Source organism: Nuphar pumila, chromosome 1, assembly GCF_984573655.1.
Source record: "Nuphar pumila chromosome 1, dmNupPumi1.hap1.1, whole genome shotgun sequence".
NCBI classification, from domain to species: Eukaryota; Viridiplantae; Streptophyta; class Magnoliopsida; order Nymphaeales; family Nymphaeaceae; genus Nuphar; species Nuphar pumila.
In genome coordinates, this window is record NC_143249.1 from 8,064,708 (window position 1) to 8,136,796 (window position 72,089).

The 72,089-nt window shown below is 36.4% G+C and overlaps 1 protein-coding gene across 1 annotated transcript; it reads right to left on the minus strand.

Moving 5' to 3' along the window:
• Nucleotides 1–22,688: 22,688 nt before the first annotated feature.
• CTC1 (conserved telomere maintenance component 1) lies at nucleotides 22,689–55,625 on the minus strand. The gene is made up of 17 exons (XM_090002551.1): nucleotides 54,897–55,625; nucleotides 54,369–54,716; nucleotides 54,121–54,239; nucleotides 53,941–54,015; nucleotides 53,782–53,860; nucleotides 44,027–44,227; nucleotides 40,618–40,722; nucleotides 39,972–40,247; nucleotides 39,354–39,890; nucleotides 39,054–39,210; nucleotides 38,548–38,870; nucleotides 38,347–38,461; nucleotides 35,879–36,152; nucleotides 24,812–25,025; nucleotides 24,528–24,636; nucleotides 22,927–23,258; nucleotides 22,689–22,850 (listed from the first exon to the last, which is right to left on the minus strand). Exons 1-17 carry the CDS (start codon nucleotides 55,623–55,625, stop codon nucleotides 22,689–22,691), a joined length of 4,155 nt encoding a protein of 1,384 aa, XP_089858677.1.
• Between the last annotated feature and the right edge of the window lie 16,464 nt (nucleotides 55,626–72,089).

A 72,089-nucleotide genomic window follows, 5' to 3' on the forward strand; every position in this document is an offset into this window, starting at 1 on the left:
GGCCCACTCTAGTATAGAGGCTAAATATCGTTCTCTGTCAAACACTATTGCTGAGGTCTTATGACTCCTGTTTTTACTAAAGGTCTTTCGTCTTCCCTGCACCTATCCTCTGGTATGACAATATTGGTGCTTATTAACTATTTGTCAATCATGTCTTCCATAATCGTACCAAGCATATTGATATCGATGTGCACTTCATTCATGATTATATTGCCAAGAATCATCTTTAGGTCAAGTACATCTCATCTACTGATCATTTGACAAACCTCATGATTAAACTGCTTTCCAACTCCAGGTTTGGCTTGCTCTGAGACAAGCTCAACAACCACCCCAGGCCATTGAGCTTAAGGGAAGCCGTTAAGGTGAAAATGGATCCACATCAGATCTAAATGGATTTAACGCCTTATATGGATCTTAATAAGGCTAAGGGTGACATATTGACTCCAACAACCCACCAAATGGGGATGACTCAAGTTTTTCAAGAAAATAAGTCTCTCAAAACTAAAGAACAATGTGAGAAAACTAATGGAGATAACCTTAAGGTGGACAGACTCCTACCTGAAGAAGATAAGCTTAATGAGACAAAAAATGATAGACTCATACCTAAAGCAGCTCCTCTCAAGGATGAGACACCCCATGATAGAAGGTTCCAAGATAAGCATGAATGTAATTCATTAAGGAGATCAAGTCTCCTAAATCCTTGTAACTGAAAATTATTTAAAAGAAAACTCTCATCTCTGTTGGTTGTTGAGAGAGATAAAGAGAGATCTTGTTGATGTAGACAACCTTGGTCGAACCACGTTAAACTTGGTGCCCTTGTGTGCGTGTGAGTGTGCGTGATTAATTTGATATGCCCAATGTTATCAATATTGATGCATATCGTCTTGTATCGGCTGATACACATTGTATCAACATAAAATCGATATGATGCAATCCGGATATTTTTTAATAAATGTAAAAAACATCAAAAAATAATTTTTAAATATTATTTTAAAATATTTTAATAGATTTAACATGTGTCACGTTATGATTGACACATAAATAAATTATTATTATTTTTGGGCCAATACAAAATGATTCACTTGATTATCCGTATTGGTCAACACAACTGAATTGGTGGCCAAATGATTTAGGGCAGATACCGATACCGACAACATTGGTTTTGCTCATTTTATTATCAAGGCATTTTGGTCATTTTATCAGTTTTAATGAAAAAACGTTGAAATGTATTTTCAGAAAATATTGGCCTCTTTTTGCAAATCTTGCAAAAAGGTGAGAACCAAAATTAGATATTTTCCAAGAAAAAAACACCAAGGGGCATGTCAGCTTGACCTGAGCTGAAAGAGATGAGCTTGAATTGTTCAAGCTTGGCTCATAATTGTGATGAGTCAAGCTAAGTTCGAGCTCAAAATGGATCCAAGTTAAACAAGCTGGTTTGTTTATAGAAAAAAATACATTGTATTAGTGCTAAAAAAAATAAAATTATAAAAAAATATATATCTAAAATATATTTCTTACTACCTAACAAGCTTACATGAATCAAGCTGAGCCGAGTACCTACAGTTCATATTTTAGCTTGCTGATCCTATTTTACAAGTTCAAACAAGCTCTTTATGAGCCGAACTAAGAGCAGCTCGGCTGGTTTCCCAACCCTAGTCATATGGAATGGAGAATTGCCATGCTAGTTCCATAGTGCACGAGATTTTTAGGAAGTGTTCCACTGCCCTAGATCTGGTTTGGGGCCATGTGAGACCCAACCTACAAGCAAACATGGGATCTCAAATCCTTCACTCTAAGGGTACATTCGGCTGCTCCATTCAAAAAAACATGATTGAGAATCGCTTTCTAATTTGCTTGAGATTTATGATCACATGGGGTCTCGTGATTTTGAAACTCAAGCAAATTAAGAAGTGACTCTTATTTGCAAAGGCAAATGAGATTCACTTTCTCACCGCTTAACTTTTTATTTTCGACTGCTTATACAAATCAGATTCACTTTCTCATTCAAATGAAAAAGTAAATCAGAATGATCCAACCGAACGTGCCCTAAGATTCCTGAACGCCCCAAAGTACGTCTATCACTACCTTGAGGGGTTATACAATTTGGAGATCCTAGTCCTTGGGCATGTTTGTTTTGGTTAGTCATGGCGGAGAAAGTAGAAGCTGTGAGTGTTGATCATGAGGTTAATCTTGTAACCAAGAATCACAGATTTCAAGGAATGAACATTTTCAAGTGCGAATCACAATCACAGCTTGCACCTTCTTGTGTTTCAGTAAAATTTCTCAACTGGTGTGGTTGTGATTTGCAATCGCAAGATGTTGAAAAAATCCAAGAATCACGGGTTAATGCAAACATGCCAAAGTAAAATTTTCTTAGTTTTCTTGAAGTAGATATTATGTATATTAAAAGGTGAAAACGATAGGGGTTGGATGGTAAAGTTGCACTATCATGACTAAAGACATATAAATAGAGGATCTCTATTTAAACTGGTCAAATTTGGGTTAAAACATAATCAAATGTCACCTAATCAAATTCAAAGTAGAATTTGGGTAAAGCCTTAGCCACTAGATGGGTGGTCAGGGTTTCATTCTCATGGGCGGTATCCTCTTGCATATAAGAAGGGGCAAGGGCATTATGCCGCTTTTCTCATGCCGAAGCAAGGCGATTCCCAGGCAAGGGGTGCACTATGGGTTTACACCATGGAGAAAGAGACCATAAGTATGGGAGACTTAGCCAGCATTACTAGGTCTTTGATTCCTAAGGTAGTTTTCTTGTTCCTCATGGGAAAAAAAGTAGAATTTGGGTATGGATAAATGAAGTCTTTAAAGTACCCCTGCTCATAGGTTAAGAATATGTCTTAAATGTTTGAAAGTTGAGGCTGCAAAATGTAGATTTGCCACATCTTAGTCACCTATATGTAAATTACCCCACAAGCTTTTCCCCACAAGTCTCAATATGTCTCAATATGGTAATTAAGGGACGAGGAGAGCATTAGACCATGTAGTGGGCTTTTGAGAAGAACAAATCAGGTGATTTGACAAGACACAAATTTTTGTGTTTTGAAATCACGATCGTCCATCACTTCAATCACCACCATACAATGTGAAATGATGACATCAGTACTATTGGTGGGTCTCACTGCTTGCACAATGAATGATGGTAATTGGAGTGATGGATGGTGGCGATTTCAAAACACCAAAAATTTAAATTTTGTCAAATCTCCAGATTTGTCCTCGGTTTTGAGTGGGTGGCGATGACAGTTCATCTTGATGATGGATGGTTCACTAAGTTTCTTTGGATGGTATTCTGCCCAAAGTTCTTGGATATAGGATGTTTCACTTGTCCCTTCTTGAATTTCCAACCTTCTCTTCTCTACAAGCATACTGAATAAAAAAATTATGCAAAATTAAGGACACGTTTGTGTGTCAAAGAAAATCAGACTTTCCATGGAACACTGCAAAAAAACAGAGCGTTTCTACAGGGCCCACCATGACAACACAAACATGTTACCCACTAAGCGGATTTTGTTTTCAACTAGACAACATTTTTTTTTTAAAGACAAGCTGGGGTTAATCATACAACTATACCATTGGGTTTGAACCTGCAACGTCCCAACACAATCCTACCAGACAAGCGGAGCCCCCCATTGGTTTCAATGAGACAACTTGATGCAGCAAGAATCATTACCTTAGTGCATCTACAAACTAAAGGAAAATAACACAAAAATAGAAGGATAACCCCGCTCCCTCATACTTTCTGCAGTAAGATTTTCTATGGGAACAGGGTTCGGTCTTTGGTAACGCAGAAAGAGGCTCCACAAGCGTGCAAGGCCTCCTACATTATATAAATGCACCCTAACAGTGTGTTTGATTACCTTGGATTTCGTATCCAAATTCACAACGTGACATAAGGTCATAGGATCACAGATTCTAGGATTTAAGATCCTATGATCTGACAATGGTGCTCAGATCCCATATTTTGCGCCCAACAGAGCGCAAAATGGAGATAGAGGGAGTATAGAGAGCTGTGAAATTCAGATTTGCAGTCCCTTCCCCTCAAACATCGATGAATCTGGGGGCTTTTATGGAAACTGATGAATGGTTTGATAGTGCTTCCAACCTACTTTGGGCACCATGACAAATCAGAGCCATAGATCTGCGATTTGAGGCAATCAAATGCCCTCTAAGGTGGTGTTTGGATATACCCAGAGGAGGAGCTGGGGGGGTGGGCAGGACTGGGCTGTAGCCCAGTCCTGCCTTCGGAAACAGTTAATTTTTTTTTTTTTTTAAAAGCCCAGCCCTGATTCCATATGAAATAGATTTTTATCCATTTTTTTAGCCCAGTCCAGTCCTAGCCCAGCCCTGACTGCAGCAAATAGTTTGATTTGTCCATATGAAATAGATTTTTATTAATAATTGTAGCCATTTTTTATTTTATGTCAAAAAAAAATTTTCTGGGGCGCTGCCCCCGAACCCCCGACTATCACACCATTTTTTTTTTTGCTACACCCTCACATGAATCCTAGCTACGCCACTGGATATACCCATGTATATTCAGATAAACAAGATAACTTGGGATATTCTGTTGCGGAGCAAGACACAATCTCCCCGCTTATCCTGTTTATCAGGATAAGTGTGTGCATCAAAACACCCCATAAGTGATCAAGACATAGTTAATGGAAGCTTCTTGCTACATGAAAAAGCTCGTTACTTTGGAAGTGGAAAACTCTTTGCTTCTCTGAAACAAGAGGAAGCTTTATGAAATCTGAATCCAAATATGGGAGCAGACTTTTCTTTAGTGGGAAGCCTGCTTTCGATGGCTGATCAGGTGCAATCACATTGCACACTTGCGGATGCACCTGATCTGCCTTGAATCTTCTGTTGAGCCCCACAGCTCACAGGTTATACCCTAGAGGTGGAGGGCAGTTAGGTGCGATGGCACACTCAAAGTGTGCAATGTGATTGCACCTGATCTGCCCTCCTTGCTTTTCCCTTTGCTTTCCAAACTGATTTTTTCTTGCTTTCTTAATAATTTTCTTTTCACCTTCAACTCACTTTCCTTTTTTTTTATTCCATAACAGAGCCGTGTGTGTGTGTGTGTGTGTGGGGTGGGGGGGGGGGACGCGAATTAGAGCCCTCTTCCTGTTCATGCTACCATACAATTATTCAACCACTATCAGTGGGGTTTGAACTTGCAACGGCCCATCACATGCTGACTTGCACAAACTACTACCAGATGGTCGGAGCCCCCCATTGGTACTCACTTCCCCCTTATTTCATGTGTTTTTTATAATAAAAATAACTTTTTACGACAAACTTTCATGCTGATTTTGTATTGTTTTATACTTGTTTTCATGTTGTTTCTTATTTAATTATGCTCTCACTTCATATTGCCTCATATGTGTTTCGTTTTTTTTACGCTTTGGTAATCACTTCGCAACCGTAACCCTGTTGCTACTTCATGCTACGTTTAACACTCACTTCCCCGTTTTAGCTTCATGCATCACTTCTTGTATTTATTTCATTTCCTGGTAACTATGGTTCTAGATATAGTGTTGTTAATTATTGAATGCCAAATTAACAAGGTTTAATTTACTAAAAAAAAGATTCGAAACTGATTAATTGTTTTGTACTAAATGTAGCAAAAGACGAGTTCTTGATGCAGATGGCCTTCCTTTTTTTTTTTATAGTGGCTTCTTCTTGCTACCAAGATACTTGTAAAGAACATAAATATCATATCAGGTGTACCTAACCATCTTATTTAGTTGGGAATGGTGGGCACAAGTTTTATCTAATTTACTAGATTTAAATGCATTGTTACGTTCAAATAGGGGATCAAGATTCAGATCATGATATTTTAACATAAACATCATTTTTTGAATCTTGTTCAAATAGGAAATTGTAGGTAACTTGTCATGGACTTTATCGGCTTAACCGAGCTGAGTCAAGCCAAGTAGTAAAAATTAAACTTGTAGAACAGGATTTTAGCTTTTCAACAAATTAAAGATGATGCAATTTGAATCAGTATCTAGAGAGGCACAACCAAAATACCGGGATTGTCTTCAACCTTCAAACTATTCCTCTCCACTCTATTTTTGGATTTTTTTTCTTTTCTCAAAACAACCACCACTTCATGGTCGACAAGGTCTTAAGCCTTCAAAGAAGTGAAATAATGATATCACCTCCAACACCAATCACTCACAAAAGAGGGGTGGGCTTCTACAAGTTGTTGCCCACTTGCCCAATGCATGAGCTCCTTTTAAAAGAAGCCATCATTATCTTCCAACAACCCTTTTGACCTTCTATGGTCAAACTAGATTCAAAGAAGGACTATTGATGTTCAACCAAGGTGGTGTTATCTATGGTCGGATCTCATATGGGTTTGGATCTCAGGAGGATTCAAATGTCCGATAATTTGGATCTAACAAAAAAAAATTACAGGAAAAATAAAAATATACCCGAAGACCTCATACACCTTTTAGTGCCACAAAACAATCTTATATGGCACTAAAACTATCCGGATCCGTAGAATTTGACAGCTAAAAATTAAAATAAAAATTACATAAAATAAAATACATAAAAAAAGCATAAATGATTCCAGACATACAAAATAGAATCACACATAGAAATACAATTTTTGAGAAAACAAAATATCCCAAAAATTGAAACATGATATTCAAAACAGATCTGGATACACAAAGATCCGATTGAACTGAGATGGTCCTACATGATTGGATCTGTCACAGATCGCATCCTAGATAAAATCTGATGAGTTGGATATAGATCCAACTTTACCTTCAATGCGCGAATCTTCAAGATGCTCAACATCGAAATCCCTATGTATTTAGCTGTTCCGGATCCAAACAGTTTGCATCCCTGGATTTGAAATCTGAGGCTTTACTCTTTAATGAAACTTCTGCTCACAATGGGTGACAATTTCTGTGTAACATGAGAATGAAAGGCCATGGCAGACCCTAGATCGAGGGCCATCCCTAATTAAAGGCATGATCTTTTGTGCACCATAACAATTAGACTACTTAGTTAAGTCCTTTGGCACCTCTAGGGGGTGTTTGGTATAATAAGCCAGGTCCTTAAAATAGTTTTGGAACAGTTCAGCCTATTCTACTCAACCTAATGTCCCCCTTGCCTGCCAAGAAGTGCACACAGCTTCGGCCTTGCGGCAAGGGACACACACCTATGAGTTTCAAACTCATGCCATCCCTTCAGTTTGGTGTCTTTCACAAGCTGCCACCGCCAGATGAGCTGAGCCCTTCTTGCCATTTTACTTCATACATAAAATGCAGAATTTATATTCCCTAGAAAATGAACATAAGGAAATATTCTTAGACATTCAGATCGAAATGCCTTCTCATGTAATATTTTAAGTTCTGTTTGGTAATCTTACATTGAGATGGAAACACCATTTACATTCATTATCAAAACACGATTTTGCCAAAATGAGTCCTATGGTGTTGGCGCTGCTAATTCTATTCCCAATGCAGCTTTTTGGCAACAACACAGTTCCCAAACAGCAGAGAGCATGAGATCCCTGAGAAACTAAAGGACACTTCCAATTCATGGCTCCCAATAGAGCCTTAGTTTTCTACCTGAACAGTGAAGGGGACATGACTGGTTAGATACGCTTGACTTGCGTCATTAAGTCAGAACTGAGCCACTGCTGCCTCGAACCCCACTCCTGTGATGTATTTGGCAAGCCCTGTTGGTAGTAAAGTAAAAAAGAGACCGGCCATTACTAGGCTTGATGGTGTCATTATACATGACCAAAAGAGATGAAAATATGAGAGAAATATATATATATAAACACACGGAACGATCCAACCAAAAGATCCAAAACTTACAACCAACAACTATTGGCCGACTCCACTTCGCAAATGCTTCATCTCATCGATTGTACCTTATATATTTGTTCTTTATTACTTATTTAGAAAGAAGTATGCTTTACATGAAAGCTTTACATACAGGCATGTTTTTAGAAACGTGAAAGATTGATAGCTTATAATGTATTTAAAACTTTATAATACAAAGTATTATGGGCCATTGATTTTTAGCACTTTAAAAAACACATCTAAACACCAAAAATTTATAATCCAAAATATGTTGCTTACTAAATGAATGATAAAACTTTAAAATGTAAAGTTTGATCGATGAAAAACTTTATCATTAGAGAAGGAATAGATTTTGGACCTTCTTTGGGTTGGATGGGCCCCTTCTCTCTCTCTCTCTCTCTCTCTCTCTCTCTCTCTATATATATATATATATATATATATATATATATATATATTCACTAGAATATCATAACTTAAAATATGAGAATTAATGTATGAATAGTGTTTTTTAAATTTTTATTCTTTTCTATTAAATCTAATACTTTCAATGTGATCTACATGCATGTTCTTACAAGGACTGGCTTGTGAATCATCTGATGCACAAGAGTTTTTAAAGTATTAAAATTAATTATTTATAATCTTTATAAATAGTCAAGCATAATTGAAATCAACAGTTGATGGTGTCATTATACATGACCAATAAATATATATATATATATATAGAGAGAGAGAGAGAGAGAACAATCCAACCAAAAGATCCAAAACTTACAACCAACAATGATTGGACAACTCCTCTTCTGCAATGCTTCAGCATCTCATCGATTGTACATCATATATTTGTTCTTTATTACTTATTTAGTAAGAAATATGCTTTACACCAAAGCTTTACGTTATAGGCATGTTTTTAGAAACGTGAAAGATTGATAGCTTATAATGTATTTAAAACTTTATAATACAAAGTATTTTGGGCCATTGATTTTTAGCACTTTAAAAAACACATCTAAACACCAAAAATTTATAATCCAAAATATGTTGCTTACTAAATGAATGATAAAACTTTAAAATGTAAAGTTTGATAGATGAAAAACTTGATCATTAGAGAAGGAATAGATTTTGGACCTTCTTTTGGTTGGATGGTCCCCTTCTTTCTCTCTCTCTATATATATATATATATTCGCTAGAATATCATAACTTAAAATATGAGAATTAATGTATGAATAGTGTTTTTTTAATTTTTTATTCTTTTCTCTTAAATCTAATAATTTCAATGTGGTCTACATGCATGTTCTTATAAGGACCGGCTTTTGAATCATCTGATGCATACACAAGATTTTTTAAAGTATTAAAATTAATTATTTATAATCTTTATAAATAGTCAAGCATAATTGAAATTGATTCTTAGCAAATTACTTTGCCCAACACATCTACATTGTCCATTTGCAAAACGTGTTGAAAATGCAAAGTTTTTATTTCAAATCATATATATAACACTCGAAAATATGTGGACAGAAATAATAACAATAATAGATTGTGCATTTTTTTTTTACGACTAAGGAACCTCAAAGAGACACGGGTCACTAGCGAGCCCGCCTCCTTGCAAGGTAAAACTCCGGGTTGGGGATACGACCACCCAACCTTACGTGCCGCAACCGTGTAAAGGCCATAGCAGCCCCATGTGACAACGGGGTTCGGTCCTGGGCCTTCAGCTTGACACAGGACCCCGCTTACCACATGGGATACTTAGATTGTGCAGTTACCCTTCTGTTTTATCACGTCACCTGCAAAATATGGACATTTCAGATAGCTGTTATCAACTCTGCTCCTGCTTAATGAGATTCCCCTTTTGCTTCCCCTTTCTCTCTCTCTCTCTCTCTCTCTCTCTCTCTCTCTCTGCAATAAAAATAATATTCTATCAATTTTATCATTTTTATAATACATCAGCAAACCCTTCTGTCTCCAGACTAAAACCCCACCAGTCCCTCCGCCGAAGGTCTCTCTCTCTCTCTCTCTCTCTCTCTCTCTGAGGGAGGTTCAACATTATATGCATAAAACCCATGGATCTGCTAAGGTTTTTCTAGGGTTTTAGTCACCATCCACATCAATTATCTCCAAAAGGATGCAAAAAAGAGGCACCTTTCACTTCACCTCACTAAAGGATCCTTCTGGGGTCTCACAGTAGACCCCCCGCCCCACACCTTTTCTTTTCCTATGGGCTCCTCCCGGGACTAGCTTTTTCCCCTGGACCGAAGCTTTTCACCTATCTTTTTGAACCAGAAAGCCGGCAATAAACTTCTCCCACTCTGTTCTCGATTCCCACTTCATCAAAACCCTACCTTTTGCTCCTCCCCACCCTCCGCTTCCCCAAAACCTGGAATTTCTAGGGTTATCTCGGATACCCACCACAGCGAAAAGCGACTCGATCTTTTCACCGACGGTAAAAAGGCGAAAAAACTCGAATTGGGGTCTATGATGTCAATGCCACTAGAGGGGCAGCCGGCGGTAATTCAGCAGCAGGCCTACTCTACTCACTCCGGCAGCGGATCCGTCGGTCCGGTCATCGGCGTGCTTGCCGTGATCGCCGTCTTGGGGGTGGTGGCCGCTATAATCGGACGGCTATGCTCCGGCCGGAGGTTCATCGGCGTCCGTCGATTCGACTTCGAAGGGTGGGTGGAACGCAAATGCGCCTCCTGTATCGATGGTAGGATCGAGAATTCCGGTGCCGGCGGCGGAACTACCGTTACTGGTGGTGGTGGTGCTCCGGTCACCGTGACGGTCGAGGCCACGCCTGAGTCCAAGCGTACTGCCGGATCGGACTCTCAGAACTCTGCGTCCTCGGTTTGAGTTTTTTTTTTTTTCAATTTTAATTTTCCCATCTTTTTGTTGAGTTGTTTCATTTTTCTCCCTTTTTTCTTAAATTATAATTGTACTAGTGATGAGTTTTTTTCACTGCTGTACTCTCCATATCTTTCTCTTCCCCTGTCTGATTTTCTCCTATTTTTCTTAAAATTATAATCCTAGTGATGAGTTTCTTTCTTGTACCCTCCCTAGATCTTCTCTCTCTCTAGATTTTGTATATCATCATATCTTACCGCCATTGCTCTATTGCTCTCCAGTCGGGTCTGAAATATGCGGTGGCAGAAAATTACTTAGAGGGCCTTGAAGTTTTATGAAATTATGAGAGCGGGCGATGGTTGTTGTGGGTGGTGTGTGTTCTTAACTTTGGGTGGTTCGGTCTCTTTCGTGGTTTTGAAGGGGTAGTTGGTTGCTGGGGGTAATTTGGTCATTTTGACAGTGGATTCTCCACTCATTCTCTGGTTGTGATTTTGAACATTCTCTCGTGGGGCGTATGTGTTGGGTCCTTGTCTCATTCTCCGGTCGTTTTTTAACGTCCTCCAGTCAGCGTTGAAGCGGACATACGAGGCCTTTGACTTTTCAAATGGCGAAAATATCCTCCCTATGATGTTCCTGCATCTTAGCTGCTTAGGGGGTCTTTTCGTCATTTTTGTTCGTGACGACTGGTCGTTGCCTGTTTCGCTTGATGCCTTTGGTGGTGTTATTGGGTGAGAATGACAGAAATGCCATTCCTTCCTTTGGGTAAGGACGGAAGAGGGTATGGGGGCAGATTGATACTTTTTGCTGATTCTTTATTTATTAATTGCCCTTTCTTTTTTTGGGGGGGGTAAATGGCCAAGCTGGTTAATCCGTCCAAAGCTTTCTACTTTTGTCAAGGAGGGCTCAGGTCAGGGGTTTGAATTTTAAACTGGAGGGATGGCGTGGTTTCCTAAAATACCCATTCTTTTTGTGTTTATATAACTAAAATGGCCACTTTCATGTTTTACTTAAAAAGCCATGGTGACTTTTTCAATGACGAAGATGCCATTGTCTTCTACCTATGCGTGGCGCCAGGATTTGTCCTAAGCATTGTTATTTTGGTAAATCGCTAAGGGCATTTGCGTTATTTGAAAATAAAAGGGTGATTTTTATTTAAATAATAATTAATACTCATATGTCTGTCATGGATCTCATGATTATTGAAGCCAGAGTGGAGAATCACTGTAGAGACTCCACATGCAATATCAACGTCTCTCTCTTTCTCTCTCTAGAAATATTTAATTGTTTATTTTTGTTTATACTGGGGATTGATTTTATGGGGGGGGGGGGGGGGGGGGGGGGGTGAAAACTCTGTACTAGGCTATTACAAAAAGTTGATGGCTTTTCATTTTCACGTATTTGGGAAGGGAAAAGGAGGGGGGAAAGGTGGGGAAGTAGAGAGGTGGCGATGGGGGTGTCCTTATGGAGAATCCTTTTGACGCTTGTACCCTTGAAATATGCAAAATATGCGTGCTGTGTAGTACTGCCACCATTGTACATCATCATGTCATTTGCCTTCTTATGAACCCTCACGAGGGCTAGCTTCCCCAGGCAGACCTTGTAGAGTGTGCCCAGTTACCAATTTGGACATGGGTTTGTTGGGCAATGACAAGAAAGGCCCTCTGCTTCAACACTGACGTTGGTTCTGAATGGTGGAGACTAGAGGGAGAGTGTGTGTGTGCCAATGCAATCATATCATGAACTTGTATGTGATAAGGTTTGAGTTGCTTCTGAACTTATGGTAGAAGGAAATGTGGGTAATTTTTTATGGGGGGGGGGGTGATATTATGAGTGTTTACCTACCTACATAAGGTAGGTGTAACCCTGCACTATCAGTTACTCGAGGACCACCACTGTCACAGACTATTAGTGTGGATTTGATTGCTGTTTGGTGGAGGACTCCTTTCCAGATGAGCTGAGCTTTAATTGTGGTTGCACTCTGTATATCAAACAAGCTCCTCAAACGGCTGAAATACCAATTGGTCCACTGTTGATTCTGTCCTCTGTTGTTGGTTTAGACTTTCTTTGCAGCGGTTTTCTTTTCAGATCCATCCGCAAAAAACTTGTAATTTGCGCAATGCACTTGATGGGGAAGGGAAAAACCTCTCCATCACCGAACGCATAGTGGCCAGGTCTTCAGTTGATAAAACCCTTGAGGTCCCCTACTCACTGGAAGTACACCCAGCTTCGACTTTTCGGCGAGGAACCATGGTCATCCCATGGCGAGCAACAAACCATGGTTGCCCCTATAACCAGAAAGGCAAAACCCTTGTGAGTAAGCGAAATATGCAGGTTTTCTTAGCATTAAAATAGTAGTAACCAATGGGGGCTCCGGTTGTCTGGTGGGAGATTGAGTGCACGTCACCTTGTGTTGGGAGGTTGCAAGTTCAAATCCCAATGGTATGGTTGTATAACTGGTGAGGTTCTGCCTAACCTCAGCTTGCCTATAAAAAAAATAGTAAAATATGACTAATGAAATGTTAATACACATACCCCAACGGGGATTCTGCTTGTCTGGTAGGAGCAGCTGGTGCACGTCACCTTGTGTTTGGGACGTTTCTGGTTCAAAACCCAATGGTATAGTTGTATAAAACTACGCTAATCCCTTTGGGGTTTAGGTCTTATTGGACCTTGCAGGCTTACAAGACAAGCTTCTTTTGGTGTTGGTGAGGTCCAAGTTTGATTACCATTAAAGTAAAGCTGGACAGCCCAAGTATGATATAAGTGATGCCCCGTTTAAAAACATATGAGCACCGCTCTCATATTATCGTTTCTCTTGTTATCATCTGTGGAGAGTTGCACATTCCCAGGAATACAAAAGATTCTCATTATAATTTACGTGGACGTGACACTTGTGTGAAATGTTTTCCCTACGACCTGAACGCTAAATATATTCCTGAATAACACCTCCAAAATATCATCACATCATACAAATATTAAAAGAAAATTACTTCACATTGGTGTCTTTTGCTGCACAATAACTCCCAAGAGTGACAACACAAATGAAGAAAATCTCCTTATAGGAAGAAAAAAAATGAGAAATAAAATTAAATGGTAGGCCGTATCACTGCTCTCTGCATGGGACAAAAGAATCAAAGTGCACGAAAACTTTTTGTCATGTGGCCATGTATGGTATGGTGGATGACAGACGTGCATACACGAAATGGGGTTTACTTGTATATGGCTACATATGTCACAAAGACACGGGCACGACACGTCATGCCATTCGGGTTTATTCACAAATTGGAAAATAATTTAAAAATAAGACATGGCAATATGGTTTTGTTTAAAATTTTAAATCAATAAAAAGCTGTTTTTGATATTTTAAAAATATTCATAGTACCTTTTTAAGTAAAATATTTAAAAAATATCAAAATATTAGCTACAGTGTGAATTTCATAGTGTCCAGTAACAAGGATATGTGACCGGTGCGTTCTTGTGAACATAGATGGCACGACAGCGAGTACATGTAGCCATTAACCATCTTTTTTTTTTTAACAGAGACCTAACCGCGCTGGCTCTGCCTGCTGTACTTACGGTTACTGTCCTGACAGTGTAAAACTCTGTGAGCTTACCCATCCATCAAGTGAGAATCTTATTTACCCATCCATCATATGAGAGAAATGAATGAAAAAAGAGAAATTAATTTGAGAATCTTTTCACACCAAAAAATAGGGTTGTCTATCTTGGATTTGCTATGAGGGTCATGAATCATAAAAACAGGGCAGTTTACAATTGATTGGGTTTGGCCTCTTTATGGTAACTAACCCAAATTAAACACACACAAAATGAAGTGGACTTATGTGCATGTGCAAGAGTAACCAAAACAGTTTATCCGCAAAAAAAAAGGCAAGTCAATCTAAATGTAACTGTTATCATATGTGTGTGTGAATAGGGAAAAGAGAGAGAGAGAGAGAGAGATGTTGGTTAAGGGCAACGATTAGCGGTGAGATTATATTGAAAGATGTTAGTTAAAATGGTAAAAATGCCACTCAATATTTTTAAAGATTTGCAAAAGTGCCTAATGTTCTTTTTTTAAGAACAAAAGAAACAAATGCCCGTACAAATTTCTAATTACATCCTCAAAACACATGGCATGAATGTTATTTTAAAAAGGACAATAAATAGTTAAACTTTTAGCACCTATTATCCCTGCTTCTGCTTTTATAAGATTTAGCATAGGATAGCATATTGATACCTGAAAATTTATTGAAGCTTTGGATTACAATAAGTCGTCATTTAATAATTAAGGTCATTTATAACATGTTATGGCATTATATAGTTCACTTTGGTTACCCTTGACCAGATTGTGTCAAACTTGCATGTGATCATACTAACATTCACCACATGCCACTGGCATTGCAAACAATCACGAGTGTCTTTTCACCTGCCCAAAGCTCCTTCTTGATATGGCCATCAATAAGATACCTGTTTTCACCATTGGCACAACTGCACAGTGGATCCTGCATGAAAAATTCCTGTTCAAATGGTGAAAAGAAACAAAACTTAGGGTACGTTCGGGTGCCTCAACTCGACCGGATTTAGAATCATAATGATTTCAATCATTCTGATTCTAAATCTCAGGTCCAATCTCACATGTTGCCCTGATTTCGAATAAGGACTAAAATCTTATGTTGGGTTGAACATGAGATTTCAGGTTATTAGAATCTGTTCAGAAAATCGAATTATCAGAACTCTAGTCATGTTAGAGTTTCAGAAGATAAGATCGAAAGTTTCAAAATAGAGTTTCAGAAGATAAGATCGAAAGTTCCAGCTTGTCGATAATCCTCGTTATCATCATCTCAGAATAGAGTCCTGACTGTAGGCGTTTTAGGTTTTCTTAATGTTTTCTCTTATATAAATATACATGTACATATCGTGTGTATGCATATCAATGGAAACTTAATTAGCTTTTTCTTCGGTTCTTTATTTCCTCTGTTAGCTGGTTTTCTCGTAATGGCGTTTTCAGGTTCTCATATATTTTATATATGCCAAAAATTACAGTGATTATCGAAGTGATTGGCTTACAACTGATAAGTTTTGAAGTAAAATCCTATTTCTTACGGCTTTGACATACTGTACTTGATATTTTTACATGGGGACAGTATTTGGTACCCTCGTGATCCAGAAACTCGTGCAACTCATTGTGGGAGATTGTTTTGATCAATGCTAGTCATTATTGGTATCCACCATGTATGGTTTGGCCAACGATTATTCAGGTGAATCAGCCGATACTGATACTCAAGTGAATCATTCTGAATCGGGCTAAAAATAATTAAAAAATATTACTTGTCAATCAGAACGTGGCACATGTTAGATTCATTAAAATGATATTAAAAAAATAAATGTAAGTATTTTTTACATTTATTAAAATATAGCTGATTCAGGAGTGAAGCGTATAGCTTTTTTTATACTATGTACTGACAACATTGGTTTTGACTAAATCTAACAATATGGATGCGTTCAGTATGGTCAAAATGTTGTATGAATAGACTCTTGAATCATATTTTTTTCAACGTAAAAATATGATTTTATGAGGGTTCAAATTTTGGTACATTGTAGACCGTTGATTTTCCAACCTTCTGCAGATCCGATCAAATGTATAGATTCACTTTGGGAGGGTCAGATGTGCAAAATAATTAAAAAGTTTAAAAATATTACTGTTTTTTACCGTTTTAGACAAGCAATATTTTTGAAAATACCATATTCTTTTCGGTATTTTATCAGCTTGTAAAAACACTGCTGATTTTGTGACTATGGTATGAACTAATATCAAGAAATTCAAACTGGACACTGGACAGTGGTTACTCTCCCCCATAAGCATCAGTCTCACCACCTGGGAACTTTTCTTTCCGAGATAGGATCAGACTCTGCACACCGTCAGAGGCGCATTGGACATCTTAAGAACGAACGAGGTACCCATCAAAACAATGAACAAGCTCATTGTGAGCCGTTCATTTTAAACCATTCCGATGCGGCTCATCGGAAATAGGAACGACATCGGAAAAAAGAGTGGGCTCCATCCAAGTGATGGGCATCAAATCCGTACAGGTTTTGGATGGCGTTCATCTTGAGATCAACAGCATCCAGTGGTGCTCCGACGGCTCTGGCCCGATCCCATCTCTTTCTTTTAATGGATTGGGTGTTGCTTTTAGTAATTGTAATCATTTGTATGGGTGTTGATTGATACAGTACAATTTTGTTGCTTCTAATGACTTTTTTCTGCGTGTAATTTATTGGCAACAATGTACGATTATGGACCTTTCTTTTGTCCCATTACATGTTAATAGAAGTTAATTAATGCAGCCTTTGTTATGGATTAAACTCGTTACATTGATTGGCGTATCAGAATTTCAGTTGAAACACTTCTTTTTCTTCACGGGAGAACTTGAGACGTTGGGAAATATGTAAAGAACGATACGGCTGAAAACTGGCCGTAGATCACGTGAGCCAGATGGGAGTAATGAGTAAATCTTTTTCCTATGTATAACTTAGGATGATGGGGTCAACTTAAAATATTGAAGCAATCAAATCAAGGGGTGTTAATTGCATTCTCAAAATCCAGTTCAAAGTTAAAGGATAAAAAAAGCATCCAAGGTTGTTGATCATTACTGTTGTATACTTTGTATGGCATCTAGGGGTGGGCAACAGGCCTGGCGGTCTCGTGGGCCAAGCCGACCAGTTCGGTCATGGTCTGGGTTTGTGCCAAGGTTTTAAGCCCCGGTCTATTAAGTACCGGGCCAAAACCATTATATACGTGGGCTGACTCGATGGGCTTGAGTTATCTATTAATTTTTAAAAATAAAAAATAAAAAAATTAATTATTGCATAGTAACTTGGTAACTATTACTATTTACCTAATTAGTTACATTAATTTGATGAAAACTAGAAAGATAATTAATTGAGTGCATGAAAAGTTAAGAACTTGTTAATTATTATTATTATTTACAAATGAATTTGGGCTGGGCCGGGGCCGGACCGGACCCGGCCTTCTTCAGCGTTGGGCCGTGGGCTGCTCTTCAAACCCCAGCCCATTAAGAACATGACCAAAACCTGGCCTGTTATTAAAAGGTCGGGCCATCTTCGGGCCGAGCTCTAAACGGGCCCGGCCCGGCCCGGCCCGATGCCCACCTAGTGACACCATAGTCATAAATATCACCAATATTTTGCACAATTGCAATTTTATTGTCATAGTTTCCAAGGTGATATTATATCAAAAAAATCATATATTTCAAAATGTTGTCTGATTTGAAAATATCATGTTTTTTATTTGATAAGAATGAGTTAAAAACACCAACGGGGGGCTCTGTGTGGTTGGTAGGATCTGTCAGTGCACGTCTCCTTGTGGTGGGACGTTGCAGGTTTAAACCCCAGTGCTACGTTGAATAATAACTGGTCGGGCTCTGCCTAACCGCAGCATACCTTTAAAAAAAATGCGATAAAAACACCTCCCCTAGCTTTTATAATATTTGAGTTTTCTGGATTAATTTGTTTGGTGTATTTTATATACGCTGATAATTTCCTCTGAGAAAAGAAAAACTCGTTTTCTTTAAAATAATGCAAGATTTTCCCTCGCTGACATTTTCCTGAGAATGATATTTGTATCTATGTCTTCGTTAATCAAGTGACCTATGCCTCCAAATAGATGGTTCATGCTGTCTGATATCTCCATATTTTTTTTTCTTTGATACAGCTGGGGAATAGCTGCCATGAGATTCGAACTCGAGACCCCTGATCCTTTGGTTACTATTGTGTGGCCTAATCATGCAGCTAGTGCACATCACCTTGTGTTGGGTCAATGCAGGTTCAAAACCCAATGGTATTGTTGTATAACTGGTAGGGGTCTGCCTAACCCCACCTTGCCTTTCAAAAAAAATGTTTTCACAATGTTGCTTATCTGGTAATGCAACACATGAATGTCACCAAGTTGATAGGACATCACGGAACCGATGGTTTGCATCATTCATCGCAAGGCCGAAGCTTGGTGTACTTCCTAGTGGGGAAGGTCGGGAAGGAGGCCTGAGGTTTTTTATTTTTTTATAGGCACAAACCCCCACCGGTTATACATCATACCATTGGGATTTGAACTTGCAACGTCCCAACTCAAGGTGACATACACTAACAGCTCCTACCAAACAAGCCGAGCCTGGTGAGCAAGGGAATTTGAGCCCAATTTACCAAAAAAAGAATGTTCAAACAATGTTCACATGCCATAGGGTAGCAAGCAAGAATATATGAGGTACCTAGGGGAGTTGCATCAGAGTGGATGGCTGCAGGCAGCCCATGTGGAGGCAGGCCAGGGCCACACTCTTTTGGGACCCAGCCTGGCCTCAACCGGACCTAGGCCAGATGCGCCATGGGTTACAGGTGCAAATGGATTGGATACAGGCCATACCATCCTAGGTACGAATTTGAAGCTGAAATTCAGCAGTAGATTCAAATTTGAGTGTGAATCCAAGTTGGTATGATGAGGCAGAGTTACATCCAGATCTGTAATGTGTGCAGTGATGCTAAATCTGGTGAAAAAAGATTAAAACCAAATCCTTTTACATGTAAAAAGTCTGAATTGATCCAAATGGACATAAGGATCATACTTTATAAGGATCTGGATGTAGAAATAACATGTCCGGTTCAGATCGGATAGATAAAAATATCTTATCCATGTTCACTCCAACTTTGGGCTAGTTAAGCATGTAGTGACCCGTCAACGGGCAAGCAGACCTGGCCAGAAATGGACACAGCCCAGGCCTACTGTGGTCTACCAAAGCAGTCATGATTTCTAAATTGAAAGCCAAGGAGGCCATGCCCCAGACTCACCGAATTCAGGTTGGGTCATAGCCAGAAACATCACTGAGAATTTGGAAATCTTGTGACATTTGTGCAACATTTTTACATGCTGTGAAAACTCTAAATAATGTCGAGCTTTTAGAGACTTGTTTATTTTGAACGCATTTTTTTAACAATTCGTACATTACTATTCACATTTTTAAGCATAAACGTACAGCCAAAGCAAGGTGACTCCCTTGGGAAGAAGGGTGCTCCCACACCCGGTAGGCGACCATAGGTGTGGCAGGCTAAATCCATTGTGATCTTCAGCTTGGGAAGGTTTGTTCATGTACTGAATCCAAACATAAAACCATAGACGTAATGAGATTTTATTGTTACTTTTAAAAAAAAATAGTTTTTTCACTAAATCTTCATACCCATGAATGAGATCTTTAACAAGGGGGATTGGCGTAGTGGGGTGGGGCCTTGGTTGTTAGGTAGGCAGTAAAGGTTTGATTTTCATGGGTGTCGCCCCAATGCACAAGCCAACGTGTAGCATAGGTCCTGGGAGCAGGAGTCCTAGCCTCAGAGTTTTATGCTGCCCACACAACGACGGTAGGCATGGCAGGCAGAGCCAGCGCAACCAGGTCTTTGTGCCGGGTGCGGTTTTTTCAGGTTATAAATCAAAAAATAAAAGCTAGGATGGATCATATTTACAAATCTTGTCCTCAGGACATTCCTTCTTTTATTTTGGGTAGTAGCTGGGGAAAACCTTCCAAATTTTCTATCGATCAAAAGTAGAATCAGTTGACCCAAGGTCCATCAGCATAAAACCTTATGTCGATCAGGGAGCATACCCAGCTTCAGCCTTCTGGCAAGGAACACATACGGCGGGTTGAGGACGCTTGATTTCCCCTTCAACTTTTTTTTTTCTACAGAGAAAGCAGGGGTTAGGCAAATCCTTACCAGTTATACAACTATACCATTGGGATTGGAACTTGCAACGTCCCCATAAAACCGTTATTCATTATTAAAAAAGATGAAAAACCAATCCAAAACGTTAAAATAATGAGAAAATTGTAAAAACATCTGAGGGACAGACAATATGGCGACACGCGAAATTGCGTGATTTTAAGTCTGACATTTCAAATATATGGATTTTCTCAGTTTGAGAAAATCACGTGAAAATTACTAAGCTAGCCTGGACACAGCCTGTAGGTCCAGGGCCAAACTGGGCCCAAAGGGTGTCCGAACCCATGCATGCCTCACTGACGTAGTCGGAAATGATTTTGTTGACCACGGCACGTATCTTGAGAACAGGCCACGCATGTAAACAAAGGTCAACAAGCATTTGCTTTTTCGTGAAAACTCCCACACTGGCACAGTTCGAGTCCACGTTCGAACCGACCAACGTCTTCACTGCACACTGCCCAACCACTAAAAAACAAAAAAAATAAAGGTGCACCACACAATCGACGAGAAGTTAACGATTTCATGATTATACTGTTCTGAGTTCGAAAAGTGAGATGAGACCCATCATTGCGTGAACTATCCGATTAAAAAAAAAACCCTGAATTGCTGATCAAACGGATGCGTTTCAAAGAACCAAAATAAAAGAAAATTACCACAGCTTTTTTCCTGAAGGCACTGCCCGTTATGCAATATAGGGCAGTAGCATCGTGTAACATAATACAAAAGTCAAAAGTACTATCACCTCGTGCTCGTGAAGTGAAAGGTCAAGGGCAGCTCTGTTTTTTTCTTTTTCATTTTTTTCGAGAGAAAGCTGGGGCTAGGCAGACCCCTACCAGTTATACAACCATACCACCATTGGGATTCGAACTTGCAACGTCCGAACACAAGGTGACGTGCACTAACGGTTCCTGCCAGACAGGCGGAGGGCAGCACTGGATTTGGCAAAACAAAACAGCGAAATATGGTTTTCAGGGAATATTTTGGGAAACCTTACACATTGAAGCAAGCAGCTGTCAGTATGGTTCAAGTATAAGAATTTCCCCTGAAGTTTTCAAAAACCTCTATTTGTTCCATATTTTTCAAAACACAAACAAAAATAAGCGAATTTTGAAGAAAAACATAATAATTTGAAATTTTAAGTACTGAAAATCAGTCTGAATGCTTTTTATCCATTAACAATAAACATTTAACACAGACGACGAAACATTTCAATTTTGTGATATTTTCATCCATAACAAAAAGTCCAAAAGGGGGCATCATCTGATGGCTACTGTTTGAATAAAACAATATATGAATAAAGAAATAAGCTCCAAAAATGATTTGGCTGACATGTATTGAGGCACATAGATTCATCCCCAAAATATTTCTGCCTCGTTGTTTTGGTAAGTGGCACGCTTAAGTTTTAGGTGCTTTTATGGGTTACCGTACCTCTACCCAAACCTAAACATCCCTTTTAACAAGTGCCGCAGATGACGTTTGTGACAGGACACTAGCTTCAAAATTTAAGCACCTGGAATTTCATATACATCATACACAAATATGTAGTTGTAGTGGCTGGAAATTCAACTATATTTTACACGTATTTTTTATAATCCTCTTTCTTCTGGCTCTAAAACAATGTATTTTTGGGGTTTACACTGTCTGGACATCAAAAGTAGGTACATCAGATATATCCGGCATGACAAGGTCTCTGATTTCAGCATGGTTTCCCAGTTCCTCATGGAAAAGAAAGAAAAAATGTATTTTTCCAATAAACAAGCTAGCTCAAACCCAGCGCATTTAACTGGTCTGATTATTAGCTCGAACTCATCTTAACTCACCACATGAATGAGCCAAGCTTGAATACTTCAAGCTCGTCTCATTCAGCTCATTTAGCAACCCTAGTTGTGGACATATTGTATACAACAGATCATCGGTTATATACAATCCCCACCGTTCATCTTACTTGGGAACAGTGATATATGCGAGAGTGGGGGCCCACATACTCCTCTAGATGTGCGGTAGTGATGGAATATAACGTCACATGCATTATGACAGATAACTGCTCTCTCCCAGCCCCAGCCTCAGCCTCGTGGCATTCATAGGAGATTAAAAACTCCCAACCCTAGGCATACCTGGATATGGCTGCCGGAAGTCCCGCAGAGAGTGCTGGTGTTAGCACCAGCCACCAAGAGGAGTGAAAAGAGAACTCACATAATAAGATTGCATGCGAAACCCAATATGCAACAAACTTCAACAGCTAAGCTCTTGGAGGATGTTCCTTGCCTCTGTAAGGGCATCCACGTGACAAACTTCCTTAACCCAAATCTGATACCGAGGCATATTGATCTGCATACCCATGTATTTCTTGACCAACTCAAAAATATCAGAATCCATTACGCAGCCAACGAGACTCTGCAACACAGATAGAAAACAATTATGACTATGAGAGAGAGAGAGGGAGAGGGAGAGAGAGAAAGAGAGAGCTCACGATTATAGAATCCGAGCAGGCATTTAAGACAATAAACTTGAGAAGATGCTGTTCAGAAGTACTCAATTTTTTATTTGAGCAGCTAGAGAATGAAAAGTCCAGACAAGATAAATCATCAGCCGTGGTAGCACAGATGTTTTTCATAACGATTTTATGGTGCTTCTTTATAATTCTCCCAAGAATGTCTCCAACCCTCTGTATGGGTCGTTTGCTCTCACGTCTTGTATGCCCGTGTTTGGTGACAAAAGCTTTGGACGTAGTTTCATGCAGCCTAAGCAAAGTTGTTGCACTCTCTGCAGCGGCCCAACAACAACATGATGACGACCCATCATCTACAATCATAAGAATCAATTGTTGATGTTACAAACCTAAAAATGAACGGAAATTTTTGAACAAAAGGTTTTTACAGGCAGAAATGTCTGTCCTCTCTCAAACATCGATGGTACCTGGACAGATTTGACTTAAATAAATCAGTATTTTGATTCGACAAATGCAACTACAAATGCTTGTGTGTACAAAGCGGTTTCAGGACTTTACAGCTACTACATATTCTGACCAATCTAAAGACCTCCCAAAAAGGTAAGATAATCATAGCCAAATGCACAGGTTTCAGGAAACAAAGGATGTTTGCCATTGATGAACTGGTCTAACAGGCAATCAATGCGAATTCTGTAGATAACAGGAGCCCATATACAAAAAAAATACTCTCTCTCTCCACACCCTTTCGAGAACACATCGTGTCAAACACATCCATGTCATATCCGGCAACGTACTGGCATCCATGTGACAAAAAATGGGAACACAACTGAAAAAAAGCATATTTAAATATCAATCTATATAATAAACTAACATGAATTCAACATAGAGAAAATATCATCAGAAGTGACATTCTGAATCAACACAATTTTAAATCTCAACAGTCATCCATCAATGGTCGCAATTTCTTGACAGAGCAGTTCATGAAAGAGTTTTAATATAAGCATTTTCTTGGGAGAGTTCAAAAAACGGCTCAATAATTCTGAAAGATAAAAAGAGGACATTGTTGACATTTCTTAAACCATATAACAATGGTGAAAAACATTGAAAAAAGAAAAGAATTTAAGGAAATGAAGACCCTTTATATTGAATGTATTTAAAAAAAATATTTAGAAGAAAGTTACATTTCATTGAAGATATTTTCATATAATGCTTTGGGAAAAAGATGATACTTTCAATATAATACATTTTATCATTTTCAGAAAACATTGTAATAACATCATGGCATTTTCTTAACTGGAGATGTATGCAGATTGTGATTTATGAATGTAACTGTCATTTTCCAAAAATAAGTATGATCTTGTGTGTGTGTGTGTGTGCCAGAGAGAGAGAAAGAGAGAGAGAGAGAGAGCAAAATACATGGTAAAATGCTGCAAGGAACATCTAAAAGATAATAAGACATTAACCACAGGAATATAAAATGTATTACATAAGCTTTCGGCCTTTCACCAAACAGATCCAGGAACATTATACAGCATAAACAAATATATCTAAGAACAGAATAAGATGAGCACATTTCCTGAAGAACAGGAATCCTACACCTAAAGCATACTCTAAAAGCTTACCAAACACAAAACCAGCCAGTGGAATGCTAATTGAATGAATCCTTGTCTTCTGTCTACAGCAAGACGCTTCACGATGTTTATCAAGAACCAGCCCACATACAGCCACAACCTGTGGGATACCACAATTAGACAATCAAATTCATTCACTATGAGTCAGAAACAATATACCGATCGTCGACAAAAGCCTACTCAATTTCACATTTCTAGAAAAAGGCAGATTTAGAAAACTTGAAATTCATGATTCACAAAACGTAATATATTTGCATTGAATACTGCAATCATACCCTGCCACGAATCTGGATGGGATTAGATCCCATGCAGTGAAAAGAGCTCGAGATTAAACTTGAAGATATTGTGCCTGGTAATCCAAGGCTGATATCTTCCATAATGTGTGATGCAAGGCACTTTCCACAGTATTGGTAATCAACCTGATTTATCGCATTGATTACAATATAAGTTGCAGGAGTCAGCATCAACACTTGCCCTTTTCCAGAACTGCTGCCAATGAAAAGCTAGTTAAAACTACAGATCAATGGCTAAGAGTAAAAATTCAATACATCAAAATCAAAATCAATGAAGCAGAAACATATGGAACACATACAAATGAAGCCACAGTTGCAGGAGAACCGAATGCTCAAACCACGTCAACAATAATAATGCAGGAAAAGTAATGACTTTAACGACAGTGGGACAGGCAATACAAAGGTCATTTGACTGTGGTGATCACCAAGATAAAGGTGGTTCTTTCTCCCGATCCAGGTCGGAAGTAGTCAGCAGGAGATCTGACCATCAGCCAATGCCCATGAAACTGCGTAGTACTTGTGATGGAATGGAAGAAAATTATTTATTACAGCACAAAGACATTATAAGATGATCAAGCGTTATGAACAGACTCTTATAGCCGAGTTTTCAAGTGAACACTACCATAGATGAATGGAATTCCAGTTTATCTAAGAGAATCTACATAGGATGCCCACTTTCGAGGAGTTGCAATTCTCAGCAGGCCGTAATGGGCTATTTCTCATAAATATGAATAAGATAATGAAAAGAGGTGTTTAGAGTTGCTGGATGGATGTTGAAAGCCAATCACTGGCAACCCGTAATGAAATGGAAACTTATCCATCTCAGTCGAAGGATTTGGCTTCTGGATCTTCCCATTGAACGATAGACTGAACAAATTTTATTTGGGCTTAGCTAATCATCTTCATGGGAATCTTCTTAATGTGGATCATCACACAAAGAGTTGAGAAAGAAAGGTCTATGCAAGAATCTCTATTGAGGGTCCCATAAAAATTTTCCTAGTGAAGAAGACCGAAGTGCATATTGAGAATGGAAAGGTGTTTTCATAAGCCATTCAGTATGAAAATCTATTGCATCCTGCACTCAGTCTAGCCTTAACATTGATGAGAACTCTTCAGATAAACCTCTTGGTTGGTGCCTCACACGAACTAAATCACCTGCTTCTAGAGAGTTGCAAGAAACTCTGGACACCCCCACATAAATACAACTATGAAAATTCCATGAAACTATTGGACATATAGGCAGATAGATTGTTCTTAGGAACATGGCATATTTCTTGTTTTCCTTGTACAAGGTTAGGGTAGTTTGGTCACGTTTTGCTATTTATTGTTAGAAGCACTAATAAAAGTGGCTCAACTCCGTGTATGTGATGTAAACGCATTCAATGAAACCTTGTGAGCTTTGATCCTTCATTTTAGTGTGTGAGTTATTGTCCTCCATATTGCAGCATTCTGAAGAAATCCTATGTGAAACGTTAGATGTACAAACAATCAAAACCCGAGTCTCATCCCCTCTTACAGAGAACTCTAGTCATATTATGCTCAACACATGCAAGTAAAACATGGCTTTTGGGGAGAAAAGCAGCAGAAAAAGAGGACTCCTAGTCCTAGCTTTAAAAATGTAGCTTGTCGTGCCCATCAGGTGAAGCCTTTCCTACATGAGGTGGGAACACTTATGAACAAAGTGGCAAACAGATGTGGAATGCATGGGAGTCAGCCAAACACTTCTGGCTAAATTCTGAATGAAGTAATTAAACAATAAGTAAACGCATTGTTTAATGGGCCTGTGCACTATGAGGCAGCAGGTCAGGTAAAGGTTGACCAAGCCAATGATGCTTGGTCTATTCAGATGATCAGCCACAATGGAATTGAGACATGGGCCAGCTATAACCTAATCTACCCATGCATCTGCCAACAATTCAAAACCATAGCCAATATATGTAAGGCACTGCTAACATGAAATATCTTGGATGATAACTAGTTCATCAAATCATTGTCCCCTAACACTAAAATGAAGGGAAACAGATGAGCTTCACGCTATCAAAACCGAGGGACCTCATGTATAAATTCCATGGGGGATATACTCCATCTTGTCTAAAAAAAAGGGGGGGAAAGGTTACTTAGGTGCATTTATTGTCATCACAAAGATGATATAGTAACCATAAAAAAAGGGCCAAAGACACTATGGTTTCCCAAAAGAAATTATTAAGTTAACACGACAAGAAGTACAATTTTACTAACCCTTGATGGTTGCAATAAATCTAAAGCGCCTCCATGAGCTATAAAAAATCACTGACAGCAAAATGAACTGATATACTTGTTAACATTGACCAATCCAGTGCATATTAGGTGCCAATTAATAGCGAAAAGTACACTAGCAGCCATGACATATATTTTGGGAGCTAGGGCCCACAATGAAAGGGGATTCACTCAACACCACACCATTATCAACTATTGTCATCAATATTTTTATACCACTATCTACTACTGCCACAAGAAAACAAGGAAATCTCTTTGCCATAAAGCATGGAATAACTAAGTGCAAGACCAACCTATCATATCAATTGCAACATGAAGTTTGCACAAATAATGGAAGCTAAATTCCAAACAGGTGGCACCTTAAAAAATTCAAATAAGTGTTCAACTTTGGTAAGGGTAAAAGATCATTTCAGCTTTAACTGAATAGTTTTAGCCAAGGTTGTCCGTACCGTACCATACGATACAGCATGAAAGGTATCATTACTTTTTGACTTAACAATACGATACACACTCATATCGCAATATGAGCGTGTATTGTAGCCGTATCGGGTGTATCGTACGATACACCCATGTATCGACCTATATCGTACGATATGGGTCTAGCGCATTTAAAGACCCAAAGCTTATATTTTTTTTCGTTTTGGGTTTAAAAGTCCTCTTAAGGGCTGACTTCAACACATGTGTAGAGGCTCTTGCAAGGGAACACATGCACCCTAGGTTCCGTGGGATCGATTTAAGGGCCGATTCGGAGATGGCTTTTGCGATTTTCTCAAGAGTGCATTTTCACACATTTTTTCACTCAAAGAAGTGAGTTAAGGTAAAAAAATCTATATTCTTTTCTTGTTAAGTGTTTTTTGGGGAAGATGTCATCCGAAGATCAGACATAGTGGTGCATTCAAGTAACGAGTGAAAACCGATTAAGAATCAAATGCAACTATTGCCAAAATAATTTTTCTGTTGGTATTTCTTGGTTGAACCATCATTTAGCTAGTACATATCATAATGTGCAAGCATGCACGTCATGGAAATTGTTGGATGCCGTAAAATAGCAATGCCAACAATTAATTGATGATCTGATAGGAAAAAAACAAGAAAGAGAGATGAATGAAGCAAAAATGACATATTGTTAAAATATTGTGCATATATTTATACCTAAATGATATACATATATTTATACAATATACATATATCAGGGGTATTTTGATCATTTAATAACACGTAATTTAGTACAGTCTAATAGGGGTTGTAAATTTTTTTTTCTTATGTAATTCAAAAGGACTGTTAGAAAGGCAATCCAACAGTCCTTTTGAATGCATGTGAGGCTCTATAAATAGAGCCTCACCCTTCCATGTAACGTATGTTTTTTCTAAAGCATATTGTGTGTTACACAAAAATATATTTTTTATATTGTGCTCTTGTGGATTTTGTGTCATTGTGCTCTTGTGGAATTCGTGCTCTTGCATATCTTTTTTATGAGACTGTTATTGGTCCATTAGAAACCATATTATATTTGTGCACTTGTGGAGCCCTTCGTCGGCATTGTGGTTGTGCACATTTTGTTTCATTATGTGGTATCAGAGCAAGGTTCTTGAAGTGGTGAAAGCTATCTTGGGATTGCTCTTTTGTGGTGGTGCTCTTCAATCTTTAGTCTTCAAAAACAAGCCTTATTCATTATGGGTAAAAGAGATTCCGGCTACAAGCCCAATGGAAACAACTATTCGATATGAGCTACCGCTATGGAAAATCACATCAAAGGTAAAAACTTTGAGGGTTTGTTAGTGGAATTACTAATGAACCTCAACTTAAATTAACAAGAGAAGGACTTCAAGTCAAAGCTCTATCCGAAGAAAAAAAAGAGAGTTTTGCAAGAATACCAAAACAAGTTGGAGGATTGAAAATCTAGCAATGCTCAAATACTCTCATGGTTCATAAATACCATGGATTCAAGATCACCACCAATATCATCAAACTTAAAAGGGCATGTGATGCATGGATCTTCCTAAAGAGCACCTTCATTTAAAAAGATATGACTATGCTATATTATCTTCAAGACAAGGTACGTAATACCAAACAAGGAGATACTGGAGGAGACTTTTATGATATTTTATCCTATTTGGGATGAATTAGCTATGTTAAAACCAAAATGAGAAGATTCAGCTATTGAAATGAGAAAAATATAAGTTGAAAGAAAAAATATTTTTCCTTTTCTTTATGATCTCCAACCGAAATTTGAGCAAGTTAGGTCCTCATTGCTTCATAGGACTTTAACTCCTTCTATAAGTGAGGCTCTTAATCAAATTTGTTAAGAAGAAACAAAACTTAGAATGCACAAGTCTAATGACGAGGTTCTTGCCATATCAAGACCCAAAAAATTTGTAAAAACTTATAAACCACCTCACTTTGAAAGAAAATTCAATAGAAGACATAATGGAGGAAGATACAAAGGAGGATACAAGGGTAAAATTACTTGTCATCATTGTAAAGGACCGGAGAATATAAGACCGGATTGTCCCAAGCTCAAGAAAGTGGTGGCCATAAGTGAAGAACCTCAAGAATCAAAGCCGACAGCTTCAATGATTTAACAATTGCCCGAATAGCGGAGGCCGTCTCACAAATTCTAAAAGACACTCCTATATCTGGTGCTACCATCTCCTCTTCTCTTCCGGGTAAGTCTTCTTAGATTTTGGATTCGAAAGTCTCTTTTCACATGACTCATAATGAGTCTTTATTATCTGATTGCACTAATTCATATTTTTCATGTGTATCAACCGTCGATTATTAGTGTAAAGTATTCTTCTCATTTAAGACTTGTTGGGTGCAGGATCTCCAATCAGGGAAACTGAATGGGCAAGGCCATAGAAGAGGAGACCTTTATTATATGAATTCCTTATATTTACCTAAAATCCCTTTTTGTAATCATATCAAAGAAATTAATTTAGATCTTTAGTATAAAAGATTAAAACACCTAAATATATCCAAATTATCTCATTTTCGATTTTTGAAAAAAAATTTATAAGGCTAAAAAATTTGTATGTAAAGATTATATGATTGAAAAAATGCAAATGACGCCTTTTGGATCTAGAACCTCCTTAATTAATGAAATCTTTGAATTAGAGAATTTTGATGTATAGGTCATGCTCATGTTATGTCAAAAGGTATTTATTCATATTATGTTACATTCTTAAATGATTTTAGTAGACATACTTGGATCTACTGCATTAAACTCGAATCCGAAGTTTTGTCATGCTTTAAAAAATTTCATAATCTCGTTAAAAATCAATTTAAAACAAATATTAAAATCTTTCACTCCGACTCAGGGGGAGAGACTATTTCAAATGAATTTCAATTCTATCTAAAAACTCATAGTATTTTACACCAAAGATCTTGTCATAGGACACCCCAACAAAATGGTATTTTCAAAAGAAAACACTGTCATATCATTAAAACTACAAGGACCCTACTCATTACAAAAGAAATTTCAAAAAAAAAATGGGCTGAAACTGCTCTCACCGCAGTATAACTAATTAATAGAATGCCTTCTCAAACTTTGTAAAACAAATCTTCTATTGAAAAACTTTTTAAAATCTCTCTCAGTTTGAAAAGACTAAGGGTCTTTGGATGAAAAAGATTTGTGCTTCTTAAAAAATATAACAAACTCTCTCCTAAAGGTATACAATGTGTTTTTCTTGGATATGCAGAAAATCAAAAAGGCTATCGATGCTATGATCCAATAAATGATAAATTTTATATCTCTAGAAATGTAACATTTCTCGAAAATGAAAATGGATGTGATCTTAAAAAAGCTAAGGAAAAACCTAAGTATGCCTTCTTGTTTGATTTGTTACCTAAATCAAATAATGAAATTATTGATAATAACGATATTGATAATTTTGAGCCGATTAATGAACCAAGTGAAGAAAGAGAACCAACTCATAACCTCTTAAAATACTCTAGACGAGATAATGGTGAGTATCCATGTTCTTTTAAAAAGTATAGTCAACCAACAAATGTTGAAGAATCTAGTGTTAGAAGATCAGAACAGATACAGAGGCCTCCAAATAGGTTTGTCTCATATGAATCCTTTTCTCCAAACTATAAGACATGTCTTCTAGCAATTCATTCATAACATGAACCATCTAAACATAAAGAAGCTAAAAACATAAAAAAATGGGTAAAAGCTATAAAAATAGAATTAAATGCATTACACAAGGCCCATACTTGAGCAGTCCAACCTCTTCCTAAGGGAAAGAAGACAACAGGATGTAGATGGGTATTTAAAGTCAAAACAAAGAGTGGCAGATTCCTAAAAAGATATAAACCAAGATTAGTTGCAAAAGGTTATTCCCAAGAATATGTAATAGATTATGAGGAAACATTTGCTCCAGTAGCTTGCATGACCACAATTAGGGCTCTAGTTGAAGTAACATCTATTAGAAAATGACCAATATATCAGTTAGATGTTAAAAATGCCTTCTTAAATAGAAATTTAAATGAAGAAGTTTAAATGGATCCTCTCGTGTGATTATTGAAAATTGAATGGTTCTTCGACTTCAAAAAACTTTATATGGGCTTAAACAAGCTCCTAAAGCATGGTATGATCGGTTTAGTGGAACTGTGTTGAATCTTGAATTTAAATCTTGTTATACTGACACTGCTCTTTTTGTAAAAACTACAAGTACCTCACTTATCATGTTGCTTTTGTATGTTGATGATATAATCATCATTGGGAATGATAAGATGAAAATTGAAGAAATTAAAATTATGCATAAGAAATCTTTTGATATGACTAACCTTGGTTTTTTAAATATTTTTTAAGAATTGAAGTAGCATACTCGCCAAGAGGGTACATTTTGTCTCAAATCAAGTTTGCAGCTGATATTATTGTGCGTTCAGGAATCACAGATGTAATACTACATATTTTCTTACCAAGTCATTTTCTGGTTTTTCGAAAATTTCGCTAAGTTTTGGAGAAAAATCATTTGAACCTCGATTTTTAACCGATGCTTTTGAGTCCAGACTTGGCCTAGGTCTCACCAACTAGGTCTACATAAGCCACTTAAAACGTGAGAAAAAGTTTAATTTTTGACTTTTAAATTCTAGTGAAATTTGGGTTATTTTCGGGCGAAACTCGAAATTTGATATTCGGGTAATATGTCGTTAGATGCATCTCGAAATGTCGAGCGCAACGGTATGTTACTTTTTCGAATTCGAGTTCCGGTTGGCCTAAAAATATATATAATTTTATGATCTCATATACGTACATATATATATATATATATATATATATATATTGGGTTTCTTGGACACCATTATGGTTATTGGTGACTTTATACATGTGTCAAAGCATATTCTTTGAATTCTATTTGGTGCATGTATTGAGATGTGCTCACTAAGAATTTTTAAATTCTTATATATTTTATATCTTGAGTCATCATGATTTTAAGTTCATTACCGATGCCATGGATGCTCTGTATGCTCTCGTGCGATTGCTCTATCGGTATATCATCTTCATATTTATGTTTATGTATGTTTTATGTGTCATTTCAAAATTGTTTTTGGTATTTTGGGTTAAAAGAATTAGACATTTTAGGTATTGTTTTATGGTCTTAAATTAAATTAAAATTAAAATTTTATCTTTAAAGTCTCTTTTTTTAAGTGCGCTATTGTTTTATTGGCTCTTGCGCAAGCATGATAAGTCAAAATATATTTTTGGTATATTAGTATCTTATGTGAAATCATGGTGTTCATATGCATATCTTATGTGTTCCTTCATAATTTTTTTTAGCTTTAAAGTTATTAGATTATTGCATATACATGAATTTTGATCTTTTTGTGAGTATTCATGATTAGTTATACTTATGTATACTCTTGGTTTTCCATATGGTTCTTTAAAAATCTCTATATATGTTTTTGGTCATTTTTATTGTTGTATTCCATTGTCGCCTCATAGTAGACTTGCTTATATTGACCATGAATAAATTTGCATATGATTGCACCATTTGATATCTTGTTGTGCATATGATTGCACTATACTCATTCTAAAGTTTTCATTTATCTTTATTCAATTTGATTTGAAACTTTGTTTTTTCAAATTGATTCTTATATATGAACTCACTTATTTGGAAACAGATTTTTGTATCCTTATAGCATTTGTTTTGTTCATCACATATTTTTATATGATGCCTCATTTATTTTTGGCCATGTCGTTGAACCTGAGTTGTTTGTTGGGGTGAGTTGTGTGCACCTCAATTTTTTGTCAACATATAGTTTGGCTCTAACAAACGTTTTGTGGGTGTGTTGTATCACTCATTTGTTTATTTGCCCATTTGTTATTATAGATGCTTATAATTATGTTTATCTGCGATGACTATCTATTTTAAAGCCATGATGTTTCAAAAGACTGTTAAAATTGATAATCTTATTCTTAACGACATTAGTCTGTCTTCATTACAAGCCCTCTTACATCGTGTGTTGTTCCTATTGTACCTCTCATCTAAGTATCACTACATGTAGACAAGACATGTTTGTTCACACCTCCGTAGGTGCTTTTAACTCATTGTCGGCATTGTGATTATACTCTTGATCTAGTTGCTGATACACTTGATTTTTTTGTATCATTATGTATAGACAGAAGATGTATGTTCACACCTTCGTGTGTGTTTTTAGCCTATTGTTGACATTGTGATTATACTCTTGATCTAGTCGTCGATACCCTTAATTTTTTAGTGTCATTATATATAGACAAAAGATGTTTATTCATACCTTCGTGTTGATTTTACCCCATTGTTGGCATTTTGATTGTGCTCTTGTTTTAGTCGCTGGTAGACTTATTTTGAGTGTATGTAGATAAGAGTTCCTCGTGTGTATCTTTGACCCTTTAGTGGCATTATGTATATGCTCTTGTTTTATTCGCTGGTACAATTTATTTTTTAGGTTTGGAGGTCTGGTGAGATGATTGCTTGTGGTGGTAGAACTATTATTGAGATTTGCAAAACATCATTTCTTGATATTTGTGAAATTTTTAAATTTCTTCACATCTTTCACAAATTGGTGTTGATTTGCATATACCATTCCCTTTGTTATGTGGGATTTTTTAAAATCTTTCCACGAAATTTTTAAACTTTTACTACTTGTTTTTCCTTGTATGAAAAAATGTTTATCGATAAAATTTCATACATTTCATTGATAACATACATATGTATTAAAATTGTTATTTGGTCATCTATACTTAAACCCATTCTAGGATGTGTGAGTGAGTTTTAATGGGTTGTGATTTATGGGATTGCTCTCATTCATTATTATGTGCATTAAATATATTGCATATATGTATGTATGTATATATATATATATATTCTAATTGAATATCTTGTCCACATTGTTGTATGCATAAATTTAATTAACTCCTCTTTTCTTGAGGGTTCTTTTTTGAAGTGTTGTACTTTATATGCATGTTTTTATTATAAATTGATGGTTTGTTCTATTTGAAGTGTTTTTCTAAAAATTTGGGATATTATTAATACATGATTGTTTATCTCTTCTTGATAATTTAAATGTTCTTTAAGTGATTAAATTATCTTGTGATCAATATTTATGTTTTCTTGAAAAATATGTTAATTATGAGCTTATGCTTGTCTAAAATTGTTGTTATAAATTTTATATCATGCTTGAATTGTTGCTAGTGTTTCTAAAAATCTTAAAATTATTACTTAGTTCTGTAACGAAATATGCAAAAATATAAAGGGTGCTATAAGCACTTATAATGTTTTACAATGGACAACCAAAAGAGATAATAACCAAGTCCACTAAGAGACAACACATACACAAGCCTTGAGAAAGGCAAAAATATAAAAACCTCTTTATTGAAAGAGAGAGAGAGAGCTCTCAAGCATATCCAAATACAAAGGGGTTCACCCCTATTTATACAAGAAGAAAAAGAGAGGAAGTGAGGCCTCAAGGGCCTCAAAAGGTGCGCCAAAAGGACGCTCCCATAGAGTCGTTGGGAGCCCCCAACGGTCACAGTTGTGACCGTTGGGGGCCTCAACGATTCCATGGTGGGGTCCCTTTATGTGGCTTAAAAATCAAAAAAAGAAAAACAAAAAATAAAATAAATACGAAAAAAGGAAAAAAAACAAGTACCCCTATCGGGTATTATGGTGTAATATATATATATATATATATATATATATATATATATATATATATATATATATATATTAACACCCCCCCCCCCTCAATCTTTACAGGGAGATGACGGAAAGTTTGCCAAGGAAAAACAAGAAGCGAAGAGCAAAAAGTGCTTTAGTAAAAAAGTTTGTGAGCTGATATTCGGAGGTGACGTATGGCATTGTAACTGTCCCACGAAGATACTCATCACGAACATAGTGACAGTCCATTTTTATATGTTTGGTCCGCTCATGAAATGTGTGATTGCTGGCAATATAGATAGCACTTTTGTTGTCACAGTAAAGCTTCGAGGCACCGAAAATTTCAACTCTCATATCTTGAAGAAAACTTCGAAGCCACACAAGTTCCATCGTAGTAGTTGTCATAGCCCGGTATTCAGTCTCGATAGATGATAAGGAGACTTTCTGTTGTTTCTTACATCTCCAAGCAATAAGCGAATCTACTAAAAAGACACAGAAACCAGTAGTTGAGATTCTATCATTTGGGTTTCCTCCCCAGTCAGCGTCAGTATAGGCAAGCAAATTTAATGAAGAGAGTGAGGATAAAAATAGCCCTTTAGTTAGAGTGTTTTTTATATAACGAATAATCCAAAGCACGACACTCATATACACAATTGTAGGAGCATGCTGGAATTGGCTGGCAGAGTGAACAGCGTGAGCAATGTCTAGCTTGGTGATGGTCAGATAGGTGAGAGATCTAATGAGTTGTTTGTAGGGTGTAGGATTATCCAATAGAACACCATCCTTCAACTGTAGTTTAGCGTTGATGACCTCAGGAGTCTCCACCTTTTTGTCATCTGAAATTCCAGATTTGGAATATATATCGGCAGCAAGCTTCATCTGTGATAATATATACCCTCGGGAAGAGTATGCAACTTCAATTCCTAGAAAACATCTGAGAAAAACCTAAATCAGACATATCAAAGTTATCTTTTAGCATATTTTTAACATTAAGAATACCACTTTTATCATTGTCTGTGATGATCATATCATAAACATAAAGTCAAAGAATAATCATACTATTACGTGCACTTTTAACAAAGAGAGCAGTGTTAGTATAAAAAGAACGAAATCCCAACTGAATCATGATAGCATTAAATCTATCATACCAAGACTTACGAGCTTGTTTAAGACCATATAAAGCTTTTAATAATTTAAGGGTTTGACCTTGTTCAAGAGTAATTCCCGGCGGATGGTCCATATATACTTCTTTGTTAAGTTGACCATTAAGAAAGGCATTTTTAACATCTATTTGAAATATAAATCATTTATTAGATGATGCCACAACAATTAGGGTTCGAACACTAGTCATTCGAGCAACAGGAGCAAAGGTCTTCTCATAATCAATACTGTATTCTTGTGAGTATCTCTTAGCTACTAATCTGGCTTTATATCGTTTTAAGGAACCATCACTTTTTGTCTTTATTTTATAAACCCAACGACATCCAATAGCTTTTTTATTTGGAGGTAGTTGAACTACTTCCCAAGTTTTAGCCTTCTTTAAGGCATCTAGTTCTACCCTCATTGCTTCAATCCAATGTGATATATTTTTTGCTTGATTATAATGGGAAGGCTCTTAATATGAATGTAAGGCTATTAGACAAGCTCTATAATTTGGTGAGAGAGAATCATATGAAACAAACCTATTAGGTAAAATTGATTCTCTAGAGGAACGCCTAAGGAAAGTTTCTTCTAGAGGTTCATTAAGCCGCAAGAATTTTTCTAAAGCACTAATAGGTTTTTCTTGCTCACGACGGGTGTAAACATGTAGATTGTCACCGTTAGTTGGTGATATTTCAATATTATGTGTCTTCACTATTATGTGTGTTTTCTAACATTTCTGAATGACTTAAAGATTCATCATTTGTATCTTCTAAAAGAACATTTAAAAACATATATTCAATTTCATTTTGTTTGTCTAATATTTCAAATCCGTTCTCATCTTCTAAAAATGTCATATCTTTTGAGACATATAACTTATTGTTTTTATAATCAAAACATCTATAGCCCTTTTGATTTTCACCATATTTGGAAGTGATGTTCTAAATTTGAGAGCTTTTGTCATTCGCATTCTAAGCCAAATATATAGTGCAAGTGGATGTGAGAGAAACTGGAGTGTCTTCGAGCAAATTCATACCAAAAGAATAAACATATTGAAGCACAAAAGGCTCAATGACCTTGTCTACGTTCGTTACAACTTACAATTGAGGCAGAGATATAAAATTGTAAAGTTTATTTGTCATTTTCATTCAAAACTCAACTAATTTTATTTTTTTCATGTCATTTTTTTAAGCAAATCGAAAAGTTATCAGCAAAAAGGTACAAAGATCAATTTGATCCCATCAGTTTCGAACATTTTGATGAATTAGATGCAAAGGTTGAAGAAGACCCAAAAGCTCTTTTGAATGAAGATGGCATTCAATGGATTAGCATAGAAGGAGCACAAGAGATAGACGATGAAGACTCCACGTATCTTGAGGACGATGTGGATGTCGAAGAAGGAGAAGAGGAAGAAGATAATTAAGATGATTATGATTATTGATGTATCATGTATACACATTTTAGTAAAAAACATGTTTTTATGAGATGTTTTTGTTTATGTAATATGAAAGTATAACTCTTGTGGTATGTAATAGAGCCATAAATGCTTTATAATGTGATTTTATGTATGTAGTTTATGCAATTCATTGTTATTTCATGTGATATGTTTTTTCAAAATTTTTACTATATTTTTCTGATTTTTCTTGATTTTTTGAATTTTTTATTAAAAATTTATGATATGTTTACAATATGATACGATACAATATGGTATTACTATTGGGTCGACTGATACGGGTAACGATACACTACTTGCAACCTTGGTTTTAGCATCAGTCCTTAAAAGATTGGCCGCCATGGACAATCACTAAATTCACTGCAAACACAGGTTTCAAGCGGCCCATGAATTCGGCTATCAAAAAAATATGACTACATAAAAATATCAAAATATAATAAGAAAAATGAATGATTTCGAGAAAAGCACTCAAAATAATCTGGGGAAGGCACCAACAAATCAATGCTTAGTGTCTAAATAAATACCCAGAAATGAATTCAGGATGCACCTTGACAGAAGAACACCGTAAAAGGTAGCTACTGTTCCTGGACCTATTCCTGAAGGACAGGTATGCACATCCAAAGTTCCATGAATCATGATCTGAAGATTCCAAATAAATGAAGATAGATCACATTATATGCACAAATCAGGCACAGTTAATATAGCAGAAAAGGAAAAGGAAGTACCATTTTGTGGCCTTCATTGACATGAATACATATGCCATTTCGCGCTTCTAGGAGAAAACCCAACAATGAGTTATTTGCAAGACCACACATCTGGAATGGCTCAGAAGCAACAGAACAGCAATCCAAACGATGAACATCCACAACTTCTCCACACACTGACACAAGATTTCCACCGGGCAACAAGTGTTCTATTTGATTTACAGGAGCATTCATTGTCATGAAAATGCCTTTACCATATCTATTAGCTTCTCTAAGTGTAGCAGACAGATCATGGTTTGAATCTTCAACAACTCTCAGAACTTGCCTCAAGAATTTCAACTTATCTAATGGGAGATGCAAATTGAGATCAAAAAACCCATGGGGCATGGGTTGGAACATAAACTTTTGATATATCAGCCTATTCTTTGTAAAATATCTTAAAGGAACCTCATTCATGATGAGAGAAGTGGCAGTCAAGAAGGGTTCAAATGTAACTGGTTCAGAGAGAACTGAACAATGTGTCTCACATTGACGTGGAACAGAAGAGAAGGAAAGACTCCAAAAGTGAGTTTTAGCTGTGATGAGAACTTTACCACAGCATGAATGTTTGATGATATCATCTAATTCGCATTCTGATGCATCCTGATCACACCTCATCAGATAATAGGCTCCAATATGAAGCAACTGGGAAACAGATCAAAACAAAGAAACCTTTAGAATATTTATCACACACACATGTGCGCATAGCCACATACACATGCATAGAAAAACACATGCAGAGAGAGAAAGAGCTGGAAAAAGGGAAACATACAGAAACCCTTGTATACCTGAAACTTTTGAAAGCTCCAAGAATTGAATTCCAAAAGGACCATTTCACCTCTAGGTGTCTCACAAACTCCATCCTTAACACAATCACCAATTGAAGAAAAAATGGCAGGGACGTGGGAACCCCAGTTATTAAAAGTCTTTGAACTGACACAGCAGATAACATCTAAAGGAAATCCAAATTTTTCAGCTTTTTCATCCTCCTCCAGTCCACAAACATCACTATATTGCTCAAAAAAAAGAAAATTTGGACAAGAATCTGCATTAGTATCATATGAATCCAGCCTAGACTTATCCATGCCATCATTTCTTTTAGATGGCAATGGTATTGCAGACGCATTAAAAACACATTCTTTATTGAACCAGTGTTCATCAAGGTGGCCTTGATGATGATTGTGTGTTGAATATCCTTCCAATTTCTTCCTTTGCTCAGTAATTGGAAAATCTCCATTTCGTCCAGGAAAAAGCAAACCAAAGGGCAGTAAAATGGCCTCAGCATACAATGTCGAGATATTTGGTAATTTTTTATCAGCATGGATCTGTAAAAGCACATAATATAAATGAACAAAGTATGAAATATCTAAAAAACCAAAATATCAGCATTATATCATGAAACATACACTGTAACTGGCAGGAAACTTGTGTGTTACATAAAGCAGGTGGAATCTGCCCCGTAAATGGTTATCAGGTTCATGAATTGAAGCAGGCAACTGCATATGAGAGTCAATATGGGCTGCATTCTTTATATAAAAGTGAACATAAACAGTCAGTGGCAGCTTTCGCTGGGTGGCTGCATGTTGAAAAATATTCCTACATAAATCTGATTTGTTCTGTTCCATTCCTAACACACCCACACAGACAGGTGGCCCCTCCATAACTAGTCTATAATCATCAACCTGAAGCAAGAAAAGAAATCGCTTAAAAATAAATATACGGAACAAATATTCAACAATAGACAGTATGTGACAATTGATTAGTGTAAGTTGAAAGCAAATGATTCATGTCATCGTAAGGATGAATGATTGAGTCACTAATAAGATGGCTTTATGCAGCAATTCTCCATTTAGACATGCAAGGAAGCCATAAAGAAATAGTGCAACTGTATAACATATGATTTCCTTGTTTTTATTACTGTTCATTTAACAGCTGAATACGTTTCTAAGCAGATGAAAGTAGGAACTGTTCAAGAATATACCTTATAGATGATTTGGTCAAAGTACAACAAAGAAAGCATCTACCATGCACATCAAACACATTGCATATTACCTTATAGATGATTTGGTCATTTGTATGCAACCAGAAATCGGGCACCACGGCATCAATTCCACCTGTTGCATCCATCAATTGCAACCGCCCTGAAGAAGGAGAAATCTGACGAGTTCCAAGAACGATGCATCACTAAAGTCTTTTAAATGCACTAATCAAATTTAATGTAAATAAAAAAATCACAACATAGTCAACATTTTTCAGAAAGAAAATAGTGTTATAGGATACTTCATACATACTGGAAAAGGCAATAAGCCTTTATATAAGCATGTGTGCATCTGTTTGCATCATAGTCATAAATATCTCTCTATGCAATATCTCAGCGAGGAACATATGATTTTCTAAGGAAAAACACAAAGACAAAAGAAAAACTAAATTTCTCAATATCAAGGTAATTCGGTAACATTTTTATTTTGAACGTTTTTGCATAATTCTATGCAATATCTCAGCGAGGAACATATGATTTTCTAAGGAAAAACCCAGAGACATAAAAGAAAAACTAAAATTCTCAATATCAAGGTAATGCGGTAACATTTTTATTTTGAATGTTTTTGCATAATAGTATATATTTATCCCTTGTTTTCTCAAGAAAGCTTAGGTGACATTTTCATAACATCTGAAGGCTTGGTCACTTGGGAAAATCGTGGAGACTTTTTTAAGATAAAGAGTAATACTTTCAATCAAAAACCCAAAACTTAATTTCTTAAATATAAGAAATATCACAATAATGCAGTGCTTCTAATAGTTTCCCTTTTCTTGAGTGTACATATGTACATACTACATACATACTTACATGCATAAATATATACATATACACATGTGTGCACACACACATCACATGAATACATGCATATGTGTACATGTATGAAATGAAGAAAAATACTAGAAAGAATAGGATATGTGAATGAGAAAAGGAAAGCAAATAAAGACATGAATGAAACGGTTTAATTATACCCGTTGAAGTTATAAACAATTGCTTGGAATGCCTAAAAACGAGGTGCTCTCGAATGCATGAGTTCCCAAAAATGCAAATTCTGCCACAGAATGAGGCCTAAGACCCAGTATCTCGACCTAGATTTCAAGAAAAAGTTTTAAATTTTTAGATTCAAGTAGAAGCAAAAAAATCATGGTTTACTTTATGGCAAACCCAAATGAATCCATAAACAGAAAAACATAGAACCTGATTCTGAATAAATGAAAATATATCATTCATTTCTTCCACTGTTCCTTTTGGGGATGAACCATGGTTGCCAGTCGAGGAAGCAGAAGCGGGAAGCGATACGGAAAGTGAGAGCAGGAAGCGAGGCACTTTCAAAAATTTAGGAAGCAGGAAGCGTGGGACGACTTAGAAGCGAATCACGAACCATCTCGGAAGCGACCTAGGAAGCGAGGGGGGTGCGAAAAAAATAAAAAATAAATAAAAAATAAAATGGAAAAAAGAGGGAAGTGAGGGGGAAGCGTGCTTCCCATAAAAGGGAAATGTGCTTCCCATTTATGGGAAGCGCGCTTCCGAAAAAAAGGGGACGCTTCCCCATGCGTTTCGGAAGCACGATGCTTCGCGCTTCTGAAACGTGTATCGGAGAAGCGCGCTTCCCCAATTGTAGGGGCACTTCCGGTAACTCTGGGATGAACACCAAAATAAGGATGTTTTGTCTTAGGCCACTACTTACAAAACATACAATCATGCTTTCACAAAACTTTTGATATGCTCATTGTTGTTCCAAAGCCTTAATGGTCCAAAAAGCATTCATTACTATCCAATATAGATCACTGAGTACAGCAATATTATTTCTCATTCTCATTGTAGTTGCTAACCTCATTTCTGAGAAATTAATGTATGCAACAACAGAATATGAACATGATTTGGAAGACCTCATTGCTCTTGAACAGAGTGTCCGCATATAAGTATTTGATTAGGATAGTAATAAAATGATGGAGCCATCACGAGGTTAATCTATATAACATGCTGGTACCGGAAAATTATGAGCATGGGTCAACTAGCATTCAAGCTTAACTTGACCCATTTTATCCATCATATGATCCAATCAATGCAGTCCATGCTTGACACCAAAAGAGTCTAATGTTAACTATATATTTGATCTTTCTACCTTTGACATGTTTTAGACATTCTCTCTCTCTCTCACAGAAAAATCTTGCAGTATTTTCAAAGATACAGCTTTTCTCAGGAAAGTGTAGGGAAAACATTGGTATATAAAAAATAAAAAATATATAATACATAGTAAGTGTATAAATAATAAAAAAAATCAAACATCATTAACGCATTTAACATAATATTGGCTATATTAGAAATGTGATTAAATTCAATAGGTAGGTTTAAGAAAATATCATTGTTAACAATAAAATAATGACGCCTAAAAATATCATGTTAAATTTACGGTACTTTCCAAATCTCAATGGTATCTGTGAATATATATGTATATATATATATAGAGAGAGAGAGAGAGAGAGTCTTTGGTGCAGATGTGCAAATAGTATCAATCAGTTGAAACTCACAAGTGCAAGCTGTTTTGATTCAATCTAACCACCATGTTCAATTTGTTAGGGATCAACCCTTGGATCATGCCTTTTTTGGTAAAAAAATATAATTTTTTAAATCATGATAATTTGGTGCTAGAAAAGAGTGCACACACATCAAAATCCGGTGATTCAAAGACCCATCCCCCACTAAATGAATTATGTAGATTGCACCTGCAGGACTAGATTCACTTAAAAATGCACGAGCAATGAGATATTTCCCATTTCAACTAACTAATACCGTATGCACATCTGCACCAAATGGACAAAGAGTTTCCCACATGTGTGTGTGTATATATGTGCATGCCCACATAAACATCTTTTTAGAAATTCCATGTTATACCCTTGTCATACCTACCCCTTGGCAATTGAAGGACAGGAAGAGATGCTATGAAAGGAAGTATAAGAGAAAATACAAACGTAAAAACAAAAACACAATAGAGAAAAGATCACCAAGTACCAATATATCTATTTAGAATTTCATGTGTCTTCGGTTGAAAAGCACATAACAAATTTGATCATTTTCCACAATTAAATAAGAATATTCCAATGATCAACATAAATAGCAGGCTAAAAATGCATTTTCAATGTACAATATAACTACAATTACATGAGTTGTTTAATAGAGCGCCCACACAAGGTTCTAAATTTGGCAAAGTTCATTCATCTACAATAAGCCCAAAATTCATGAATTTCATCGCATATAACAGCATACAGAAAAGGAATTTCACATAATAATGAAACATAAAAATAAGTTTTATCAACATCCTCTTCAGAGTAAATACTTTTTTCCCTTTCTTTGTGATTACATACAAAAGATGGCTCAACAAAGACCATTTCAAGCTGCATTTGTAGGGACCAAAAATACACTAACCTGTAGCATGCCAAGCAAAACAATGCCAAGATCTTTACTTGATATAATCCGCCGAATAAACCAGCTATAAGATTTTTTTTCATGTGAAAAGAGGGCAACATGTTTGTTCATCTCAATCTTTTTGGTTTCCAGCCGATTATGTATTGGTAAGGACATCCACATGGATTCAGAATTACTGAAGAGGTAAGAGATCGGTGATGCCTATAGAAACAAAAATACCAAGAGAAGTTTAAGAATATAAAGAATGCAGTGCATAAACATCCTAATTGGTATTCAAAACCTGAGAATATCACCATATCATGACAAATTCCTCACTAATAAGCATCAAGTGATGGATAGTATAAATTAGCAACAAGCATGATAGAAGAATGTGGATCATGTACAAGGGAAATTGATTATAAAATCTTTCTTGGACACAACCAACAACTTAAAATCAATTGTAATAAAAAAATCCCACCCTTCCCCCAATTCCCCTCCTCTTCCTCACTAGAAGTAGGAAATGGGATTAACAATCTCATGGAGATTGATATGCCCCATGTTTCATAACTTAAAAGTGGGATATCCACTATGTCGCATAAGTACGAATGCTGCTAAGTGGTATGACAGCTGTTCTCCAAAGAAGGATATGACAGGGTTATGTGTGTTGAACATGTCCATGCAGGCACACACAAACACATAGTGCAAGTGGAGAACTCAACTAAAAAGATTAAAAAAATGTTGAAAGTTTAGAAATATTCATATTTCATAAACATATAATGCATCCAAAATATTATCTAATATGTATATGTAGCAGTCCAACAACCAGAATCACAATGAAAATCTGAAAATAATAGAATCACGACCAACTTCGGTGAGCTTGAAATTGACCACTCAACAAAAATTTAATGAATGGTCCATTTGAAAAACAAATACTTGTGTTAGCAACAATTAGAATCTCAATCATCTTGATGATCATGAAATTGACTGGCAAAATCAAAGTAGAAACTTCCCAAATTTTAGCTAAAACAAAGACCTTTTGATAAAAGCAATCACATAGAGAGACTTAAGAATGTGGTTTTATGAAATTTGTCTAGCACACAATCTCTAGATAAAGAATGTAAGACCATGTTACATTATTGGCTATCACCTTGTCGGTCATAATCAAGAATATATATACCTTCCAATATCTTGAAAATGTTGCAATATTATCGGTATTTAAAGACAGCTGATATTTGTCCGAGACTTTCAAAATATTACCAGAACCTAAATATTGCAAGATTTTCAAAAAAACATTTTTTTATATATTTTCAGTATTTTTTTGTTTCTTTCGCATTCTAAAAACTAAAAACTTTTCTAATTGTTTCTTTATATCTTCGGTAAGAAAAATACTATAAAACCTATTATTTCTCATTTTTTATTATTCATTATACTTTTCCAAATTTTAAAACTTCCGATATTTTCCCAAGATATTTTCAAAAATATAACTTTTTGAAGAACAAAACTTCCGAGAAAACCTTGCTGAGAACGATATTGGCGACTATATATATATATATATATATATATATATATATATATATATATATATATATATATATAGAGAGAGAGAGAGAGAGAGAAATATTGGCTACTAATGAACGTACAGAACTAATGAGTAGAAATCATTTTTTTTCTTCAAAAAATACTGATTTTTTTGTAGATCAAATGTTATGGATGTGATCTACATGGTTTGTTTAGTAGGAAACTTGTTTTGAATCATGTGATTATGACAAGTAATTAGGTTTTTAAAGGGGGCCAAAAATCAATGGCCCACAATGTGTCAAAATTTTGTAACTCAAAAGATCACATTTTTATATCACAAAAGCATGGTCCAAAGCTTGATCCTTAGCAAACAAATCATGTTGAACACATCTGTGTGGTTAGATTGAGTCGATACAACTTGCACCTATGATTTCTAGCTCATTAGTTGTGTACCTTCATTAGTAGCCAATATTTACCCATATATATAATTTATGATTATATTTATATATAGGGAGTGATGGGAACATGCAAAATGAAATATGAAATATGAAAAATGGATCAAAATGGGTTTTTTGGCACTTTTTTTGCATTTCTAACACTGTGGATGTGCTTGGCATAGTCAATTTGGTAGGAATCAACTACTGGATCATATTTTATTGATGAAAAGAAGTGATTTTTTGAGCCTTGAATTTATGAAGTTTTTGGGCTGTTGATTTTTCAAACCTTATAAAACCTAGCCACATGTGAAACTCAAACAATCCAAAAGCTGATCAATATAAAACCAAGCACATGGGTCACATCTACCCATTTCTTGGGGGAAATTTCCCAAAGGTATGGCCAGAGTTTATAGACAAAACAAAAAAACCTGAGAACCCCATTTTACATGTTTCATTTTGCATATATTGTTTTCTAAATTTCTAGATTCCCATCACTATATATATATAGAGAGAGAGAGAGAGAAAAAAAAAAAGACTTTTCTGTGTTCCCTACATTTTATTTTTAAATGTGATTTTTTGGGGGGTTTTAATAAGAAAACTTATAATATCCCAAAAAATTTGCTTGTCAAGATACAGTCAAAACCCCTCACTTATGAAATGCCGCGGGAAGTGCATGTCCCATACCTTAAACTGCAATTCACAAAAAAGGAATCATGATTCCCATGAATACCAAATCATGATTTTCAAGAACGGTAATTGCAATTCCCTTTTCTTCAAAATTGTGATTTTGAAAATATCTTTATTTGGTGTTTTTACCAAAAAAATTGTTAAACACAAGGGTGAAAAAGTAAATTTCATAATAAACAAAAACATGAGTTCTTAAGGTATGCTTTCTAGTTTCTTGCTTCTCTCTTCACTTCTAGCATGCAAAGACCGAGATTCCCTCCAACAACCCCCAACGGGTAGGATTCCCTCTGACAAGCAAGCTTTATTCCATTTGGTGAGCCTTCTTGCCAACATTACTCTAGCGAGCATGAGCTCTATTCCCTCTCACGAGTTTACCAATGATCTTCATGGGGTTACAGTGTCTTGGGGATCTCTCTCTCTCTCCAATGCTCTATTGTTTTTTTTCCTTCATGCGTTTTGTTCTTCCCCCTCATCATTCTTCATTACTGTTGAACTTCTTCAGTTTCTCCATTGGTTTGAATTGTGATTGAGTTGATTTCTTAACTAACCCATTTCTTATTTTTCATAATTTTTTTTTACTGCAAAAAAATAGTTTTTAGGTCACATTGGTATGTAGCTATGTCACATGGGTGCGGGTGCGGGTGCGGGTGCGGGGATTCGGCACTTCCAAAAAACCCGGGTGCGGGGGTGCGGCAGGGGAAAAAATGTAATATATATATATATATATATATATATATATATATATAAAAGGGGGTCGGGGGAATAAGGGTTTTTTTTATTTTGCAGCTGACAGACAGCTGCTGTCAGCAGCTGACAGCTGCAGCAGCTGTCAGCAGCTGACAGTCTGTCAGCTGCTCAGCAGCTGTCAGCACAGCTGCTGACAGCAGCTGACTCAGCATAATTTTTTTTTTAAAAAAATCGAGAAGCCCATTTGGGCAATTTTTTTTTTTAAAAAAAAAGGACCTTAATGATCCTGGGTGCGGTCAACGCACCCAGGATCGGGTTGACCGCACCCGGTGCGGCACCCGCACCCACGTCGAGTCGCGTCGACGCGGGTGCGGCACCCTCCTAGCCGAATCCCTGTGACATAGGTATGTAGATTATATTTTCCCATTTCTTGTTGATTGTCTCCATCAATTATATTTAGTGTTGTATGTGTTCCTTTCTATTTTATTGTATGCTATGGATGCCTTTTTTATTTAAAAAAAGATATTTGAAGATCAATATTCTTTTATGGCTACTTTAAACCCAACACCTTAAATTCTTAACTTACCAACACTTCATCTGAAAAAAAATATATAGACCACACGTAGTTATATTCATAATGTTAAAAGAAACATGATCAATGAAGAGCATGTTGACGCCTTGTTGTATATCCATTCAAACCTTTGACAACTTGACATGTATAATTTAGATAATTGATGTCATCCCCTTAAAGGTAACATTCATGGTTTTACTCTCAAACTTAAATGCATCTGAATGCACCCCCTTAAAAATAAATTTTCCTCAAAAATAAAAAATATGCCAGGAATAACCTATGTAGTTAAAAGCCTCGACTAGGCACAGACTTGTCCACCTAGTCAGCCTAGGATAGGCTTTGCAATTCCTAGGTGAGTACCTTAAAATGTACCAATTTTGCCAACTAGGCATCGACTAGGGCGCCTAGTCGACGACTAAGCTTTTCCCGCCTAGGTGTGAGGGTAGTTTAGTCCAAGGTTATCTGTATTGTACTGTATCGTATGATACGGTACATCTCGTAACTTTGAAAAAAAATGATACGAGATACGAGTGTGTATCATATATGTATCGGGTGTATCATACAATACACCTTTGTATCATGTTGTATCGTAAGATACAAGGCAAATCATATGATACACCTTAGGCGTGATTTTAAAAAAAAACTAAAGTAGTTGTTTTACTTTTGGGGTTTTAAATACCTCTTGAGGGTCGACTCCTCATTTGTGTAGAGGCCATTAGAGGGGAACCCACGCACCCTAGGAGCCATGAGAGCAATTTGGGGGCCGATCCGTACGCAAGGAAGAGGGCTTTCGCGATTTTCAAGAGTGTATTTCCACCCTTTTCACTCAAGAAAATAGGTTAAGGTAAAAAATCTCTATTTTGTGTGTGTAAACTTTTTGTTGATTATTTGTATGCTTATATTTTATTTGGTGGTTAATTTGTATGTTTTATTTTAGATTTTTTTGATGTCATCTTCATGTTCAGCCTATAGAGATTATCATGCATGGCAATAGGGTTATCATTGAGATGTTTGTTTCGTAGATATATTATCATATGTGGACTGCATAGAATTAAGGAACATTGAAGGTGTTCGTCAAAATGTACATCCTATTAAAATGTATCATTCAACATTTGTAATATTATATATATTTTATATATATAAAGGATAATACATATTCATATATGGTCCATGTTGGCGTGTATTCTCTTGTTTTTGTCGTAGATGCACTCATTTTAAGTATTATTATATGTAGACAAGAGGTTTTTTTGCACACCTTTGTGTGTATCTTTGGCCTTTAATGGCATTATATTTATATTCTTGATCTAGTAGCTTATACACTTGATTTATAGGTTTTTGAGGACTAATGAGGTAGTTATTTGTAATGGATGAACTATTGTTGAAATTTGCAAAATTTCATTCATGACTTGTGTTTTAAGATATTCAAGTGAATCATATTTTTATATGCATATTTTAAAATCAAGTGGATTTTTTGGCATTTAATCTATATATTAAGTGCTTATGGTTTTTTGGCCACTTTTGTATGCAAAATGTGTTTTTTGTCTCTACTTAAATAACACTCTTCGTTTTGCCTCGTAAATGGATTTAAAACCGTGTGAACTCTTGTGTTTATTTTGTCTAAAGTATGCTTGGAGACTTCGTTTCTCTTGTTTGGTACTTCATTACATGTTTGAAGCATGTTCATTAATGATTCCTTTAAGTATTAATTCAATTCATGATAATATATGCATATGCTCTTTATGGCTTTTTAGGATCTCATTCAATAAAGCATATGTAACTTTTGCCTCTTCGTAAGCTTTCTGTGGTGTCTCTTAGGGAACCATTGTGTTATTCCCCATTATGGGGTTATGTTTGTCCAATGTTGGACCTTATGAATGCATTATGCATTCTTGCAATTCATTTCCGCATAATTTGCTTCCGCTCACTCTTTAACATGATATTTGATTTTTTTGAAACTTTGGTTTTCTAAATTTTCTTTTCATGCTAAAGTAATTATCCTATTAATGCATAAATTTTGCACCTTGTTAGGAACGTTCCATTTTGAGTAAAGTGCAAAGATATTTTTTACTTGTTCTTTGTTGTTGTTCCTCAGGATCTTGAAGATAAGAGGAAAAGAAGTACCTTGGATAGTTTATGGAAGGTGCTCATCGTTAAAGACGTTGGAGGAAGACATTTGCAATGGCATTCGTACTAATGGCTCTTGAAGCCTTGAGATTCTTCCTCTTGCTTTCTTCAATCTTTTCGTTCCCCCACGCAAAGCTTGAGGGGGGGTGTTAAAATGTATCATTCAACATTTGTAATATTATATATATTTTATATATATAAAGGATAATACATATTCATATATGGTATATATGCATATGTATTATCCTAATTATATATAATATATAATATATTTCTCTATTTATAGGCATAGGGGTAGTTTAGACATTTCACAATTTTACGCATATTCCATTCGGAATATGTTTGTAATTTTATTTTATTTTTTCTTTTTATTTTTCTCTTTTTTTTGGGTTTGCGCCACCTAGGGAGGCTCCCCAAAGAGTCGTTGGGGAGCCCCCAACGGTCACAAATGTGACCGTTAGGGGCTCCCAACGACTCCTTTGGGAGCCCCCTTTGTGGCTCCTCTCTTGTGTTATAAATAGAGGTCTCCCCCTTGTATTTCCTTACTCTTTGGAGGAGCTTATGCTCCATTGTATAGGGTTTTTTACCCTCTTCTTCTTATTTCTTCAATAATATTCAACTTATGACTTTATGTCATATTTACCCCTTTTATGGGTTTATGTATTAGCACATGATGTGCTTGTGTTGTTCCCTTGAGTGGGTATATTCGCACTTAATGTGCATGTGTATGGGTTCATTATCGAACCTAAAGTATTCAAAGTCACTTTCTAACACATCCATGTGATTATCCATCTATTCCTGCCACTTTTTTGCTAATGTTATTGTTGAACTACAAGAAATTCAAAGAAGAAGAATTTAGCAAAAATGCAAAGAAGGACTTCCAACCATTGTTCCATATTCTGAAGAAGATGATGACGACCCACTTGCCAAAAAAATGGCTGAAGATAAAGAGATCATCAAGCGGCAGTTGGATGCAATGGTAAGAAATTATTGTCCTAATGTTTGGAAAATAGACTCTAGAAGATAGTTTAGTTTTAGGATCTTTATAGTTTATAACTTTAGAGGTGAAGATTGGTACGTAAGACGTTAATTAAATGTAATGTTTTTAGTTATCATGAACTCTTAATAGTTTAGTTATGACTTATGTCATTTTAGTATGACTTTGATGTGAATTTAATATTGTTAGTTAAGGCTTTAATTGTGTTTAAAATTCAAATTATGTAGTTGCCTTTTATTTACATTGTAAGTTATCAGTTGCATAGTTTGTTATTAGTTTTAGCAAGAGGAGAAGAAAAAGAAGAAGATGATGATGATTATTGACGTTTATATAATATTTTATTTTTGTTTTTTATAATATGAAAGTATGAGTCTTGTGGCATGTTCTTAATTGCAAGAGTCTTATGTAACTCATAAAGACACAAATGCTTCATATGTGATTTTATGGTGGTATTTTATGAAATTCATCATTGTTCCATGTGTTATCATTTTTTTAGAATTTTTGCTATTTTTTCTGATTTTTCTTGATTTTTTTGAAATTTTAGGAAAAACTTTATTAAAATTTTACTATACGATACAGTGTTACTTTAGACCCGACCAATACGGGTAACGATATGACATGTATAACCTTGGTTTAGTCATTTATGAATATATATTTTGTTATCTTTTTGTATATATCAAGGTTGTTTGTATTGTGTCATATCATTACTTTTAGGGTTCACGATACACATTCGTATCATGATACGAGTGTGTATAGCACCCGTATCGGGTGTATCGTAAGGGCGCATCGTACGATACACCTTCAGCGCACTTTAAAAAGGCCAATTTTTTTTTATTGAGACTTAAATACCTTATAAGGGCCAACTTCTTCATTTGTCTATAGGCTAGTAGAAGTGAATTTTCACAGTTTTTTCACCTAAAGAAGTAGGTTAAGATAAAAAAAAATGCATTTCCATCATTTTTCACTCAAAAAAATGGGTTAAGGTAAAAAAAACTTTATTATGAGTAAAATTACAAAGCTACTCTCCAAAAAATTTTGGCATCAAAATTTTGGATAAGCAAAAATTAAAGAATTATATCAAGGTAGAAATCAGGCTTGACACTCCTTCAACAAAGACGGCATCAGATGATCCGACATAGCAATGGGGCAATCAAGTAATGAGTGGAAACCGAATAGAAATCGAGTGCAACTATTGCCATAATATTTTTTATGTAGTATGAAAGTATGAGTCGAGTGACATGTTCTTAATTGCAAGATATTTAATATTTCACATTGTTCTTGTGAGATAGTCGATGTTTGATGATGTCTTATGCAGCTCATAGAGACCATAAATGTTTTATATGTGATTTTGTGGTTGTATTTTGTGCAATTCATCATTATTTGATGTGATATAATTTTTTTAGAATGTTTTCTTGATTTTTTTGGATTTTTTGAAAAATTTTATTAAAAAATTAATATGTGGTGTTACTATTGGCCCGACTGATACCATTAAAAATATGCTACTTACAACCTTGATATATATAATTATATATATGCATGTGTTTGTGTGATTTGTTCTGTGAAATGATGAAAACATGCTCAGTTAATTTTATATATATATATGTGTGTGTGTGTGTGTTGCTTTGCTTAGTTAATTTTAATTGACTATATTTTTTTATATATGTGTTAACTTTTTTTCTGATAATTTTTTTATAAAAGCAAGAAAGCATGTTTAGTATTATAGATTATGTAATATGTTATTTATATATTTATGTGTTATTATCCTTCTGTGAAAGGCTGAAAGCATATATATACATACATACATACATACATGTGTGTGTGTGTGTGTAGTTATAGATATGTATAATCTGGTTGTGTATATTAATATATTTTGTGAAAGCATGCGTAATTTTGTACTTGTGTGATGAAAGAATCATATTACTAAAAAAATAAATATACTTTTATGTATGTTTTGTATACTTTTTTATATTTTAATTGGGGTACCAACTAGTCTGACTAGTCATGCGTAGTACTTGACTAGTCTTTTTAGGGGTCTACCGACTAGATACCACCTAGTGTTTTTGACTACATAGGGAGTTAACTTCAGCAACCACAACAAATCCGAAGCATTTATGCAATGTGATAAGACTATTCTAGTCCAAAAAAAATCAGAAGAAAACAGCGGTGCAATGACAAAGAAGACAAGGCAAATAATGCTTGATCATCAACAGAGCTTAAAATAGTCCAGGTTGCACTTGATTTTTAAGATTGTAGGTTCAATGTTACTCATCAATCATCACTTTTGATATGTTTGAAGGAAGAAAATGGAAACTCTTTAAAGGGAAAGACTAGCAGACCAATTTTGTTATTCCAACATCAGAATCACTCCTGCAGCAGCAACAACCATGCTTGCAGAACTCTTTAAATATTCCATGCTGCAGTAGGATTTACAGCAGCAGATCAAATTGTGAAGTAAAAACTTAAAGAGAATTATAGACAATGAATCACAACAATAATGATTAAGAGGAAAAACACTAATACGTTATCACTTATTCTAAAAAAGTACATTAGAACAGAATTCAAAGAACTAACAGTCTTTACCAATTTACCCGGTGTTGTGGCAAGCGTGAAGACAAACACATCTTAGCATATATCTGAACCAATCCTTCTTTCTGGAAATAAACTATGTATATGTCACTCCAAAGTATATGTCACTCCAAAGCAAAGTGAACATTTGCACTAAAAAAAACAAGAGCATTAAAGGGAATTAGATCACATTTTTAGACCCTAAGATTCCTTTCTCAGACACGATCCCAGAGAATTTCTCTCTGAAACTTGAAACTGTAAGCAGTGCCCTGAAAACCAATCAGGCAAAACTTTAGCTCATCCACGAACTGATAATCAAACATATACCCTGCCAGTGGCACCGACATACCAGAATCTTGCAACAAAAGATAATGATCCAATAAACTTCCCCAATAAACTGTTGGTGCGAGACCTGAAATGACATCTGTAATAGGAAACTCATCAAGTTATTAATCAATATCTTATGCTTCAAAACTGCAGTTAATACTAACAGAGACTGGAATATATGTTTCAAAAGGACAGTGCTTACTGAGTAGCCAAAGCAGAAAAACGTTTCACAGTGATCACTGTCTTGACACAGGCACCAAGTAAAAGCATCTTTGCCCAAGAAAAATTGGGAAGTATAAAATGAGCATTTCTCACACCGATCTTCAAAATACACGAAAAAACAGATACATAAGACAACCAGAATTAAAAAGCACCGTCCACAGCAAATTAAACGTCCACACAAAAACAACGAAGAGGAAAAGGTCTCAAACAGATCAATGAATGACTTACAATTGCACCGACCCTCAATGAATGAGGATTCGTTAGTTGATCTGTAAGAACAAGCCAAACCTTCTCATCTAGCTCAACAATCATCCCTTGCATATACACTCCCGTAACCACACCAGTATACTGACCAGTAAAACCCTTCATGATACTGGGTTTTTTCTTCATCAATGGCACTTGGCACGAAACCTCATGTTCCATTCTATACAAGCGGATGCTGGTTCTCAACGTAGACACCAACATAGAAATAGGTTCTCCATCAACAAACACTAACTTCTTCTTCAACCCCACTATAGAGACAAAGCTACCCACAAGTTTGGCAAACACAGGACGCCATTTAACAGCCGCACCACATACATATACCGTCACAGTGTTCACATTATTATTATTATTATTATTATTATTATTATTATTATTATTATTATTATTATTATTATTATTATTATTATTATTATTATTATTATTATTATTATTATTATTATTATAAAGATGGCTCGGACGCATTTCACTACCACAGTCGGAGCAACCACAGACCAAGAATTCCACAAGGAATCCATTCAAGCTTTCGAGCTTCGATTCACTATCTACGTCAAGAACACCGCTCTTTACGGTACAAGGAACGTTGAAAACAGGGCTAACAGAATTTAACTGTCCGGAAACCTCACCTCGACCAATATGGCAGGAGATTGAAAACAAACAGACCTTGCACTCCACAGGATCGGCCGACGGATACAGAGGACAGAATCCCAATTTCGAGAAGCCACCACCGGTAGACGACGGAGGAGGCAGAGGCTCCGCCAATTCCCACTTGATTATCTCCAGCAACCCTCCGCTGCACTTGGAAGGGATGAAGTTCCAAGCAAGGACGCGAACCCGTCTCCCTATGAACCCGAGATCCAAGTCAAGAACGTCGCAGCAAACCCCAGCTTCGCCATCGGTGAAGAGCAAGCAGTCGCTCTTGGAGCATCCAGACCGTCGATCAGCGACATCGCTCCAGAGATCGACGGTGCCGAGCAGAAGCACCGGGTGCTCGAGAGGCTCTAAAACTCTAGGGCTTCTCTCCGATCGATCGGAATCCGAGCGTCTCGACTCTAGGGTTTCGTCGGAGCGGCGACGCTTCCTCGACCGATCGGGCGAGGGAACCGAACTCGCCGCTGCAGAATCGGAAGGAAGAGAGTGAAGGTCTGAGAGGGAGAGAGCGCCCGTGACAGGGCGGGTTAGAAGAAGGAGATCGGAAGCGGAGAGGGTTTTCACGTCCGCCATAAAAGGACCTTCTGTTGCTACCGTCCCTTGTAGAAAGAAAACTCTGGAAACGAAGGAAGAAGGAGTTTTTTGCAGAAGAGAGCGGGAGGATTTTCAATTTGGGAGCAGTGTGAGGCTTACGCGGGAAGCTTGGTTCGGGCGGGGATGGGACTGTATCGTTCGTAAACGTAACGCAAATATAACGTTACGCAACAATATAAGTATATGACGTCACGAGTTGGGATTGGGAAGGCGGTTAACGTAGAACTGCGGGTTGGTGCTTGATCTGTGCCAATCCTTATCCAATCCGAACCGGTATCCTTTGAAGCCCTATGGAGTATGGACCAGCTGATTTGCTGGAAGCCTGACCCGGTTCTTGTCGGACGCCAAAAAAATATTAAATACTGAATATGTTATTTGAAAGGTTTCGCATTGCAAAAGACGGCTGAAACAAAGGCAACAAAACAAACGCGTTACAGAAAAAATCCACAAACAATACATATGGGTTTGATTTGGTTTTGATTTTGTACAACTGAGTAAAAAAACAGTTTTATATATATATATATATATATATATATATATATATATATATATATATATATATATATATATATTATATTTTTTCTTGAAAAACATGTTAGGGTGTAAGAAATATGTGATTTAAGAATCATTGTGATCAACAACCAAGATTAGATCTAACTGGAACCATAAGTTTTTACTGTTGTGGGTACCCAATTTCAGCCATGCCCAGACCCGAATCAAATTGACTTAAGTTTGGGTCTAATTTTTAAAACCTATTTAAAGACAAGTCTATTTAAGACCCGACTCATTTATACCGAACCCGATTAATATCCAAAGCCATTAACTTTTGTGGGTACCAAATTTCTGCCATACTCATATCTGGACCTCAACCTAAAAGTGAATCCAAATGAGTTGGGTTTGAGTGTAATTTTTAAAACCAATTTCGAAATGAATCTAATGGAACCCAACCCAAACTGACCCAGTTACACCCCTACCATAGAGATGCCTGTTGTAGGGCATGTGGCAAAAGAGCATAAGAGTGTGTTTGAGTACCTTATATCTCAAAGTTGAGCTCTGAGGTCCCTAACTACAAGAGCCCCTATGCCCAAGGTGCCATTTCCTGTTAGGGTCTGTTTGAAATCTCGGGGTTCATAATTTTGCGAAAGGAAGTATGGAATTCACAAATCCAATAAATTTGGTACTTGTTTGTTTGGGATCACCATCAAAATTTCAGCATGCACTTACCAAATTCATTTTGAAGTTATTTGGGAAAATATGTGGATTTTATAGTTGCCTCTTCATATATCAGTTTTCAAACTGATATGAGAATATGGTATTTTTTTTTGAGAAAAATATAAAACAAAATATAAAAATTTTAGATTTTCATAAATAAAATAAAACAAAAAATAAAAAAATAGATTTTCAGAAATAAAATATCAAAAAATATAAAACAAAACAAAATTGATTTTCAGAATGAAATATCAAAAAAACAAAACAACAAAAAACAACCAAAAAAGAATCACAAAAAAACATAAAAAGAAACTAAACAACAAGATTGATTACTTGGTTACACAAAATGGTAGAGTAGGTAAAGTTATGTTCTACCAAATTTGGGTTAGTCATCGTTAAACTTGAGGGTGGTAACGGCCAATGTGAGTATAATATTAAGGCATGATGAATGATAAAAGCAAGGACAAGGTCTTGGTCATATTGAGGTAGGTTAGGATCACATCTGATCCATTTAACATCCAATTCTCTGACCTTATGGATTCCCGTGCTTGAGTACAAAGAAACTTCCCCGTTGCAATGCAATGTGGATGCCTGCTAATGAGTACACAAAAAAGATGATTTGATTGAATATTTTGTGGGGATGCACCACTTGAGCAAAATGGCCACAAATTTGTTGGATGCCTACAAAACTTTGTTCTTTTTATCTATGATTGCAGTCACCAAGGCCTAATAGTGTCTTTTCAACAGTAGTCGGCTCGTCATATATTTAAGCTTTCATTGTTAAGCACAAGGCAAGGCCTGATTTACACATCAAATCAAACTGATTGTTGCTTTTTCCAACTTATATTTTATCCATTGCAAAATAAAGAAAATGAGGAGAGGTTTTATGTTTTTTATGTGGCAATAATCTTTGCATAAGGGAGAGAACACCTGCTTTTATGGCCTTTTTTTTAATATTTTAGCTTGTCATGCTCCTTCAAATATATTAGTTATCGAAGGTGTTCAAAACTATGGATTCTTGACATATAAATACTTACAAGGTATTGGGCATCTGTTATTTTCTTTAGAGATAGACAAATTACCACCAAAGAGGGACAAGGGGAGGTAAAGGGAAGGGCGCTGACGAAGGCCGCCATCGCCTCCTCTATCTACAGGTGGAAGGCAAGGTCGAGATCAGACGCTAGGGTTTCGACCTGTTGGATGTGTACGGGGGTAGAGTCCTTATCGGATGTATCTCTCTATTAGAAAAAATGTTTTTTAGATTAGCATATGCTGATTCTGTAATCTCTTATTCTTATCCTTTTGGTGGCTTCCTTTTTCAGCTGGGGTGTTAGCTTTTTCCCTTTATATAGAGTTTCCTCTCTAACCTTGAGGGTATGAAATAATATACTAGTTGTTAGCCTCTCTTCAACCGTGGATGTAGGTACATTGTCGAACCACGTTAAAATGTTGTGTCTCTTCATGTGTGTGGTGTGTCTTTCATAACATGGTATCAGAGCGCGTTCATAATTCCTGGTAAGGTTCATCGTTGGTTAGCATCCATAACTGAAGACGGAAGAGCTATCGCCGATAACACCATGATAATGGTAGAGCATCATCTGCAGACGCTAAGGTTGGTTATCATGATCAAAATCATCTTCTTAAGATTACTAGTATTATATTCTCTTGAACCAATTACCTGAGTTAGGCAAAGGTCGTCAAACTTTTTCTAAGTGGTAAATCCAAAGTTGGGTATATCACTGAAAAAAATGTGAAACCAGATCCTTCAGATCCCACCTATAAAAAATGAGAATTTGAAAATGATATGATCATGAGTTGGATATTAAACTCTATGGAACCGAGCATTGCTAGAAGTTTTTTGTTTATGGATTCTGCTCAAGAAATCTGGGATGTTAAAGAAATCTATGGAGAACAGTTCAATCTTGCAAGAGTATATGAACTACAACTGGAAATTGCTAAATACACACATGAATACAAGCCCTTTAGCGTTTACATTGGCGCTCTTAGGAGAATGTGGGATGAATTACTCCAATATTGTCCTCCAACTAGAGATATTCTTGAAAATAAAAAGCGTCTTGAGAAAGACAAGGTGTTTAAAGTGCTTGCTAGCCTTAGCCCAGATTATGAGAATTTGCAGAGCTAAATTTTAATGACTACGCTTTTGTCATCTTACAACATCATTTGTGACATGATCCAACGAGAAGAAATTCGCAGAAAGGTTATGAATACAGATCTTAAAATTAAGGAAGAGAAATCTGAACAAATAACATTTCAAGAAGCATCAATCGATTGAGACTTCCAACAATACTACCCAAGACTGATCTAAGGCGAAGCCTAAAATCAAATGCACGTATTGCAAAAAGTTGGGCTACTCCAAAGATTGGTGTTGGGACCTCGTTGGTCGACCTAACCGAGACAAGAAGACAGGTATAAAAAAGGATTTGGCAAACTTTGTCACCAAAGAAGTTTTGACCCAGTTCTTTGAGCAAATGTCCAAGACTAACATAGCCACCACCTCTCTGGTTAGTGACATTCCTGCTGATAAGCAAAGGTAAGATTCATGCATGTTTTTCATATCTTTTAAATAATGAAAGGATTATAGATTTCGGGGCTTCTGACCACGTGACAAATTGCTGCAACAGTTTGACGAGTACAAAAAAACCCATATGCATTGCCAATGGATCCATCATGATGGTCACCGGAAAAAAAAAAGACTATTAGGCTTATCAATCAAAATCGTGACTCTAAAGTGCTTATTGTTCCTAAACTTGTTGCTAATCTTATATCTGTGAGTAAGATTACAAAAACTCATGATTGTTTAATTGTTTTCTCCTCAAAGGATGTGGTTTTTCAGGACAGAAAAATGAAGAAGGGATTGGTAGAGGCATAGAACGTAATAGACTATACGTTTTAAGTCAACCAACAAAGGTTTTCTTAAGTTGTGCTCAATCCAGTACTCTTTATAGTCTTTGGCACTCTCGTCTTGGACATGCTTCTGCTAGAGTTTGAAAGCTTTTACTCCCCAAACTCTGTCATGATAATCTAGTGTGTAATGCTTGCGAGTTTGCTAAAGCAACTCGGCTTCCTTTTCAGAACTCCTCTACTAAAAGCAACGTGTTGTTTAAAGTTGTCCATTCTGATGCGTGGGGTCCAGCCCCAGTTGACTCTGTGCTTGGTTTTAAATACTATGTTACATTCATTGAAGACAAATCTTGTGTTACTTGGGTATATTTTCTGAAACATAAACATGAAACAACCAAAGTTTTTAAAAGCTTTTATAATCTTATGCTTACTCAATATGAACGCAAGATAAATCAGTTGAGATCTGATAATAGAGGAGAATACATTAATGACATACTTAGTGATTTTTTGACCCAGCAAGGTATATTGCCCCAAACCATCTCTGCTGGAACTCTACAGCAAAACGGAGTTACTGAAAGAAAAAATCGACACTTACTCAACGTTGCCTGATCTCTCATGTTTCAGATGAACATGCCTCAACAATATTGGGTGGACGCTATAGCTACTGCGTGTTATATTATAAATTGTGTCTCGAGTTCCAGTCTGGGAAATGAAATACCTATGGAAAGTTTGAGAAGTCGTAAAATGTCCATTAAACATTTGAAAGTTTTTAGGTGCAAGTGCTTTGTTCATCATCAAGACAAATTCTGAAACAAGTTTGAAAATAGAGTCGTTAAATGTGTTTTGTTGGCTATTCGTCTTCAAAAAGGGGTTTTAAGTGTTTTGATCCTATCACAAGAAAGTTGTACATTTTAAGATATGTGGATTTTTTTTAAAACGAGGCTTGCTACCCGTGTCCTAGAAAGGGGGAGAATCAGTCGAATATAACCAGTCCCATACCTAGACCTCTTTGCCTATTCAAGAGTCGTTAACTGAACCTAGTCCTGATGGCCCAACCGACTTTTTCAGTCAAGAAACCGTCAGCCCTTCCATGCCAAATCCTAATGTCGACCAATCTATACCAAATCCCAATGCTGACCCTAATTTTGTGCTTGATTCCAATCCAAGTCAGGCTATACCCTACTCTACTCAAGAGATCGGTAATATCAGAAGATCTTCTCGACCCACATGACCTTCCATTAGACTCATATGTTATTAGTCTTATTGCACTACTGAAACATCTAAACCATATTATATAGAGCTTCAATTTGATTTTTTAAAACTATCCAAGACTTATCAAGTCTATATGTCTAGGATTTATGCTCATCATGAACCATCTAGTTATATAAAAGCGTTTGAAGATTCTCGATGGAAAAAGGCAATGGATGACGAGTTGGGAGCCTTGCTGAAAAATAATACTTGGACATTAGTCAAGCTACCTCAAGGAAAAAGGATTATGGGATGTCGATGGATATATAAAATAAAATACAATAGTGACAGTTATGCCGAAAGGTGCAAAGCAAAGCTTCTAGCTAAGGGGTATACGCAAAAAGAAGGAATTGATTTTTCTGAGACCTTTGCTCCTGTTGCTAAGATGAGTTCTATTTGTATTCTTCTTTTAGTTGTTGCAATTAAACAGTGGGGAGTTTATCAATTGGATGTAAAAAATGTGTTTCTCCATGGTGATTTAGAAGAAGTATATATGGACTCTCCACCTAGATTTAAGTGTGAGGATGAAAAAGTTTGCAAACTTCAAAAATTCATTTGCGGCCTTAAACAATCTCCTCGAGCCTGGTTTGCCAAACTTAGCCAAGTCCTTGTTAAAATCAGATACAAATGGAGTATTGTGGATTATACCATGTTTATGCATATTTCATCGCAGAGCACTGTGATTCTGTTGGTCTATGTTGATGACATAATTGTAACACGGAACAATACAACTATGATGCAAAAAACCAAAGAGGTCATGCATAACAAATTCGAAATCAAAGATTTGGGCAAACAAAGGTATTTTCTTGGCATCGAAGTGGCACACTAAAAAAAAGAAATTTTGTTGTGTCAACGAAAATACACGTTGGTCCTTCTCAAAGACACTAGTATAATTGGGGCAAAAGATACGGAAACTCTTATTGAAATTAACTGCAAATTAAAGAAAAGTGATGGAGAGGTTGTTTCAACCATTGAGAGTTTTCAAAGACTCGTGGGAAAATAAATTTATTTGACTATTACTCAGCCAGATATCACATATGCAGTCAGCGTAATAAGCCAATTCATGCATCAACCATGATCCACTCATGTCAAAGCTGCTCACAAATTTCTCAGGTATCTTAAGGGAAGCCTAGGTAAGGGGATTCTTATGAAGAAAAATGAAAACCTTGATATTGTTGGATTTACTGACGCCAACTAGGCATGTGACCCTAATGATAGAAGGTCGACTACGGGCTTCTGTTCTTTTGTTGATGGTAATCTTGTTACTTGGAAGAGCAAGAAACAGTCAATTGTTTCTAGATCCAGTGCTGAAGCTAAGTATCGTGCCATGATGACGTGTACATGTGAACTCATTTGGCTTAAAGAGCTCATTCATGATATAGGGATAAAAATGATCCAACCAATGAAACTCAAGTGTGACAACATGACCGCTATGTATATCGAAGCCAATCTTGTTTTTCATGAGAGAACCAAGCATATTGAAGTTGACTGTCATTTTGTGAGAGAAAAAATTCAAACCAAAGAAATCCAGACTTCCTACGTTGGAAGCCATACACAATTAGCTGATATATTCACCAAGTCCCTGAGTCACGAGAAGCATCACAAATTGAGCTACAAGTTGGGTTAGATAGACATATGTGCACCAACTTGAGGGGGAGATTGTTGGATGCGTATGAGGGTAGAGTCCTTATCGGACTTACCTCTCTATTAGGAAAATTGTTTTTTAGATTAGCATATGTTGATTCTGTAATCTCTTATTCTTATCCTTTTGGTGGCTTCCTTTTCCAGCTGAGGTGTTAGTTTTTTTTTTCTTTATATAGGGCTTCCTCTGTAACCGTGAGGGTATGAAATAATATACTGGTTGTTAGCCTCTCTTTATCCGTGGCTGTAGGCAAATTGTTGAACCACGTTAAAACGTTGTGTCTCGGCGTGATAAAAGGGGGGGGGGGAGTGGAGAGGGTTTCACCCTCTTCACTCAACCTCTCTCTCTCTCTCTCTCTCTCTCTCTCTCTCTCTCTCTCTCTCTCTCTCTCTCTCTCTCTCTCTCGGTGTGCGCATGCCGGAGGACAGAACGCCATCGTCAGACAGTGTGGGCTACCGACTGCCATTAAAGGCCACAACGAGCAGCCCTGTCATGAGGAATGTTAACCGCGGCTCTGTACTCGCATCTCCAGCCTCCGATCGCCAGGAATTTCACCGGAAAGGTACGGTGCTTCTAACGATTTTGGGTGAGGGATCGAAGATGGGTCTCGATCCCGTGTAATCCTTTAAGAGGAGCGGTTCATGGTGCTGGAAATCCCTAACCCTTAGAGTTTTGGGATTTCTGAACGCTGAAAGAAGGATAGGGATGGGATTTCGGTGGTTGGTAGGGTGCTGTGTTTTTTTTTTAGGGTTATTGAATGTGCTTAGGTTGTGATAGTTGGGGATTATGGTAAATCCTACATCGGAAACCCCAAATCTTTGATTTGGGGGTTTCGGTTGTCACGAATAAGGGAATAGGAGGAGGATATGAGGGTTGACAGAAACCCCAAATCAACCGAATTTGGGGGTTCCGATTGCCATGATCATAAAATAAAATTTGGGGTCTATTTTCAGTTAAGGGTTACTAAATTGGGGGTCTTGGGTAATCTCAATACCTAAGCTAAGCTTCTTGCTCAAAATGTTAATCTTTGGTAAATGATGTGTTGTTCCTGTGTAATTAGTCCACAGTATGTACTTTGATTCAAGTGTATACATATAAAAGCATGGCCTTGGAATTGTCAAATATTTTTTTTATATTACTGATTGCTATAAAACATTCGTGATAGCTACTCCTGTACTATCATTGACAGATACTCAGTCAGAACCTAGATGATTGAGTTCCCTATTATCTATTCACACTTGTGTTGTTATTGATCGACACTAAGTCTGGACACTTATGTGTTAACTACCCGTATCAGACTTGATTCTAATCAATCCTGTGTTTGCATGCTCTCTTGTTATGTTGATTCAGCCAGTTAAATGGGAGCTAAATATTCATCTGAACCTAATAATAGACACTTGTATTTGGACGTGTGAACTATTTTGAAACAGTGTTGTCGGTCCCGAAATCAGTCTTGATTTGACAGGTTCAGCACATGATCTAAATTCAGATCTGAATAGAAAAAAAAAGAAGGGTTTATTTATTACCTGTCTTTCCTATTACTGCTTGTTTAGGCACCCACTGTTATTTCGGGACATAATGTCTATGCCCATGAGTTGTTTTAAAGTAGCTCAAGTGGGTTCTTGAGTGTGGTTTAAGCACAAAATTGTAAGATGCAGCGTGGAATTATTGAATCATAACTTGAAAATTTCAGTTGTGTCTAATAGTGTTAATTATACACTATTCAGGGAGGATGAACACATAAAACTGAAATTTTATACGTAATGTGCCTTGCCTTGTTGTCTCTAGTTGACCATTATATTCTTGTTTAGAATTCCATGTGTTATTTAAATGCTTGCTTATTGGTTTGTTATGGAAGTCTATGATTACACTTGACTGATATGAATTAGTTTAAATAAAAATGTGTTCCAGATTTAATGAATATTATGTATGATCTAAATTCCAATATGAATAAAGGAAAGTTCTTGGAACCTATATACACCTATATATGTGTCAAGAACAAGCTAAAATGTTATTTAGAAGAAGGTTATGTAACTGTTATTGTTATGTTTATAGTACTCATGAACATGAGCATGATCCGGTTATTGATAGTCCTTATTGGGCAAGAATGCTTGAATTATTATGTGCAATGGTACATGTGCACTCACACACTCAAAGAAAACATGGATTGGTTAATACCCGTATGTGATGTAGGTAACACGCACATAGTGAAAATACATATGATTGATAAATAACATGCATATAATTGGGTTATGATTGCATGAGTGCACATGCTTTTAGCACCATTGACATAGTGTAATGAGTAAACACTACTTGGTTTTATTATGTGATGCATCAATGGCCTAAATGGACCATCATCGGCCTGGAGAGTCGTGGGTATGTTTTCCTTTCACTTATGTTTTGACTGCATCACTTACACCATATAAGATGGTATGACACACTACTACACTGTTCTAGTTGTCCTCACGGGCTGGAGTTCCGTAAGGGTCTCCGCAAGGGAGGATGCGGGTTTTCACTTTACTTTTGTATATGATGTGCAAACTTAAAGAATTAACTTTAATAAAAATATAATAAATAAGAATAATGTAATATACGTTCTGAGATATCTCATATGGAGTATGAAAATCTTAGAGATATGGTATTGGGAAGACTGTAAGGATACAAAAACTCTATATGCTAAAATTTGGTCTCCTGAACCCGATATTGAGGTTCCTTCTCCTGGCCACGGTTTTAGGGAGAGTCCGTAACTTTACCTGAAGGTGGTGTGTTTGTCACAGTTGTGATTGTTATGGTACCAAGAAAGTGACACTTGTGGGAGTGGGGTGTCCCCGACATTAGATGTGGATGTCTAATGTTCTGAAAGTGATTCGGTCAATGGCTAAGTTGGAACCCAGTAATAAAATATAAATTGTGTGCTAAGATACCCTAAGAATCTAACTTGACCTCGGGGATTTTACCCGTTTGGTGTATCCGCCGGTGATGAAAATTAAAAAAAGAAACTTAAATTGTATGCATTTAATAGGGCATGCGTATGGAAACATGAACTTAAATGGAAGACAATAATGTATTTGTACATTGCATATAAATCATGCATAATCTTGCTATGCATTATGACATGCATAATTTACTTCTTTCCTTAAATGATAAATGTTGTTGAATGGGTGATGGTTAATTTTTAAATGCATGTAGAATACCTTGCTTACTTAGATTGATATATCTGGTGTCGATTAAGGTTCTTGTATACTTAATAGATGTGATATGAATGCTTAAATCAGATTAGAAAATTGTCACAATTACATTCCTCTAAAAAGTTGCATAAAATTGTATATGTGTTCTTTATGCTATCTTATTTTCATTAGAGGTATCTGTACGTAGAATTCTGAGGATTTCTGACCTTTTTCTTTTATGGTTTTTCACAAGAGCAATAAATCAGTGAAGAGGCTGGTGTTTGGGAAAGTTACGGGTGCCACGCACTTGCTAGATAGATCACAGATGGACAACATGACTCTACTTTTGTTTTTCGTTTTGGTTCATCTAATGGATGTTGCACTCTAAATAATTCATTATGCAAGTGTCTATAGACATGTTTATCCATTTTTCAATAAATGAATAATGGTTTGATTTTGGTATGAAAGATAAGTGTAAGCTCTATTGTGGTGTGTGGTTATCCAGCGGTGAGTAGAACTGTAAAGGCCCCAGATCTCTGAGAATATTTTCACATCTTGTTTAAAAAAAAAATCTGCATTTCCAAGGAACATGAGTTGGGGTCGTTACGTGTGGTGTATGTTTCATAACATGACCATCCTCAGCTCCTCTATCTGGTGGAATACCAGAGCACCTAGGTTTTTCATTCGCACAATTGATGACGGAGCATGTAAGGAATCTCAATCCCGCAATCGGTTATTGGGCTCAGGCGGAGGGACCTTCTGCACTGTGACGGTGAGCATTTTGTTCTCAGGTACTTGGCCTCCGACTCTTCCTTCCTCTTCCTCTCCCTGCTTATGCTGAGAATGTTTTAGTTCTCAACCAGAGCGTTAAGAATGTAGGTGGGGGTAGGTATGACTTTATTATGGGAGATGAAGATGATGTCAAACAACAAGGAAATCAACATCGAGGTGGGAATCAACATGAGTGTTGTCGACTATCACCTATCCATGATGGTAGTCGAATCATGAAACTGGCTTTGGTTTTTCCCACATAGTTCCATGATTCGGATTCGACGCTTTAACCTCAACAGAAGGAAAAGGGTTGGATTCCAACACCCTCCGGTCAGGAGATCCCAAACAAGGCCTTATTTTCCCTCATATCCTGCTTAGGAAAGGGGTCTCTCTCTCAAATTGCTTGGGTTATGGTGACCAACTAGGTTGCACGGCTTGATGATGCAATAATCTTGCAGTCCCACAACCACCACAGAGTCGCCCAAGCAACCAGTGGGCTGGGTGGGTGCAAGGGCATTGAGATGAAGTTGTCGGTCCAAACCCGTTAGCAAACCGAGTGTGTCATGTGGCTTTCGAAGGTGGGTGACGGGTGGTCGTGAGCTTCACCTGAGGTTTTTTATCGTTAGGAGGTAAGTCCATTAAAAAAAAATCTTGTTGGCCTACATTGACTTGTATTGTATAACAAAAATGACATGTTTCTCAAAATGTCTTATTATTTTTAAAATTGACAGGATGACTAAATTCTTAAAATTTCTATTGTAAATACATCTTTTTACCATTTTCACAAACGAATTTCTTCCAGATATGTCTACTTCTTCCTAAATATCCAAATATGTGAAATTTCTTTCAAATATGATTTTTTTTCTAAAATATATGAATTTTCTCTCACATTTGTAAATGTCCTCTTGCATGCGCTCCTTATGCGATTTTTTGTTATTTTTTGGAAGGAGAAAGTTGGGATTTGGTGGACCCCTAACAGAAATTTGTTTACAAAAGGGGATCCAATCAGGATCCAAATCAGACCAGGTGGTGACCTTAGTGGAAGCATGTTTCAAAGTCTGATAACAGACCTCCACTGGATGCAGTGACTTCATTGCTTCCTCACGGTGGGTAGCGTCCTCACTGTCCATAGCCTTTTGTTCCCCACAGTTTTTCGTGCATTAAATTAACAGGATGCTTCTGAGAAGACTTGCGGTGATTTTGTAGTCTCTCATAGCAACTAGATGCACCTTCTTTGCCATTGTCACAGAGAGGGGAAAGCCCCACGATGGGGCACCCTCATGGTGAACCGTGATTCCACACGGTGACGATGGTGAGGGATTCGGCCCAGCTGAGAACTAAAACACAGGCGGTACATGGGAGCCGGGTAACAGGCAGGTCGTTAACCAACCGTTTGAGAACCACCGGCTCGTCAGAGCACGGCGCCGATTTATTTCCCGGCAGGCGAGGAGAGTCCCCGGCAACTGATGGTTGTTCAAGAATAACAGGTTTTCGACTGATTGCCTACAAAATCCGTAGATACTTCGTCGACCACAACTCTCTCCACCTCCATGGAGGAGTCTTGATCACCTGTTGATAGTAGATTGTCCTTTCAGTCTGCACTGTGGAGGTTGAACGACGAACTGGACATGTGATGTTGGAATGATTCGTTGATCAGCACTGTGAACAAAATTTAATTTTCTGCTCGGAAGAAAGTCTGCCGATTTAAAATAGCAATCTCAACATAAAATCCAGAGGGACCGATTCACAAATACGCGCGAAAGCGCATCGCTCTATAGATTTGGTAAGACTATACACCTCTAGCAGAGGTCCCTGTAGGTATGTCGCTACTCCAAACACGTCACGAGTCCAACACTCAGCCGACAGCCCTGGAAGATGGATCCAAAGCGACACTTGGTTTGAAGCTTGAAACTTCAGTTCCATTCCTGGCATCCATTGATGCGCCACCAGAGAATGACCATTCCCTCCCTGCAGAATCTGATACATGGCCATCAATATTGTTCAGTCTAATCAAGAAGAGACCATGATTACGATTAAGAGATGAAAAATTGATCGGAGGTGCTTCCATGGATTTCTCAATTCCTGAAATTTTAATTGAAATTCGATGTGCTTTTGGGAGTTTCCCCCGAGAACCCTGCCAGCACAGTCCATTTAAATGGTGTCAAAGTCTCATTGGGACGACTAGTGATTTTAGTAAAAAGAGTTCACACATTTTAGGGACATTTGGAACTCATGATATTGAATGTGGTACTTTATTCCTAAATGTCTTCAGGACATGTCAAGCAAATGACCTCCTACCTTGTATTTGTATAAGTATACCTTTAAGGTAAAATAAACTTTTAGTGGCACTCTTAAAAAGCTGTTAAAGCCTTAAGTGGCGTGGTGCTTCAAGAGTGTCAATAAAGTCTTTAAAAAGAATTCAGTCTTTAAAAAGAAATTCGCATATTCAAGAGAAAATTCATATATTATCATATTTGAGAAAAAATTCACATATTTAAGAGATTTTTTATATTTAGATATTTGAGAGGAAAGTTCAAATATCTAAAGAAAATCACTTGTGAAAAGAGTAAAAAAATTCTTTTGTCAAAAATTTATGAATTTTGACATCTGGAAGATTTCACAATTTAACTTTTATTTATAAAAATATGCTCAATCATCGTTATCATCATCAAGCTTTATCCCAACTATATGGGGTCGGCTGAGAAACAAGCGGGGCCAATGTATAGAAATTACAAAATACTTGCTCCAACCATCGCAAATAATTCCAGTACAAAAGAAGTTCAATGTCTATTTTTTTAATAATCAATAAAAAGACCACTTCACTAACCAAGTTGAAGTGATGCGTGAAGCAGAAGCGAGGTAGCAAGTGTTAAAAAATAGTATGAAGCAGGAAACAAGTTTCATTTTGAAAGCTATCGTGAAAGCGTACGAGGAGTGCAGAAAAAATAAATATAAAATAAAACAAGAGGAAAATGAATGAGAAGCAAGAGGAAAATGAAAAAAATAAATAATAACATGAAAAACACACCAAAAAAGATAAGGGAAGTAAAACAAGTGAAAAATGAAAGGAAAACTCATGAGAAATGAAAAAGATGAGAGATGTAAGTGATTTGGGAAGCACGCTTCACCTAAATTAACATGAGTTTTCTCCACGCTTCCAAGCATGGCACTTCTGGTAATTATCATTTTACCTGTCTGTTTTGCCCACTAAGAAGTATGCCCAACTTCAACTACCCAAGAAAAGATGCACACTCATGATGTTGGCTCACATTAGTGGGTCATGGCCATGGTGCCTGCCTCACAGTGGGCCCATGCATTTGCATTGAGTAGGACTCACTCATTTCAAATGCATGGATATGATGACCTTTGGGCTATCTTTATCCAAATATCCAAATATCTCATGCAGTGATGCTGCATATTATGTGGCCATTAAAATCACAAATGCACCAATTTAGCTTTCTCATCTCTTCGATTCCCCCATTTCCCTCATTTCACTATGCTAGCATGCTTGCTTTGGCATACAAGCAGTCATACAAGCTCAATGGAAATAATGCGTTATTGTGTTTGAAAAGCAAACACTTCTTTTTATAAAAAAAAACTAGATAATCAGCCCATCCATATGGTCAGGATCTATAAGATAATTCAAATGGTAAAAAAAAGGTTTAAATCATACACATTTAACAAGATTGAAAGGAAAAATAGCTAGAATCATAAATATATTGATAAGTTTAAAACATTACAAACTTTTTATTTTATAGCTTTTAAGAAGGAGAAAGACCTTTTGAAGAGAGAGAGTCTTCATTTTATGCCTATTAATGTAACACCCCAAAATTCTTAACTCAAAAATACATGCAAATTTTTTTTAGTAAAGTAAACAATGAAAAACATTCTTTAGAAAACTTGGGTAAACAAATCTTAGGCGAGTTACAAGCAAGTTCACACATTTATACTGATTGGATCCAAAACCCTGTGGCCTTGGGTCCAGGCTTACACACAAATATTAAAAACATGAATTTGATATTCAAATTTCATTCATTTTCAAACACATTCAAACCGTAATTGAAATATATGTAAACAAACTTTCAGTGTTAAATATTTTCACATATCAATAGGGTTTTAACAAGTATAAGAAATGAAAGATAGAAGTGTGATTCAATGACTCTTCGCCCATTTAGCCATTGCCTACAATGACTAATCATCACATAAAAATAATAAAATAAAAAGGGCCAGACTCGTCACATATGGTAGGTTAACAATAACCCCACAATACTTGCAAATAACTAAAACATATATAACAACATCTACGTTTGTTCTATCATAAGCATGTACATGTTTATGAAAACGTAACATTTATTTATAACATACAATCATAGGCAAGATATATAATTTCAATTCAATAATAACGAACATGTTGTGGTATCTCCTACCAATGTTAGACTATGATTCACCAACCATCTCAAAATAGCATGCAATACTCCCAAGATAAATAACAAATATGAAGTGTTTGTATTATTAGAGCAGGTTTCAATTTAGCAAAAAGAAAAACTGATCTTTGTGTAAGGTTTTTGTTTCTCTTTATTATTGGTTTCATAGGGCACTTGTGAAACTACTCGAGATAGAAGAGACAAACCATCAAGTGATTATTACGTTAAGTATTTTATCTTTCTCGAGTGTCTAACTGAATCTAAAACCAAATGTGGGTGGTCAATGACCAGGGAGAATCCTCACATAGGTATTATATAAACTATAATGCATTCTATACTAATTGCAGTACTCGTGAAAATTTACTACTTAGGATAATATTTTGTAGTCCCAAGACTCCTCAACAATATTTTTATTTAACATATTAATAACGTTGTCTTTCGGGGTTTGTACCACCTACCATCTCCAAGGTAGACCGTGTTTTAAATGGGTTATTAGGATCTCTTTATTACATGAATTATATTCCACAAAGTGTGCCCAATACCAATAGGTCACACACAGTACCTATTCTAGGTAAATACATTATTCATTATTTTGATACGTCCCTAACTCATTTATTATGCTCTGGTGCCTTTAACCATTTGAAAATCTCACTCATGAAGATGAATCAATTAATTTATATGTGCATATATCATTCATAATAGTGCATTATTCATACCTCTTGGGTTCTCATCAACCATAGATCACTCAAAAGTGACATGTATATGCATGTTTCACATGCCTTAGAGTACAACTTAATTTACATGTCACACACACTTAAGTATTAAGGTACCAAACAAGCTCTAATATGAGCATCACGTAGTGCATGTATACACTTCATGTCATCTAACACTATGAATCAATAAGTAATATCATTATGCGGCATTTCAACATATTATTATAGTATTTAACATTATGCTCAATATCATAAACATGATTCAATTTTAAATCCGCATATAGTCAATATGCTTAATATACATTTATTCCAAGTATGATATTAAAATCAGATATTTCATCATACACAAGGTATAATACTACCTTCATATGTAAATTTTAGTGTACATGAATATGACACAACAATCA

Coding starts and splice junctions, on each gene's coding strand:
- CTC1 (XM_090002551.1), bottom strand. CDS start 55,625: ATGGCGGACGTGAAAACCCTCTCCGCTTCCGATCTCCTTCTTCTAACC. Junction 23,259..24,527: donor ACTGGCTGGTTTTGTGTTTG/GTAAGCTTTTAG, acceptor TTATGATTGTAG/ATGATGGGTCGTCATCATGT. Junction 22,851..22,926: donor CCTGCTCGGATTCTATAATC/GTGAGCTCTCTC, acceptor TCTGTGTTGCAG/AGTCTCGTTGGCTGCGTAAT.